This window comes from Phytophthora infestans, genomic scaffold (genome assembly GCF_000142945.1).
Source record: "Phytophthora infestans T30-4 supercont1.62 genomic scaffold, whole genome shotgun sequence".
Classification (NCBI taxonomy): Eukaryota; Oomycota; class Peronosporomycetes; order Peronosporales; family Peronosporaceae; genus Phytophthora; species Phytophthora infestans.
The window spans coordinates 569110-641198 of NW_003303697.1; the positions used below are offsets into that span (position 1 = coordinate 569110).

Consider the following 72089-nt stretch of genomic DNA (forward strand, 5'->3'; position numbering starts at 1 on the left):
GGCTAGATCCACATCGTGAGCTCCTTGTGCTTCTTGGATCGCTTCGACCGATGACCGGTAGGACTCGACGAGGCACGACGCTTGCGATGCTGCTGCTTCCCCGAAGCCGGCGCAGAGGCAGAACTCGTCCCGTCACCAGAGTCCTTCGATGAAGGCCGCGAGGAGGGGCGATCACTCGGCGGCAAAGACTCATCACTCATCTCATCGTCAGAACCAAAGATCGCCGCATGAAGACTTCTCGCTTGGGCGGAACGACGAGCATCTGCGGTCGCTGAGTCGGAACCGGAAGGACTGCCAGCCGAGTGCTCTGATAAGGAAATGGGATTCAAGAGCGACCCAGCGGCAGGATTTGTCGAGCCGGTGGACGGTACAGAACCATCACCAGGCCCTAACACCTCGTCGTCAGACGCGTCGAGATCCTCAAGCAGCTGAGCAGTCACAGTACGGGCGGTCGCAGCCGATCTCCGGATAGGACGCCCAGATGGGGACGTCAACACGGCCGTGGTCACAGGGAGAGACGGTCTGAGGACACTCACGGCCGGAGTCACTAAGTCAGTCGGCGTGGTGGATACGCTCAGACCCCGAGAGGGCGACTGGGAGTGTCCAACCACCGTTAGCACGACGCTGAGTGGTGCGCTCGACTGGGGCAACCCAGCGGAGATGGGCGAAGTCGAGCCTGGGGCACCCACGCTCGTAGCCGGGACAGGCAGTGAGGCCACGACATCAGATGAAGATATCGGCGGTGGGCGAGTAGCCGCGACCGACGAAGTCACCGGAGGGCCAGAAGACGAAGAACCCACCGAAGTCGTCGAAGCGACTGCAGGAACGGTGTCGGCGGGCGGCTCAGGCAACTCAAACTAAAACTTAGCTTCGCTCGAAGCGTCACCGTCGTCTTCAGAGCGAGCAGAGACAGCGGGCTGAGTAGCAGAACTCAGCTGAAGGTGACGAACCTTCTTCCTCCGAGTCCGACGACGGGACTTTCCAGAGCGAGACCTTCCTCCATCGGATACAGTAGCTTGAGGCGAACTTGAGTGCAAAAGGGCACTGATAGCCTCGTGTCCATCCTCTCCGGGGAGTGGACAAGCGTACGGTTGAGGCGGATGCGGCGCCGGCGTACGATGACGAGGACCTGCGGCTGTGGGAGACTTGGGGTTGGCATAACGCCGAAGCTGCTGAGTCGAGGTCAAGTTTGCCAAAGGCGTACGGTGAAGCTGAGCAAGAGTCGGCTCAGCCTGAGTGGTTACCGCCGCCGAGCTGAGTGGAGCCGCAGCCGAGTCTGCCAATGAAGTCGTCGAAGACGCTTGACTAGCTGAGGGAACCACACCAGGACCAATAACGGAACTCGCCACTGGAGCATCTCGGCGAGGATGGACAATCAACTCCAACCGCCGAGTTTCACCAGCGGGAATGTTGAGAACCTCAGGAAAGCGAGACTCCAAGACACGACACAGCCGGGCGTTGAGGAGAAGGTCGGACGGATCAAGCCCAGGAACTTGCAAGCCACCGCCAGCAGCAGCAGCCATGTGAGGATCGTGCATCGGAATAATACCATTCCGACGGATGAGCCGCTTCTGTCGCAAGATCACCGCTCGCTGCTCAGCGATCACCGACTGAGCGTGCCGCAAGGGTTGAGTACCGGTGGAACTGTACAACCGCACCGACTCCTGCAGCTGTTCGAAGTGTTTGGAAGCGATGCCCTGAAGAGTGATGAACGCCGCATCCCTCTCAGAAATGGATCGAAGAAGGACGTCGATCTCGGCGTCCCGATCCAAGACTTGCTGATGGTGGAGCTGGGCCTGACTCAACGCAGCGTCGACCTTACTCTGCTCAGCTGCGATAGCCCGAGCAAGTTTCGCCTCACTCAGAGCTACAGCCTTCCGCAGCGACGCGAGGAGATTAGCCGATTGCTTGGCAGCAGCCTCCAATCGAGACACTTGCTGTTGAGCCGACGAGAGCTGAGTTGACAAGTCGACATTGCTGAGAGCAAGCGAGTCCAGTCGCCGAGTCAATGCGCGGTTCTCCTCCTGAACAGCTTGGTTGTCAGCTTGGAGATCGCCGATGATCTTGGGGTAATCAAGAGCGGCGTAATTGCCTTTCAAGATATCCAACAGTTCCCCCGCGGAAGCAGCATGCAAAATCGCTCGCCGCTGTACAGGATCGGAGGGCTCCACGGAACGAGTGAATCCGTAAGCCATGAGCCTCGCCAAGAAGGTCAATTCTTCTCGGCGATCATGCCCTTGCTCGTTAACTCTGGCCATGAGGGAGTCAAGACTCACTGGAGCAGCCGAGCTTGGCTGATTGGTGGCGCCCGAAGTGGTGTCGCCCGGCAAGCTCGGTGGACCAGGAAGGCGCACGCGAGAAGACCCCGCCGACCCCGCGTCAGACTCATGGGAAGTTGTCAGGTCGACCAGCCCAGCTTCATGCCGGTCGCTGACCCCACGAGTACCGACGGGTCGAGGAATCGACTCAGCTGGCACGCCTTCACCTCGACGAGGAGTTGGAGAAGAAGGATGGTTCCACGGGTTGTGCTAGAACAACATGCGAAGGGTAAGGAGCTGCCAAGTGAGTGACAGCGGAAGCAACGAACGTACCAAAGAAGGTGGTGGGGAGCCGCGAGACGTCATCAGCCGAGTACGGACCAACGGTGGCAGAACAAAATGAAGGATTAAGACACTCACCAGCTCGGCTCGTATCATAACCGGGGCAGTTGTGGTGTAGGGATTTCCAGATTCGACCATACGCCGACCTACTTTAGGTCAAGAATCGGCTCGGTCTGATAACCCAGAGCTTAGGAGCCAAGGATCACGGTAAGTACTCGGCGATCTGTCCGGATATGCTATCCGGATAGCCGCTGAGCTCAACGGCCGCCGGAACTCAGCTGAAGAGTCGGTAGAGATCCGAAACGACTACATTTCACTAGATATTTGTATGAGAAGCATAGGATTAAATAGGAGGAGCCGAAAAGGCTCCCAGAAGATAACAGAGCAGAATTTTCCTAGTCCAAGACACGTGTACACTTTTCCGGTAAGTCCCTGCATAGGGCTGGATTATGCCTGCCGTCAATACTCGAGAGGCATAGCTTGTAGAGTATTGACTGGTAGCGCCAAGAGATTAGGTCGGTCCGGGTAGGACAAAGTCTCGCTACGCGCGAAAGAAAGTCCCGCATACTCAGCGGGCCGGTACGTCGGATAGCCCGGGTGCCGTAACACTTCTAGCTGAGCAGCCTCTGCGCTCGGTGACCTGTAAAAGCGCTCGCGCGCCGTCGTCCATCCTTTGGTGGAGGGCACAGGGTTGTGAACGAGCTCAGCCGAACCAAACTCGGCGGAGTCTCGGAAGTGATTTGACTTGGTTAGTCGGAACCGAGTGGAAGCGAGCCACTCGTCTGTCCCGGAAGGGCCGGACCGCGAGGGGACCACCCTCTGCGCAGGCCATACAAACCGCCGACCTAACTCGGCGATTCGTTGTGGTTTGTGTAAGGAATCCACATCTGACGATATTTGTGTGTTCTACTACACCACACTACCACCACCGCCGCCCTGCCACCACCCTACCACCGCTCTGCCATCGCCCTGCCATCGCCCTGCTGTCGTACCGCCGCCGCCTCCTTCCTTTTTTTTGTGACTACATTTTCGATGTGGCCCACAGTTAAAAAAAAAACTTAATATATTTGTTTTAAGAGCTACTGACTTATATGTGCCACCCTTTTGGTACAGGTCGGAGATCGGAGATTTTATGTTATGGACAAGTAAAATGGATGCTGGTTGTACTCGACAAAATTGATGATACCGAGAATCAGGCAGCCAGATGGAGACCATTGGTAGACAAAACACATAGCGACATTTAGATATATAGGGTAAAATCGGGCGTAGAGCCCAAAACTGAGGTCAGTTTGAGCTAATTCGGTGCCGTTTTCGAGATATGGGCATTTTTAAAAATGCTCTCAGTCTTTTCGCGACATTGGTTGCTTTATCTATGCATAAATTTAAGCACCCGATTGGACCAAAGTCAAAATCGTATGATGTGCAAAAAATAAGCTATTATGTCGCTGATTGTCATATGCTTCGTTGTAACATAGCGGTCGTAATCATACTTAAAGAAATGCATTTATAAAGGCTGCATACATTACCTACTTCGCGGCGAGTGCTGGCCTTTTCCTAACGACCATTAAATATCACAGCTAATATTTATGTTAAAATGAAGTAAGCCCAGCTTTGCCTGGAAAACCTTCTCGGGGTCGTCGTTGTATGCCTTCATCACGCGCGCGACTGTTGCCTCCTTCACTCCGATACACAACTCCACAAGTTGTATCGTGCAGCTTCCCGCAGTCTTCTTTCTTCTATTTATCGAGAAAACTGTAGCATCGGACTACCATCTTCTTCTCGATGATGGTGAGCTCATGGCGGGGCTCGCTTTCCTTCATCACTAAAACTGACTGTGACTACAAGTAAACTCCTCCACGGCATAGACAACATAAATAGCTTTCCTCTGTTGTTTTTAGGCACTAGTTCCGAAATTATGTCAGGTCTAGCAGACCTCTTTTGTAACGGGGTACGTAGCCCTAATTTGTGTACCCCTAGTTACATGAAGTGTGACACGTCATACTTCAAGATATTTGGTACAAGGTACCAAGGTCGTCCAAAGCCAGCCATTGGCTGATGGCATTGCTTTTCTAAAGGTGACTTATAGTTTGTACTAAACCCAAGCTTTATCTACCTTTACATATACTCAGTTTACATTCTACCTTAAATAGGTCACTTCGCTCCTTTTTCGATAAAAGGGGGTGTAAGCTGCCGCTCACTGTTAGTTTGTATACTCTCGGAAGCTAACTTCCTCTAGCGCAAGGTGCTGTGTGACCCCGTCACATCTTTCCAGTGGAAAGAGTTTTAAAATAGTCTTGTAGCGCAAAAATGACTGCGAATCAGCTAATTCTGACCACATTTTTATAATCTACACCCGATTTTACCCCTTTTATCTAGTTGTTACTATAGGATTTTTGGGTTGTTGAATTCTGATAAGAGATGGCTACATTCTGGTCCAAGGACTTGTGACGAGTACAATAGAGGTGTAAACGGACTGTAAGAAACTTTCACCAACAGAACGGAACCGATACTTTTCCCGTCTGTTTGCAACGAACAGCGAACGGATTGATACGGATTGTGAACGGCTTCATACTTTATTTCAAATATGTTTCTGATCCAAGTGTCCGTTTGTTGATGATGTATGTTCCAATTAAGCTGGTACATCCTTTACTGCGCTCTTCATTAATATTTTCATTCATCAAATAAAGAGGAATGGTGGTTGCAGCGTCGCTGACGTAGCATCGAGCACTCTCGCAGCGGCAGCAGCGGTAAGCTCCTATAAATTATAGTCTATAATGCCGTAGCTAGCCTTCGTTTAGCGACGCAGTGACGCGTAGCACCATAGCTGTGTCGTGGCCTCGAGACTCGAGTCAAGAACAGTTCGACGAACAGTCCGCGGTAGCAGTACAATCGCGCTCACATCGCAATTCTTCTTTGCTGTATCAGTATGGCGGAAACGATGCAAGCAATTATGGACGCCGATGAAGATGATGAATATGACCGCACTATCTATGTCGAAGATCGCCGTGATGCTATGCTTTTTACGGTCGTGTCAATTGCAGCAAACCTTCGGCAGTCATCTCCTGCTGCAAGGAACTTCTATCAGTCTGCTTCCATGACGACGTACCATCAACATCACCATGCCACCTGGAGCTCGGTGACCCAATCCCACCCCGAGCACCAGCACTACATGCCACCTGGGTTCCAAGATGTGGCTATGTTCAGCACGACTGGAAGAGTACAGCAGTATGACCGCAGAGGTGATGTGCTAGGAGATGTGGCAATCGATCAAGAACAGAAGCACGACTCTGATATTGCCATTGGACATGCCTCTTTCCGTTCATTCTCGGACTCTCGTACTTTGCAGCCTCCATGTGGAACACCGGAGAATTTTATTACGCCTGCTAGACGGCCACCACGACCCCGTCAGAGCCTACCACATTACCAGACGGGATTCATTACTTCCGGTCAGTTCCCTGACACTGAAGAAGACCTCCCTGGGACGCCCCAAACACCTGAAACACCTGGAACATGTTCAGGATAAAGGGAGCCCACAGACCAGAACTGTGGGACTTCATTCGATTGGTTCGTAGGGATGGATTAGATGGCGTACCAAACGATAATATCGTCTCAGATAATGCTCGAGGTGCGCATTGCTTAAAGTGTGGCACGGACATCTATTACGTTAAGGGATCGACTAACTACGTCCGAAAGCACATGGTAAAAAGACATTCGAATCCTATCGACGCTGCTCAGAAGAAGAAAAACAAGCGCCGTAACGGGGTATCCTTGACCCTTGACCAGTGGTTGTCAGTGTAGTACTTTACCTTCCTCTGATCAACCAGGGGCTATGGAAATATACACTGGAACAGCAGGCTCACGCGAATAAGCTGCTGGCTATATGGATTGCTCAGATCCTCCGAGCCTTTTCCACCGTCGAAGATGCAGGCCTAGTTGCATATTTGCAGTAGGTGTGCGAGGTTTTAGGTGGGGGAAGGTGGAGCTACCATCTCGGGTTACACTAACACAGCTTGTGGTGGACAGAACCGGTATATCACACAGAAACAAGGTTTGACACACAGAAAATGGGATAGCACATACAATATGCGTGGGACACATCATTGTCACATCACACCACACTATCTAAACGTGTGCCACAATTGCATAGGCCAAAACACACCAACCTCGGGTGTCTACACACCAGTGAATATTAGCGAATCACGACCAGTGCTATGAGCCAATCACCACCCTATATATCCTTTCTTTACAGCAAAGATCCTTCTTCATACAGTAAAACCTGAGCTCTGAAGCCCTCCTTCCCGTCCCTCAACGAAAGATGCCCACGACGACCAAATGAACGACTGTCTGCAGCGACATGGCTCGCGAGGATTCTCAGCTGCTTATGGAAGACATGAAGGCGTTCATTATTGTGAAGAGTCAGCTGGTTCCGTGTGTGGTGTGTGCACTGACCAAGCCACACAAGATGCGGTACCAACTAGTTAGGTGTTCCTCGGAAACATGCAGCGCAGCCACGCCATATGACGCGTGTTGGTGGAAGGGAAAGGTGCTCACGTGCCAAAGCCTTAACCGCGTGACCATAATGGAGACTGGTGCTCACGAGACGCTGGTGAAGGGCCCTCAAAACACCAAGATGACCCCCCCCCCCCCGACTCAAGGACTACGGTCGTGAAATGGCTACGCAAGGGTTGAAGCCCGCTCGGATTCGCAATGGAATGGCTCGGCGATTTGGGTTGACGCAGACAGAGATGCCAACGCTTCGTCAAGTGCAGTGGTTTGTCAGCAGCTACTCGAAGAAACATCTGCACCGCAATGACGATTATGACGAAATCCTGGGCCAGATCGACCAGTTGGCTTATGGCCCGACCGTCTCAGACACGAATCCGTTTTCGTTCGGATGGAAACGTGACGCACACGGCAAACCAGATGTGGGGAACGGCTCTGACGAAAAGCCATTTTTGGTGGGGCTGACAGCGAAGCGTCTTCTACTGAATGCGGCCCGCGACCCAGTGTCATTTGTGTTTTACATGGACGCCACGTTCAAGTTGAACCAAGTCGGGTATCCTGTCATTGTGTGTGGCATCTTTGACAAGTGTCGCTCGTTTCACCTCGTGGCACTTTTCATCACATCTCAACGCTATGAGGACATTTATGTGACAGCGCTGACCGAGCTCCGCAGGGTTTTTACTTCCGTGTCTGGTGGGCGCTAACTGTTGGTCAAGTTCGTCATGGCTGATGCTGAAGCTGCCCAACAGAACGCAGTGAAACGGGTCTTTGGTGTCGATTGTGAATTCGTATACTTGATGTGCTTCTATCACGTGATGGCCAAGGTTCACGAAAAACTCAAGGGCGTACCGAACCACTTGTCCAAACAAATGATGGCGGACATCTATGATCTCCATTTCACGGATAGCCAAGATATCTATGACGAACAAGTGATACATATTCTAACCAAGTGGTCGGAAGAAGAGCAGCTGATATGGTTTCAAGGCTATTTTTAGCGTATGTGGGTGCAAAGTTCATTTTGGCGATGGCAATGCTTCCATATCCCTAGTGGATACGCCACTACAAATAATCCGGTGGAGCAGTTCAACCGTTTGATCAAGCGTGACTACACTCTCCGGACCAAACATAAGATTGGGACACTGTTCCAGCTGCTGGCGGATTGTTGCGGACACCAGTCGGTAACTTCAACAATCTTCAAGGAATCCCCTGAAGCCACACAGCATGAAACGCAAGGGTTAAGGATTTTCGCAACCGAGATCTTCTTGTGGACATGACTCCCAGCCGGTCCAGCATCGACTTCTTACTTGTTTTTCCAAACCCAGACGTGATTCGTGTGATGTCACGTGGCTGTGAGCGTATCTATCTTCCGGAACTAGGACGCAGTCGCGAAGTAGCCCCAGTGTCGGCCCAGATGGGCGTGAATTACGCGCGAATGGAGGTGTTTGGGCAGCCTGATGGAGGATGGCATGTGAATTTGAATACGAATTCGTGCGGATGCAAATACTACTTCATAATTTGCAATCTGCATCCACGTGCGTTTTGCTCTGCAGATTAAGAACTACACAGGGCTGGATGGAAAAACGACTCTAGTCAATCGTTCCGTGACGGAAAAACGCCGCCGATCGGATACTCCTAATGTCCGAGTGCCTGCTGGTCGCCCACTGGTAAACCGACATGCGTTGAATACGGAGTGAAATTCGCTACCCGTAAGTACAGTCGCATCTCGCTGAACAAAGAAACTCTAGCTTCGTGTCTATTTTTTTCAGGTTAATATCAGCATCACGTTCAACTTTAATTTTAACCTAAATTTAAACTACTCTTGGTTAGCTTTCATTCTTCAACTTACCTCAACAATGGCAAGCCAACACGACGCCCCCCCCCACTGATGCAGCCCCATTAACAGCTTTTCCAGCCTCCTTCAAGTGGTGCCAAGCGCACCTCCGCGCGCGTGGGTGGGGGCGTCTCGATGAGGCTGCGGCCCGTTACCTGAGGTCGTGGGTACATGTCCAACGAGGTAATGCCTCAAATACCGGAGATGCTATTAATCGTCTGTTAGACGCGGTACCACAAGGTCGCATCACCAAGGCCCGCCTCATCGAGACAGCTGCTCAAGGAGAGGATGCTGGTGAGGCAGAATGGGTATTGCCATCAGGGACTGACTTAATTGGTCAACCTACCTACCAAATGCGAACCATCCTGGCAGATCGCCGAATTGATGGTCACGTGCGGTTTCTCACCCCGTGGGAACCATCATGGGAGCCGGCCACTAACCTTCCTTCAAACGAGATACGGTCGTTCCGAAGACGCCAGCGCCGCCGTGTAGAGCACGCCTACATTGAAGCGGAAGCTTCTGAAGAATAAACAAGTATCAACAGCCTCAAAATATGTATATTTTTTATAATGCATTGGTGCTGTCTTTTTCTGCTTGTCATCCCCATGTCAGCAGCACCCCAGACCATCCGCAAGAGCAGTACAGGGCCTAGACACTTCAACATGCCCCGCACAAGCCCATAATGTCGCTTCCGTGTTGGCGATGACAGCCGCACAGATACACAAATGCATGTCGTAGTAGTCCGGCTGTATGTACTGCATGTCGTAGTAGTCCGGTTGTATGTACTGCATGTCGTGGTGGTCGTCAGGGATGGCGCACGGGCGCCGCCGTGCCGGTGGTCGGTTCCGAGGCAGGCTGCGCCGCTTGTGCCCAACTAAGGAAATTGTGGAATGAGCTGACTAAGGTTATGGAAGCCACTGACTTCCTTGTCTTAGTCAGCTATAATTGGCTGTTAATTGGGACGCATCCATGGACCATTCATTCCTCTGCACAGACTGTACAGAGGCACTGACAGTCTGTCGCACAGCAGAGCAGCCAGCATGCGCACGATCTGTGTGGCACCCAGACTGTGCGTGTGCTGGCTGCATTTCGCATAGTGCTTGTCCCTGTGGTGCAGCAAAATAATCCTTCTCATCCGATTTGGAGCCATAGTATTTTCTAATCAGATGACTTTGCTGCATTCCGGCAAGATTTGTCAAATGCATTTGGAACTAGCGTCGATCCAACTCACCATCAACTACAAAGAGCCATGCTATTATAATGCTATTAATAACTGCTAAATTAGATGTGTTCACCATGATCTGAAGACGGCTGTGGAAGGCATTCGCACCCGTATGGAGGCTGTGGAGAAGAACCTGGCTGATGTTGTCAGAGCATCTCCAGCGGTTAACTGTAAACGGTAACGGAAAAAAATGTAGCGTGCTTATTACCGTGTTGCGATAACATTCCTCCCATCGGTCCACTCTAACACTAAACGGGAAATTTAACCCGGTAGATTTTAGCGTTCACCCGGCAACCTTGTGTGATTTACCGTGACTACGGCAAACTTTCGGTAAATGCAATGCCTTATTTGGTTGGCCAGTGAAAGGTCGTGTGCTCTCGGGACCCAGGCCGACAGCATTTCACCGAGATCGAAGGTGCTCTAGCGACTATGGATCCTGCATCACCCAGTGAGGAAAGTCAACTCAATACGATGAGAGCCAGATAGAAAGGTAAAAACTTCGAGGCCGAAGAAGAAGCGCTGCTTTGTAAGTCGTACTTGCGCATTGGTAAAGATAGCAGGACTGGTACAGGTCAAGCATGGGCCAAGTTTTGGGAGAGGGTAACGGCGCATTACAACAAGAACCGCCCCGCAGGCTGTGATATGAGGCCACTGCGGTAGCTCGAGTCTAAATAGTCTACTAACCAGCATGATGTGGCCAAGTTTTGCAGCTGTATTGCTACTATAGAGGATCTTAATCGTTCGGAAACGAACGAGGACGACACTATCGACGTGCTCTTCAATTGTACCAGAATACGCACACAAGCAAGAAAGTTCGAGACAACAAGCCGTTCCGCTTTCTTCATTGCTGGCGAGTGCTATCCGAAGAATCAAAGTGGCAGTCGCACCGAGAGCCAGGTAGAACAACTACACAGATGACAGCTAAGACAGCATCGATACGCCAGCAGCGAACACCGAGGCCAGTTGGTGTTAAAGCAGTCAAAGCGGCCGCTCAAGCTACCTCCAGTGCTGAGATTACGCAAAAGCGCTTAGCCGACGCAGCTGCTAAGCTAGCTCAAGCTAGTCAAAAACGCGCACGTGCACTTGAGAAAGTAAACAACTTCACTCTGTTTATGGTTCGTCTGGACGAATTAGATGCAGAAGCTCAAAAGTATTTTCAGCTATGTCGTAACGCGATTTTGGCACCCATGAGACGGGGTGGTGACGCGAATGACTCGGCCAATTTACCAGAAGCGATGGCTAAAAATGAAAACACCGACTCGTTGAATATCTCTGGTACAGCCTCCACAGATAATCAAGAACATCCACGTGCGGTACAGGAAAACCGCATTCAGGAGTAGCTAGATTATCAACTCTCGTTTGCGCTTCCAGATGTGAGCTACCAAATCCCGCTGGAGCTCAGCGTGTGCATCTTCACTCTGAATGTTGCCGAGATGCATAAGCAGAGAGTCAAAGGTAACATATTCTCTTGCAGCCGAAGGCGAGTTAACTTGATCAATATAATCGTCACTTTCATCGTCTTCTTCTTGAGCTTCAACGATCAAGTTGTGCATAATGACGCATGCGTACCAAACGTCTTGAAGTCGGCCTTGCTCCCAAAACTTTGCCAGTTGTGCAAGAATTGCGAAGCGACCCTGAAGGACGCCAAAACATCGCTCGACATCTTTACGTGTACTCTCTTGTAGTGTTGCATACGTCCGCTGCTTCTCGTTGATCGGCTTACTAATAGTCTTGACGAAGACCGACCATTCTGGGTAAATTCCATCGCACAGTAAGTAGCACATATTTTAGTCATGTCCATTGATACGGAAATGGCTCTAAGGAGCACTACCTCGAAGGTAATGCACGTTAAGAGGCGACCGATCAACAACGTTAATATCATTACTAGACCCAGGTAGGCCAGCGTATGAATGCCAATTTCACAGGTTGTGAGTTGCAACTGCCTCCAATATTACCGAGCGCTTGCCGTCCTTTTCCTGGTACATGCCCTGCCACCCCACCGGGCGGTTCTTTCACACCCAGTGTGTGCAGTCCAGCGATCCAAACATTCCGGTTAAGCCGCGTAACTCGTTGATTGCTGTGTGGTGCTGGATGTCTGCAGCGGTTGGTTCACGACGATACTCCGCATTAAACTTAGCTAATACTGCCGCTGTGAAGCGCTGGAAAGCTTTTGTAGCCGTGCTTTCGCCAAGACGGACGTACTCATCCGTCGCATCTGCTGCAACACCATACCAGTACATACGAAGAGCCGCTGTCACCTTTTGAAGAGGTGAGAGACCAGGATTCCCCGCAGCATCGGGGCGCTGACGGAAGTAGTCGTCCATTTCGACTACAATGTTCTGCAAACGGCTAAACACTTGAGGCGGTATCCGAAATCTTCTGCGAAACAGAGCAGTATTGCACACAGGATTCGGAGCACAATAGTCTTGGTAGACCGTCAGTGACCAGACGCATGGTCGCGACGAGTGTTTGGGCTTCGCCTAGATCGAGACCCACCACGCTTCTTTCGAGGCTCATCCGAGTGTAACGAGTTCGTACAAGCGCTGATAGACAATACTAATACTGTCTCTGCCGCCTCGTCCGCGTCCTCCTCCTCGTGAACCTCGCGAAGTCGCTTCAACCTCGATCTCCAGTCGGTACTCATGGCCTTGATCCCCTCACTAGAAATAATTCTGTATGCCGTTCTGTTTTTGCAGGACACCGTTGGAAATAAATTTGGCGGGGCGGATAAATTTTGTAGCGTGGTCGTATTTTTCACGGTAAACGCCCCTTCGTCAGTACCGTGTGCCATGCATGAATGGAGACGCCCTCAAGGCCATGTCTCTCTTCACGAGCGGCTCCGCTCTTTTGCAAGTGAAACTAATTTCAAGTGCGACTGGAGACGAGCAGGATGTTGCAAGTCCAGTTACACGTTCATCAGCCCCGCAGCCATCTTTAACGACCCGCGTTGAGCCACATGAGTATCGTTGAAGCCGCGACATCAATACCGTGCGAGAGTTGTGGACAGAGTGGACATGCGGTCTCACCGGTAATTGTGCGGATGAAATACGCTTTTTTAATCGTCGCCGCAAGATTATTGATCTCGTTGATAAGAGAGTTTATGCTCTACGGTGTGTGGTGTTGGAATTCCCACGTGAACTCTAGCTACAAATGTAGTTAGGACGTTCCCACAACAATACGTCTACTAGAATAGTAAATGATCGTTCGGGCGGACCTGAAGACCCCAGTTCTGCCCTTGCACCGGGACATACTGGACCTTGTAAACTACTTATATAGGCCAACCAGTAAAACTAAGAACACGCTACTAGCACGAGCAAAGCTAATAGGTGTTATGAATCCTCGTGGTCCCAACAGCAGAAGGGTACCAGGCACGGGTAAGCCTTTTACGAGGGCACCGAGTGTTCAACATTCGGTTGGAAGAATAAAAGGGATGCAATACACGCACTCCCAGTCGTGCAAATAGGCAACAATAAGCCGTCACGTAAAACCTCCCGATAGTAATCGGCAAAAATACACAGTCTCTTGGCCTTGCCGGATGAACCCTCGCTACAAAGCTTCGAGTTCACCGACAGGCATAACACACTCAAACAAGCTTGACCAGACGCTTACCTTGAAGCCGGACGTCGCTCTGTGTGCTTGAGTGGAAATTCTGTTCTGTATTTAAGCTTACCCTTTCGGGTCTATTCCTAATAAGAAGTCCTAATCAAGTATACAAATATCAAGTGAACAATGATCCGTTATGGATCTTATTGCACGCCAAGCGTCGTCTGCACCGTCGCATGAGCATCTTTAACGGCTCGCGCCCTGACCAAGACGGTGAATGTGCCTTCAAAGGGTCGCGGAGTCTTCCACGAACTCATCCCAACCGCCACCGAGGGTTCGTACCGTAGATGGTCAATTCTTGGCCGCTGAATGCGAATCCGGTCAGTCCATTATTAATAATAAGGATAGCCTGGATTCAGTGACATATGGACCGTTTCCAATATCCGTTGAGAGTTCGGTAGTGACGCCGTCGAGTCTCTTGCACCTTGGAGTCACCGTACATCACGTGACCAAGGGCTCGTCGCTTGAACATCTTGGGCGGGGTCGCATCTTTGACGACGGGCGATTATCCGCAACTCTGGAGAAATCACTACATCACAACTGCCCCTGTCGCAATGGAAGCCACGGTACTGGTGCCCGTTGTGACATTTCTTCATTCTCCAATTCACCATCCAGTCACAGGATGTCCAAGCGTCTGAACCGGGCCGTGAACAATGCGTTCCAACTTCTAATCCTCGCCGACGACGTGAACGTGAACAGCTGGAGGTAAGTCAGCTCATCTTCCTCTTGAATCAGCGGCACCTTGCTCATTACCGTGCATTACTCGTCTTGTTTCTCAGGAGGGCGACACCGAGGTTTCGAGCGCCCCTCAGCCTGCCACACTTCCTTCGACGGCAACGTCGTCAGCTGAACCTCCGGCGCTTCCTGCCCCGGACTCTTCACTTCAAGTTGCAGCTCCTGCGGCATTCCCTGTCGTCATTAAATCCACGGGGATGGCTCCTGCTGGTCCTCCACCACTCACCGAGAATTCGTTGCGCGCCATGCTGGCTGAGAGTACGGAGGCGCCGGTTGATCATATGATGACATCGATTATTCCGTACTTGACTGCGATGGCTCGCCATCAAGTGCAACTCAACGCTGCGCCTCCACTTCACGGCGATGTCCACACTCAACATCACCTCGAGACCGCCATGGGCTTCAACGAAGTCCTCGCCGCCGTACAGCCTCTTCCCGATGCGCTGTCGGCATTGACCGACCGAGTTATCAGCCTGGAGCGTTAGTTGCAGGCTGCCCAGACCGAGGCTGCTGTTGCCGTTCGTTCGGTGGCACCCGAAGTCATGGATCGGGAGAACGCGGAGGCGTACCTCAAGGCTGCCAACGCCGAAGTCGAAGCTCTTCGCAAGGACTTCAAGATTCTCCGCGAGTCGAACGTCAAGAACGATGTCATGCTCGCGAGTGTTCAGTCCACCATGTAGCAACATACAGTGGACTTGAATCGTCTGCACTGCGAGGTCCAAGCGCGGGACGCGTTTATCGCCACCTTAAACAAGAAGCTGGCCCGTGAACGCGAAGTGTACAAGTCTTCGATTGGCGCGAGCACCAAACAGACTCGCCAACTTCATCTCCTCTTGGTCAAGCTTTCCCAGGGCAAGTACGTCGTCAACGACACGCTCAAGGTCCACAAGAACCAGCAAGAGCGTAACACTCGCCTCCTCCAAGTAAATCGTACTCTCCGTGCACATGTGAGTCTAGCCGGGATGGATCCGGAAGTACTGCGTCTGGCCGTTGATGGAACGTTCCTCATGTTGTTTTTTCCACCGTGAGCTCAGCAACTAACGTTCATTCACAATCCTTCGTGACAGGTCTAACTGCGGGTGAGCTGGATCTGGAAGCTCTGGACTTGGATCAAGAGACGTTGGTCGCTTTGTAGCGCATACAGTCTGCTGCCGCGTCTTCAGAAGATCGTCAAGCTCTCCCTGCAGCTTTGGCAAAGGCGGCTCATCAAGTGGCTCATGGAAAGCACCACAATCGTCTTCTCCCAGATGGCAAGGAGTCGGACGACGAGTTGGGTGATTCTGGCGAAGACAAGGCTCCCATCCCGACGAAGAAGGCCAGTACGTCTATGGAAGCTGCTGGGCTCGGTGATGCGCCACCTGCCGACACTTCAAACCCCAAGTCGGCACGCTGTTCGTTGTTCGGCCCGAAGGCATGGAGGCAGGCGGCTCAGAAGAAGCGCCAGAAGACTCACCTTCGCTCTCGTGCCAAGTCGCCCCGCCGTCATATGAAGACTCGGTCTAAGTCTGTACCATCATCTCCTCGCTCATGGTCGCCACCTCCCACGCCTGCGTCTTCCTCGACTCCCACCGTGGTTGACCTCAGCGGTGACCAGAGTGACGTGGATATGGGGGATGTTGGTTCAAGTGATGTCCCGTCGGCTCAAAATATTGCCACCGAGTCTTCGGGTAAAGACGCGGGCTTTGAAGACCACGACGATGTGTCCGGTCTTCAAGATGCGCCTTCGCCTCCGCCTCGAGGTCCTCCTGACGTGGTCAAGCCGCCAGCGTCGACGACCTCTCCTTCTCTGACTGACATACGCGCCGCCGAAGAGGCCTTACGTGTAATGGGCCCAAGTTCAATTACATAAGTAGGTAGATCTTTTCCTTAGTTATTACATAAGTAGGTAAAGTGGCACACGGGTAGCGTGTGCCAAGGTGTCATCATCTGATTGGTTGATAGTGAGGAGCCAGACTCACTTATTGACCAATCAGGTATAGACATGTGTTTGAGTAATTCACATGATGCCAGGGGTAGCCGCCCTGGTCCTAAATAAATCAGAGTTGAATTTGACACAAAACCTAAGACTTGGTTTTACTATTGCGAGCTTCCTCCACACTATAGTGTAAGCTAGTGACGGTATCTCTTACCCCGTTACACCTGGTAGCACTTTGTAGTCCTTCCAACGACCTAGTCTACGGTGAGCCAAGTCCAGATCTCCGGGGCACCCCTGGAGCATGCTGCATTCCCCCATCTCACTCGCGTGGAGTGGGAGGCGCTTCACCGCCTTGTGGCGGTGTCCGGAGACGCTGTTGTCGCATCGCTGCTGAGCTCAGCGACGCCCGACCAGCAACGTCTTGCAGCACACGAGTTCATGGAACGCGAGCTCGCCGATGCGAATCGGCGGGTGTCAACTCCCTCGCGTCCATCCCAGAATGACGTCGTCAAGATGGAGACGTCTACGTATTCTGGCGCCGGTGAAAACCGGCTCCCGCTAAACCGGTGGTTCCGCGAGATCTACATCGCTATCGCCTCGCGACGCATCGAGGCGTCATCCGCCAAGATGAACTTCCTCCTCTCCCGGTTAACCGGGAAGGCCAAAGAATGGGCCCTCGGGAAGCTGGTCGTCGACCCCGAGGCTTTCCCGACTCTGGAAACTCTCCAGAGCGACTTGCGCCTCGCGTTCGAGCCCCTGCAAGATGAGTCTCGCGTTCGCGCAGAGTTCTTCGCTCTTCGGCAAGGTCAGATGTCCATGCGTGATTACGTCCAGAAGAGGCGACATCTGGCGTCATGCATCGTGACCAAGCCAATCGACATGGCCTCGCAAGTCCACGTATTTGTGTTCGGCATGCGCGAGGGTATGACCCGCTACTGCCTCACCAGAGCTGAGCCCTCCTCTCTTGAGGAGGCGTTTGCACTCGCGATTCGCGAGGATTACATGGTCGCTGCATCGTACGCCGCAGCCATACCTGCGGAAGCCCGAAAGACTACCCCTGAGCCCATGGAGATCGACGCCATCAACGCGTCGAGCAATCGACGTCGCGGGTCCTACCGCGGCAGCGCTGGGCGAAGCAATCGTTCCCTCATTTGCTTCCGCTGTGGGAAGAAGGGTCACCGCGCGGCGGAGTGCCGCGCGCCAGCTCCCGTCGTCTCTCACGTCGACGCGGAACACTCCTCGGTCGCTCATTCAAAAAACGACCAGGACCAGTAGGTGCGGGGCGCCCAACTGGCTTTAACGAAGGACCGGGCCCTCCGGTGGCAGCCCAACCTTCGAGACCTCCCGTGCTCCAAGCACACACCAATGCCACCACTACGCCGGGCGACTCGAGACTGATCATTGTCAGCCTCCACGTCACCGGTGCCCGGCGACCACTGCGCGCGCTCCTTGACTTAGGAGCGACCAACAACTTCTTTCGCGCGTCGTGTTTGTCGGTACTACCCAAGAACGTCCGCGTCCGGAATGGTCCGGGCGAGATCCAAGTCAAACTCGCAGATGGTAAGGCTCGCCGCGTTGCGCGGCGTGACGTGTCCTTGTCGTACACGTTCGACGGCTTCTGTAGCAAGGACGACTTCTTGGTGATCGAGATGAACTACGCGTTTGACTGCATCCTGGGCATCCCTTGGCTTGCGCGATATCAGCCAGAGATTGACTGGCTGGCCCAATCAGTCAAGCGTCGACGTGGATTCGACGTGAGCGAGGTCTTCACACACCTCTTGGTGGCGCCAAGAGACTGGCCCCACGTCACAGTCGTAGACAAAACAGCAACGACACAGGCAGTGCACAGAGCGAGCGATGGCCCTCTCTGTATGGCTTGTGCTACGTTGTTGGACGGAGAGCCCTCGCGGTTTCGCGAGGTAGATGATGAGGTGGTTCAGCAGCGGCTCCCACAGTACAAGACGGTGGTCGAGCAGGGGCTCCCACAATACGAGACAGTGGTCGAGCAGGGGCTCCCACACAACGATATGGCGGTAGAGCAGAGGTTCCCGCCGAACGATTCGGCGGTCGAGCAGATTGGGCTCCCGTCAAACGATGCCGCGGTTGAGCAGGGGCTCCCGCGTGTTCCCGGCCCGGTCGAGTACGGTCTCCCGCGCCTAGAGGAGGGTGATGCATCGTCGAGTAGCAGTGAGTCAGACTCGAGCGCAAGCTCGAGGAAGAAGAAGACGAAGTCGAAGAGACGACGCTTGAAACCTCGTCGAGACTCCACGACCAGCGATAGCCCGCCGATGGAATCGGTCAGCGCGCTGGAGTACGTGGAAGGATGCCCGAATCGGTCGCGCACTATCGCAATCGCGAGTCCGCCGCGCGAAGCGGCGGCGATCACACGCCTTCCAGGCTTGTCCTGGAAGAACTTTCTTCGGGACCTCAAGGCTGGAGACGTCGAGCAAGTATGCTTGGTCACCGAGGCAGTCTCGGTGGATGAGTCAGCAAATGCGGTCACAACGGACAGTGAACGTTCACGTCCGCTAGGTGCTGAACCTAAGTCTGCTCGAGAGGAACGATTCCAAATGCAGTCTTGGGAGGGCTTGCGGGAGTCAGCGAATCCCGTATACGACACCGCCTGCGAGTACGCCGACGTCTTTCCGGATGAGATCCCCGCCGAGCTACCGGCGGATCGTGGGGTTCAGCATGAGATCGACCTCGCGCCAGGTACGAAATACTGCGTCACCAGACAATGGCCACTTCCTCGTGATCAAGTGAAAGCGATCGATGACTTCTTCGAGGGCCGCCGAAATGGCCGCAAATGCGGGTCACGTGCGTGAGAGTACCTCTCCCCATTCCAGTCCAACGTTCTGTGTGAAGAAAGCTACAGGGGGATGGCGTATTGTTCACGCATTCAACAAGTTGAATGATGCCACCATCCCCGCGCAGACTCCGATCCCTCGGAAGGACATGGTACTGGACGCCATGGCTGGCAGCGTCATCTACAGCGCCATCGACCTGACCGATGGATTCTATCAGATCCTGATGAGATCATTCGATGTGCCTCTCACCGCCGTAAGTACACCGAGCGGGATGCTCTGGGAGTGGCTCGTGATGCCACAGGGTCTCAAGAACGCGCCTACCACCTTCAATCGCATGGTCTCCCATGTGCTTCGCCCGCTTCGTTACTTCGCGCCGAGTTACTTCGACGACATCTTCGTGCACAGCCGCAACCTCAGTGCCGTGGAAGTACATCTGAAACACCTGAGACAACTCTTCCAGGTGATGCGAGAGAACAAGCTCTACGCAAACCTGAAGAAATGTGTCTTCTGCGCACCGGAGATTCCGGTGTTGGGATGCTACGTGAGCAAGAACGGTGTGCGCGCGGATCCCGAGAAGGTATCGTCTATCTGTGCTTGGCCAACGCCGACAAGCCCCACTGAGTTGCGTCAGTGGCTTGGCACGGCCAATTACTTGCACAAGTACACGAAGAATTACGCTGGGTTGATCCAGCCGCTGTCCTCGCTGCTGAAAAAAGACGTGATCTGGGAGTGAAAATCGGACCACCAAGCTGCATTCGACTCGGTGAAGAAGAGCTTGGCGTCTGCGCCGATCCTGAAGCTTGCTGATGACTCGAAGCCATTCCACGTCGTCTGCGACGCGAGCGATTTTGCCATCGGCTGTGCGCTGATGCAGTTTGATGATGACGAACACGAACGCGTTATCAGCTATCAGTCGCACCAACTGAAGCCAGCCGAAAAGAATTACCCGGTCCACGACAAGGAACTCCTGGCAATGCGGTACGCTCTGATCAAATTCAGAGTGTACTTGCTCGGTAAACAGTCGTTCGCGGTTTACACTGATCACGCATCGCTGCGGACAGCGATGAAGAGCCCTCACTTGTCGCAACGGATGGCCCGTTGGCTGTCCTTCTTCTCCGAGTACAACTTCGTTGTTCACTACAAGCCGGGCAAGAATAACATTCTCGCCGACGCGCTGTCTCGGCGTCCGGACTACGATCCCCGTGAAGCGCTAGGACATTAGCTGGCTGATGAGGACGACGACGAATGTGCGGTCTGCGTGTCGTCAGGCATCAACTTGACGTTGACCACGCCCACGATCCCGCTGGGCGACGAGATTGCTACAGCGTACGACGATGACCTTATATACGGTGCCATCATGAAGCACCTGCGTGCTCCTAGTAGTGACACGCTAAGTGCCCTGCGAAGACCACGCGGAATCAGATCAATCGATATCGACTGGACGGCAATCTGCTCAAGTACAGCATCGACAGGTTCGATGGGCCTCGAGTCGTCGTCCCAAACGACGCTGATCTACGTGCGCGCATAATCCACGAGTATCATGACGCCCCGACTGGCGGGTATCTCGGTCGCGAGAAGACGTACACGGCTCTGTCGAGAGACTTCTATTGGCCGCACATGTACAAGTGGGTACGCAAGTGGGTCCGCACATGTGAAACTTGCCAGCGAGTCAAACCGTCTTCGACGTCTCAGGCCCCATTGCGCCCTCTTCCGGTCGCCACGGAAGCCTGGCGCTCCATTTCGATGGACTTCATCTTCGGTCTTCCGCCCGATACAGCCGGGCGTACGGGTGTACTTGTGTTCGTCGATCGTTTCAGCAAGATGGTCCATCTTGTTCCGGTGGCAGTCTCAATCACCGCGGAAGAGTCCGCGGCCCACTTCGTCGACGTGATTTTTCGTCTCCACGGTCTGCCGGAGTCTATCGTGTCCGACCGCGACCCGCGGTTTACATCCGCGTTCTGGTCACGCCTCTTCGAGCTCTTGGGAACCAAATTGCTGATGTCGACTGCGGCACATCCGGAGACGGATGGACAAACAGAACGCGTCAACCGCGTCCTTGAAGACGTTCTTCGCAGCTATGCAACTTCGTACACGAGCTGGAGCTTGTTCCTGCCGCTAGCCGAGTTCGCACCCAACAACGCCGAGCACTCCTCGACGGGTATGACGCCGTTCTTCGTGAACAACGCTCACCACCCACGTGTTCCGGCACTTCTCGCCGTGGGTCACCCCACGGATGCTGGCGGCGCCACCCTTGGTGGGGGAGAACCTCCTTCGGTCGACATGGATGCTGAAGCTGCGGTCAGCCCTACGGACAACGTGTCCGTGTCGTGGTCATCACCGGTACGTGAACCGGTGTCTCAGCACGCACCGGTAGCCTCACCGGTGTCAACAGGTCTACCGGCGCACTCGACTTCAGGGTTATCTTCGGGTGTAGCCAGTGCGAACGCCCTGACTCGCTCTCCGTCCAAGCAGTCCATCGAGCCTCCTCGGCATACTGCATCTCCGATAACGAGATGAACGTCGCAGAACTCGATCGATCCAGGCAGCAAGATTCGTGAGCAAGAAGTTACCACGGCCAACTATACACCGAACCCTCGGTGCTTCCTGCCGATCGCTCGGCAGTTGCGGAATTCGTCATGCAAAGGCTATCCATCACAAGGTTTGTCCGCGACGCACTGCAGAACGCAGTGGACAAGCAAAATGAACAAGCTGATAAGCACGGTCGAAAGAACGTGAATGTATTCAAGATAGGAGATCGCGTTCTCCTATCGACCGAGGGAATACACGCTTCCGCCGTGACCAACCTCGGTGCCAACAAACTTGCTCCACGCTTCATCGGTCCTTTTCGTGTAACCAAGGCTGTGGGCGACGCCTACACCTTGGGCATCCCGTCGTCACTTAGACTCCACCCGACGTTTTACGTCGGGCGACTCAAGCGGTACTTCCCTGCGACGATTCCTGATTCAAGCCAGCAGACGGAGCATGCGTCGGGCGACCAGCCCGACGAGCCAGAAACCCGTCAGCCCCCGGCGCCCGCTCTCGCGGACTATCTCCCTGCTGGGCAGAGCCAAGCACATGCGTCTCCAATCCCCGTAGGCGAGATAACAGCTCCCGATTCGACTGCCGAAGCTCCGACGCGATCTGCTCAGCCCGCCAGGCACGATCTTCCGCCCGCTCAGCCCCAACCTGAGCGTCCAACGCACGGTTCGAAGCTGCCCCACCTCGCCCTGAACGTACAGGGCGTACGCAGTATCATCGTGAAGGCCCACCACCGATAATTGACTCGGTGGGTGATGTGCGCTGGATTGTGGAGCGTATCGTTGACCACAAAGATCCCCACAGCTCGACCGCTCAACGAAACGTCCGTAGTTGTGTTCCCCGCGCGGTCCCGACCGCGCGCCGCTACTTGGTACGTTGGCTCGGCTATCCCCCAGAACATGATACGTGGGAGCCCCGCGCCAACCTTCTCCGCGACGTTCCGGACGTGGTCCACGAGTATGAGACCATGCTGCTTGAGAAGAAGAATTCCGCGGGTCACCCCGCGGAGACCGTGAACGAGATCGAGAACGGCCACGAGAACGACCTGCAAGTGGAGTCCCGTCGGCTCAAGACACTATCACCGAGTCTTCGGGTAAAGATCTGGGCTCCGGGGCTCACGACGATGTTTCCGGTCCTCCTCACGTGGTCAAGCCGCCAGCGTCGACGACCTCTCCTTCTCCGACTGACATACGCGCCGCCGAAGAGGCCTTACGTGTAATGGGCCCAAGTTCAATTACATAAGTAGGTAGATCTTTCCTTAGTTATTACATAAGTAGGTAAAGTGGCACACGGGTAGCGTGTGCCAAGGTGTCATCATCTGATTGGTTGATAGTGAGGAGCCAGACTCACTTATTGACCAATCATAAATAGACATGTGTTTGAGTGGTTCACATGAGGCCAGGGGTAGCCGCCCTGGTCCTAAATAAATCAGAGTTGAATTTGACACAAACCTAAGACTTGGTTTTACTATTGCGAGCTTCCTCCACACTATAGTGTAAGCTAGTGACGGTATCTCTTACCCCGTTACATTACGTGAGGCCGAGCAATTTCGACTCATGTTCGGCTCAAGTGACGTGAAGAATCGGATAACACCGTCCCACCAGGCAAGGTTGCTTCGTCGTCCGCTGCGACTTCTAAGACGGTTGAAGTATCGGGAGTAGTTTCTACAGCAGGGCTTGCCCCTGTTGAAGCTGCTCCACAAGCCTCCGTGCCTTCAAAGCCGGCTCCGACTGTTCCAACAGCTGCCGCGCCAAGTGTTCCTTCGACCGAATTTTCGATGAAGATTGATGACGATGGTAATGGTGATGATATTCGTGGAGATAACGTGGATGACGATGAACTTTCGGTGGATGATTCTCCTGATCGTACAAGTGGTGGCGGTGATGTTCCGCCACCTACCGAACATTCGAGTACAATTGATGACGAAGATATTGAAGACTCCGACGGCAACTGGAGCGGTCTTGACCCTGCTCGCCCCCCGACGCCTCCTCGGCCAAATCCTTCGCTGATGGTGACTTCTCCAATCATAGTCGGTGGTCCGCCTCCTCCGTCATCGCCAAGCTCACAGGAGCCACCATCTTTTCCCTCTGCTCCGGCGTCGCCTTGCCCGTTCTCTCGGACTCTCGATGCTGGGCCTTGGCGCAAGATCACGGCTACCTACACAGCGGTGCCGCGGCGCACCGTCGGTTGAGCCGTTACCTCACCGCGTGTTGCCTGGTGCTTGCCCTGCGGTGCAGGCCTCGTCCACCTTGCCACCGTGGGTTCTCCCGCACCTGGACATGGAGGTCACCGATTCAACAGCCAAGAAGTGTTTCGAATGTCTCTTGAGCATGACCCTTCCAGAACAAGCCGGTTAAGTAACCGTCCGTACGACGTTGGAAGGTCTCCAAGCATACTTCGACTACTCGAATCCTGATCATCCGTACCAGCAGCTCCGGCGGCTCTATCCTCTACAGGCGTGTCTCTTCGACACCATCGACTTCGATCCAAGCGTCCCCATCTCCAAGCATGCCCCCAATAGAGACCCACCTCAAGATGATCTGGGCAAATCTTCGGGATGACGGGCGGCAAGCAGGGTGACCTCGCGTTATAAGTGCGTCTTCACTGGCTTCCGTTAGCTGGTATCGAGCGAGGTCTCACCGAGGAGGCCAAGAAGGTTGCTCACGACAAGGAGCTCTTGAAGGTGCTGAGAGCTCTGTTGAAGAATCTTTTCAGTGAGCGCGACCGTCGTGCCGATCGTCTCCGTAACAAGTACCGTGAACAGTACATGGCGTGGAGTCGTGACTCGGTTTCCTCCGGTACTTCTGATACGCCGTTCATTCGTCCCGAGTTGCTTTTGGAGCCGTCGAAGCCGTGGTACCCTATCGAAAACTTGACGTTCGCTCCACGGACTTGTGACTGGCTTTCTGAAGTACCGGCTCTCGACGCTCGCCAGCCTTGGCGTACCGGATGGATGAATGCGCCGCACCAGGACCCGTACAACACCACGTACTTCTCGTACCAGTGCAATCCGGAGCTCTATAATCCTCGTGGTACGCGTTTTGTGGAAGTGTACCGCAGCGTGGTCGTTGATCCGGCTCTGGCTCCTCCTGAACTCATTTTGACTTGGCGCGACCTGTTTGACACACCACCGGTTACTCCACGTCCTGCTCTGGCTGCTGCTCCTGTTGATGCTGGTGCCGAGGGTTCGCAGGCTCCGGATGAGGCTCCAGCTGCCGAGGTTCAGCTTCCTGACGAAGAGGAGAAGGAGATTGATGACTCAGCTTCGTTGACACTCTTGACCACCGCTGCCAGGCAATTGGAGCCCCTTTGAATCCTCGCTGCATGCTCCTCGACGTTCTTCGACATCCCAGCTAGCTGTTGAGGGGTCCAGCGAGGTTTCGTTTTCAGTGGTCGTACTTCTGTCGGCATTCAAGTTTCTTATTCTTAATCCACTTCCACAGCGTAATCATGTTCATGTTGTTCTTCAAATGCATATACAAATTGTTGTTGCAGTAGCTTGTTTCGTCTGTTACCACAGGCTGCATCGCCCTGCGGACAGTTCACACGTGATCCAGTCACGCTAGTCCTCGTCCGCAACTTGCGCCATCTGCAGTCGATTCTCGCTCTTCTTGGCTCGCAAGTAAACGTACAACAGACCTCCACATGACAAGTTGGATGCTGGTTCCCAAGTTGTATCTTCTTAACCAACCCACTTGACGCTGAACTCGCGTACAGCACGCTCCGTGCTCGTCGACAGTGGTGTTCTGTCGTCGAGGATGGCCTCGTCTTTATATTTACCGGCAACTTGATCTAGTTCCCAGCTGTCCTCAGGCAACAGTTCCCTCGTCGAAATGGAGTCTTGCTTCATTAGTCGCATCTAGAACCAACCGAGTGTTCGGTCGATTGTTGAATTCGTTGACAGCCTTGAGTCTCGACACATGCACCACTGGGTAGAAGCGATACCCACTTCGGTCCGGCAGCTCCAGCTCGTACGCAAACTCTTCAACCTTGCGCTTGATTCGAAAAGGTCCACGCCACCGATGAGCTAATTTCTTCGTCAGGCCTGGTTTGACGCGTTCCATGTACAACCACGCCCGGCTCCCAATCTCAAAAGGAGATCTTGGTGGAACTCTTGGGTCATCTGTCTCTTCCGAAGCTTCTGGAGGGTCCACCGAGTGTTCGTTTTCACTTGGTTGGGGTACAGCGGCCTTTTCCAGTCGACCCAGGGGATCATTATGCTTTATAGCCCGTCGCTCCTTTTCTACAGCCTGATAATCTTTGGCCATAGTGAGGGCGATCTCGTGTTGTCGATTGATATCGCGTCGCCACGCCAGTGCGTCAGACTGCTTGCCCAGTCCTCGTTTGAGTGATGACGACATCGCCCGCAATGTCGACTGCGCATCCCAACCGTGAACGAGGTAGAACGGTATTTTCTTCTCGAGTGTCCTGAGAAGTATTAATAGCGAACACCTGCTTCTCGGCGATTTTGTCCCAGTCTTGCTGTAGGGGATGCGTACACTCGTACGGAACCCATCACCGACTTCACCGAGCGTTCCTGCTGTCCATTAGCCTGTGGCCAATAGCTCAAAGGTGCTCGTGATCTTGACTGCATCATCTCTGCAAATGCTTGGAAAACCTCACTCATGAAGCGTGGGTCGCGGTCGCGCGTTATCAACGATGGGGCTCCGAACCGTCGGTACACACATTCTTAGAGCACTTGGGCAACACTCAGCGCAGTCGTATCCGACATAGCCTTGGCAATAACGAATTCCGTGAACGAGCACTGAAATAGGAGCAACGCAGTGTTGCCCCTGCGACATTTCGGTAGTGGGATCAAAAAGTCTATCGAGACGATCTGAAAAGGTCGCTCGGCAAGTACATTGCCAGGCGAGTATCCACGAAGCTGCGGACGGCTTTTACTCGAGCTGCAATCCGGACATGACTTCACGTGCTTCTCCACGTCAGCGTACGAGCCGATCCAATAATAATCGGACTTAACGCGATGGAACGTTCTCACCACACCTTGATGTCCACCTTCCAGCAAGTCGTGACAGTTTTGCAAGACTTCTTGAATCATCGTTGTCGGTACCACAAGCCGCAGTTTGGTCGCTTCTTGCCAACCGTGGTCGTACCGACGATTCAATCTAAGATAGTGAAGCACGCCGTCTTCTGATAACACGAACCGGTCAGCATACTTCCAGGTATCTCGAGCTTCTTTATAACTCAGCTCTTCTGCTTGGCCCAGAAGAACCTTCCTGATGTTAGACCTCTTTTGCTTCTCGTCTTGTGCCACCATTATTCTTATGCGTCGCTCACGCTGTATTGCTACTGGGTCAACATCTTCCGCATCGGGAGATGTCGCTGGCACAGTCTTGTGAGAATGGTCTAGCAAATCCTCGCCGATTGAATCCTCGTTGGACACTCCTCGTCGTTCTTCATGCTGTTCGTGAGCTTTTGCGACCCACTCCGAGTGTTCAACTGCAAACCTGACGTGTTTCTTGGCTTTTGTCTGTCGCCTAGTCATCGCTGCCATATTACCAAAATCGTACTCTGGTGGGCTGTAATCAACCACGAAATTTTCGAGCGTTTTTCACTTTGAAGACTCGCTGCCTGACAGTACATGCACTTGACGCTCTGCTCCACGTGACGAAGCATCTACCGAGTCTTCATCCGGCTTGTAGATCATTTCTTGGATACGATTCAGCGACGCCAGTTCCGACTCGCGAGTTCCGCCAAGATGACACGACTGACCTTCGATTCCAGCGCTTCGGTACAGGGTCGGCCTCCACCGGTGCTTCGCGGTCTGCCGCAAACTTCGTTTGAGACGAACCATCGGTGCTTGTTTCACGACGTTCCTTGGCCTGTTCTTCAGCTAAACGCATCCTCTCCGAGTATTCAAACCAACCTCCTTTTGGCTGAACTAACCCCCAGAGCGCGTTGTCAATCATGCGCTGGTAGATCATCGGCGCGTTCTTTTACCCGAAGGGCATGCGTAACTACTTGAAATGTCCGAGTGCGCAGACAAACGCCGACACTTTACGTGCTTGCAAGATCATCATGACCACCCAGAAGCCGCTTGCAGCGTCCAGCGAGGAGAACCATAGGTAGCACCCGAGATCGGTCAACAGATCGTCGACTAGCGGCATTGCATACTCCATGATTGCGGTGATGGTATTCACCATCTTGTAATCAATGCAGAGCCGGATGTCCAGCCCGTTCTTTTTCATTACAATCACAATCGGCGATGCCCATTGACTGTCTGAAAAGATGATCAGCCCTGCTCGCAACAAAGCCCGTAGCAGCTCGTACAGTTTGCCGAGAAATCGTAGCGGCACGCGCCGGGCACGCTGTTTGATTGGGGTATGCCCCTGCGTGTCGATATCACATACCGCGCCGTAGGCTGGCGGTGACAGTGCGTTGCCACCAGCAATTAGGATGTGCTCGTGGTTCTTCAGCGTTGCGACCAGACGTTCCCTACGATCGGTCGACAGCTGGGGATCGGCAACATTGGGCGCATTGTAGTCTATCGTCGTGCTGAATTCTTCGGTAAAGTCTGGCAGGAAGACCAGCGCCTTTGCGTAGTCTTCCAGACCGATGTTGCTACCTGGATGCTCGCAGAAATCATTCCTTGCGACCTCCGTTGCTTCATTTCCTTCGGTTGTTAGCACGCGAGCAACAAACATGTACGTCTTGTCCAAAGTCGCGACGGACTCTTCCCTTGACTCAACGTCGGCATCCGCTTCGATTTGAACACTCGATGCTGGTTTTATCTCCTTCCCAGCCTGGTTCCCATCTCTGGGCCACCTGTCGAGTCTTTGTTCGCAATATTGAATGCGCAGGCAGCCGGCATATTGGGCTGCTGACTTCTGTTCAGCGCCTCGGATGACCGTTGTCTTGACAGTCCGGCATTCGCACCAATCTCACAACTACACTCGGTGCCGCCACCTTCAGCGTGACGTCTGCATCCTCTGGACCAACCACCGATGCTTCGTTCGCAAATTTGGCTGCGCACAAGGCCGGGGCAACTTCGTCGAGACTGGTGACTCCATCTAATCCAGTGCTGTTACTTGTCGCTTCCGTGTCAACCCAGACTTGAAACGAACACTCGTTGGCGTATGCTCAACGTTTACCGAGCTCAGTAGTTCGTGTGTACGCGTTACCGAGGCTTCGTTTGAATTATTGCTTCCGCTGTGAAGTGCCGTGTAAGTGTCCAAAGGCTCTTCGGGAAATTGACCATGGGCCGAGGCCCCGGCTGTCACCCCAGACGCCAGACAAGCCTCCACTCGTTCATGCTCCTCCATGATCCTTGTCCAGCGCTCTGCACATGTCAGCCGATCACTAGAGTCCATTAACGAGTCTTCAAGAGGCCTTGCGTGTACCCCACTGGGTTCTGGATAGTCTGGTCGCTCGACTGCCGAAGGCTGAGTTGCAAACCATTGCTCGTAGATTTCACACTCACGCTGAAACAGCTCACGGTCTCTGCAACCTTCATAGGCCAGCACTTGCCAGGTTTGGTACTTCTTGGAATCCAGGCGCACATAGCCGTCATCTCGCGGCAAATCCCCATCTAGAATCCACATTGCGATCGAGTCGTGTGCTGGTAGGTACACAGTTTGGTCGGGCACATTGGTCAACCGAATGCTCTGAGGCCGTCCACAGCGAAAAAACTTGCCACTGACGGGATTAGCTTGTTCGTTCGACGAATCCACAGTATGTGTTCTTCCAGCCCGAGCTGACGCTTCGCTAGTCGATATTCTCGCCACTCGTGCGCTTGAATGTCCAAACGCTCAGATGACCCGGCTTTAACATGGGAGCCGTACTCTTCGCTGTCAATCATCTTTTTGGTCTTGATCAGTGGGATTTGAACTTCGTGCGGCAATTGCGCCGCGCCGTGAAACAGGTCCAACCGGATCCCAGCTGGGATCATAAAATCGGTCATGAGTGCCACGTCGACGCCTGCACTATGCGCCATGACCCACATCTCGAATTCGTACACCATCTCCCATCCGAGCGTAATCTTGACGCACGCTCGTCACGTCGTAGACACCTTGCCTTCGCTGATTCCTTGAATGCCAATACGGCGTCCGTGATCAGGTTCGTCTCGGAGCCGCAACTTCTTGGCAAAGGCGTCAGTGATCACACTAACGTTCGCTCCCGTGTCGAGGAGAATCCTCGTTCGCTGGTCGTTTACAGCGCCTTGCATCAGAGCTCTCATTCTGATCCGTGGTTGAATTTCTTAGCCGACCACCACCCCTGTCTCTCGCCAGGGCTCAACTTCATCATCTTGAAGTGACCCTTGGGCTCGTCTCGCGCTGCACTCGAAACCACGCCGAGCGAGCCCTCGCTGATGCCCTCATCAGCAACAGCATACTCCACTCTCTCTCCAACACCTCAACCGAGGATTCTACTCCTCTCCTTTTCATTTTCCGTCGCGTTCACACTTGTTACGTAATTATCAGGCCATTCACTCTGCCCCATGAAAGCAAAGATGCACTCTGCTTCTATTGAAGGCTCGGCTAACTGTGGCAGACCGATTGGGACCAACCCAGTTGTAGTTGGCGGGCTACCTAGTTTAAATGACGTTCTTGAACGACGGCCTTGAGCTCTGGTGGAGTTCCTACTTCGTGCCTTTAGTACGCACAAATTTGGTAAGGTCTTGGAAGTTGCGGTAAAGTTCGCATTGTCCAGCATCGTGGAGCTGCTTGCAGAACTTGCATCGCTTGTTACAGCAGTGGGCGGGTTGACTCATGTCACCGCACACCGCGCATGGTCCGTACTGTGGGCGTCTGTTGTCGCGGTTGAAGTCACGTCGACCGCGTTGGTCCTGATTGAACCCACGGTCATCACCTCGGCGATCTTGATTGAAGCCATTCTCGCGATCAGGCGTGTTCCCACGCGGCTGACGGTTGTCTGAACGTGCGTAGGTGCTTTCAGCGGTCGCACGGTGCTCATTTTCGTTAGCCGCGGCGAGGTATCGGTCATTTTCATCCAATGAGAAATCAGCATCCGTATTTTCAGGCTGAAAGTCGTTATACTCGTCTTGGACATCGTTGTAAGCGTTCGGATCTTCGTTTGAATACTCGGTGCCCCCTTGAGCAGCTTCACGACCTTCTAATATAGCTAGTAGACCGTCCACCGTGGCTTCAATGAGCGTCACTCTTGGTTTATTGCGGTTGTCATCGCGGCGACGGTCATCACGCCGATTGTTGCGGGCGTACGCATCGTCGCGTCGCGCATCACGACTCTTGGAGTATCGATAATCACTGTCACGCTTGGCCATTCTCTCCTTGCCCTTGAGAACATCTTCGATCATCTCTTCGAGCTCGTGAATGTCGGTGACTCGAGCGTGGTAAAGACTCTCCGCCAACTTGTCATCATCGCATGTTGCCAAGAACTGCTGTACGTGTTCTTTCGCGTCGCGACCACTCTTCTCGAAGTATAGACGGGTGGTCCGAGCGTAGCCAATCAGCCTGTTTGCACAGATGTTCGTTATGTTCCCGCTTTGCAGTGTAGTAACGGGACAGTGCCGTCTGCGTGAACTGCGAGCAGTAATAGCGGATGAACGCATCGCTCAACAGCTTCCACTTGCGCTTCGTCTTTTTCGGAAGTTGACGGAACCAATGAATGGCTCCGTCCCGGAGACTAAGCTCGAATGGAATGCACCATTTGTCGGCATATGTGTGGGTTCCAGTCATTTCATAGACGAACCCACGGAGCCACTGCATACAGTTCTCGCTCTTGTTGCGAGAGCCTGAGAACGGCGTGATGCGATACAACGGTCGGTGCGATGCCATTTAAATCCTCGGTGTCGGGTCCACGTCGTTCAGCGTCGCCAGCTCATTCATCTGACGCATCACCCCGACTTGAGGATCTTCCTCGTCGAATGTACGCACCAAAATGTCATCGTCACTTGACGAACCATCGCTGTCAGCCTGACGACGTCCGTCGCCACCTTTGGGAGCTCGCGCACCGCCCCGGCGACCGAACGAACCCTCGCTATCAGCGTACACACGTTGCATACGGCTTTCCAAACGTGGCGTAACCATGTGCAAGTCTTGAAAGTACGGCGAAGCTTCGGTAGTGTCAAAGGCACCGCGCTCAGCTCTACGCTTGGTCGAAGGAGTATGGTCGAGTCGTTGGGGTGTCTGCGGCAGCAGAATCGTGGACGGATCTTCATCATGAATGATCAGTCGGCTCACAGGCTGCTTTCCAGCGTTGATGCCGACAGCGCCAAATGCCTTCCGAGGCTTCTTCTTCCATATCTGGAGAGCAGCTCCGGCTTCATGAGGACTCCAATCTTGAAGCGACATCGTCGATGGGTACGTCTCATTCTCGAAGCCCAGCGACAACAGTAGCGAAACTGAATCCTCGGCAACTTGACTAGTCGACACCGAGTTGACTGGGTATTGAAGTTCCTGCGCAAGCGCAGGCCATTCAGACTTTCTCTTGGGGATGGGCTTGAACAGTTGCGTTCACTCATCATTCTGCATCAGCGCTTGCACACGGTCGAAAACGCGCTTGGCGGCTTGTGTATCACCGTTGATAGGTGGGCGAGGTGCCTTCAGCAATGCTGAATGCTTTGCACTCGCCACCGAAGGTTTAGAAACCTCGGTCCCATCGTCATAGTCTTCAAAGACCGGTTCTGATCCCGCAACGTCATCAAGGTCGTCGGCGAGGCTCCTCGGAAGAGACCTGGTCGCCCCGTTCAGCCCCGATGATAGCGTGGCCGTCTCCGGTGTCGCTGCGCCTGGCTCTGGAGCCGGCGTCTTGTCTTCGTAATGTTCATAATCGTGGGTGTCAGGACCGCTGTCCGCCTCGTCGTCAAAGCTCACCCGAAAGTTCGGTGGCGGCTGCAAAGCGTGCAGCCGGACTTGAACTCTCGTTGCGAGCTCCACCAGACTTGGCAGGCGTAGCTGGTACCGTCGGTTGTCCTTTCACCATGTTTCTTGTTTTCTTTTTCTTGTTCTTCTTATTTTGGTAGTCGTAAACTGGAATGGTCACAATCTATTCCCGGGTCGCGGCACCAGTTGTGGTGTTGGAATTCCCACGTGAACTCTAGCTACAAATGTAGTTAGGACGTTCCCACAACAATACGTCTACTAGGATAGTAAACGATCGTTCGGGCGGACCTGAAGACCCCAGTTCTGCCCTTGCACCGGGACAGACTGGACCTTGTAAGCTACTTATATAGGCCAACCAGTAAAACTAAGAACACGCTACTAGCACGAGCAAAGCTAATAGGTGTTATGAATCTCCGTGGTCCCAACAGCAGAAGGGTACTAGGCACGGGTAAGCCTTTTACGAGGGCACCGAGTGTTCAACGCTCGGTTAGAAGAATAAAAGGGATGCAATACAAGCACTCCCAGTCGTGCAAATAGGCAACAATAACCCGTCACGTAAAACCTCCCGATAGTAATCGTCCAAAATACACAGTCTCTTGGCCTTGCCGGATGAACCCTCGCTTCAGAGCTTCGAGTTCACCGATAGGCATAACATACTCAAACAAACTTGACCAGACGCTTGCCTTGAAGCCGGACGTCGCTCTGTGTGTTTGAGTGGAAATTCTGTTTTGTATATATGTTTACCCTTTCGGGTCTATTCCTAATAAGAAGTCCTAATCAAGAATACAAATATCAAGTGAACAATGATCCGTTATGGATCTTATTGCACGCCAAGCGTCGTCTGCACCGTCGCATGAGCATCTTTAACGGCTCGCGCCCTGACCAAGACGGTGAATGTGCCTTCAAAGGGTCGCGGAGTCTTCCACGAACTCATCCCAACCGCCACCGAGGGTTCGTACCGTAGATGGTCAATTCTTGGCCGCTGAATGCGAATCCGGTCAGTCCATTATTAATAATAAGGATAGCCTGGTTTCAGTGACATAGGGGCCGTTTCCAATATCCGTTGAGAGCTCGGTAGTGACGCCGTCGAGTCTCTTGCACCTTGGAGTCACCGTACATCACGTGACCGAGGGTTCGTCGCTTGAACATCTTCGCGGTGCCGCATCTTTGACGACGGGCGATTATCCGCAACTCTGGAGAAATAATTACACCACAGGGGTGCTGAAACTACTCAAAGGGAAAAGCAGTTGGCTCAGTTGTCGCGAATATCGACTCTCTCAGCGCTAGTAGCAAAAAAGCCTCAATTGGATATCCTGTAGCACAGACTCAGTGACAAATGAGCTTGGCTTCGTACAATCTGCAAGCTCAACCACCGCAAGATTAACCAGCTTTCGACCGCTCGCGGCACCATCCGTATCAAAAGCAATTGAGTAGGAAGTCAGAAATAATTATAAGTTCTGCGAATACTATTTTTTAAATATATTTATGCGTAGCCTAGTTAATACATCAACTACAGCGATGGTAAAACTTGTTTGCAGCACAGTAGAACAACTTCATGCAATACTCTGTACCAGCACAAGCGAAAGGTGCTTTCTGCGGCTTTAAAACGTAAAGAAGTCCAGCACGAGCGAAGTACATCTACCGGGCATATTAGAGCATCGGCATCAGCTTCGAGACGTACAGGCAGAAACTTTACATGAACCGCCGAGCTAAACTCCTTCCGGATCCGCCGGTAGCTGGTTCTGCTCTTGTTGTACCAGCGCAATGACTTGTATACATAAAGAAATCCACACACGAGCTCGTATGAGCGTTAGGTCTGATAATTTTATAGCCAAGCGTACCATACACGAAAGACATCCTGTTGTATTCACCCTTGTCCCCCGCTCGTAATCTCCACTGGCACCACCGGTGCCTTCACCAGCAAGCGATGGAATCGATGATTCACAAAGCGAGAGTATACAGCGCGGTATTTTCTATACTTTCCAACGTGTACACTTTTGATTGGTTAAAAAATCATTTGGGCTATCAACGTCGCGTTGGTTTCGTCGAGCTACACCTTTTCCCGGCCAATGCTGGCCTCATTTTCATCCAAAGTCGACACGTTTATTTTGGGTAGTTGAAGTTTATGTAGATTTGCCCAAACTACGGTATACCTCTGCTTGAGTTGCAATCAAAGTTGACTATTTCTCAATTAAAGTTGAGCTACATGCATGAGCTTGCTTACATACCGTAGCTCGTGTCTTCCATGCGGATGGCAGCGTTGACGAAGTCGCGCGCATGTAGCTCCATCTTGAGCACGAGCTGCTGTGTGATCCTGCGCATGCAGACGTGGGCGGCGCGTTCAAGGAGCTGCATGCGCGCTTCAGTCATGGCGATCCTTCTGCCGTTGCCTCGGTCGACTAGCGGATCCGTCATCTCGTCACGTGCCAACGCACGGTAGTCTTTAGTATACCCCTTCAGCACACTGAAACACTTTTCGATCGGATTGCACATTGGGCTGTACGGGCCGAGGCGAAGTAGGACCAGGTCGTCGAGGGGCAACCAACGTCTAGGTCTGGTTATGGGCCGGAGCATTATCAAAAACGATCACGATCTTCTTGTCCGCATACTCGGACTGGTACACGCCCGACGCCTTAATCAAGTCGTACAGCGCCTCAACGAACTCTGCGTTCGTGTGCATATTGATGCTGCCGCGTACAGTGCGGTATTTCACGACACCGAACGCAGACGAAACAGCGCATTGAATCTGGAATTTAGCCCCTTTCGAAGGGGGCATCTTCTCCACCGCACGCACAACCCTTCTTGGCACGGCCACGCGTGCGCATGGTGTACCTATTGTAATTGGTCTCGTCGAAGTACACCGCCAAGTTGCCTTGGTTGTGGTGCTCCTCGAGTGCCTCTGCGAACACCTTTCGTGCACGCTCGGAACGAGAGCTAGTGTACCTTGAACTAACTTTGCTGCGTTTTGCTTACCACGTTCGACTCTCTGTTTCTTCTCAGTGCGTCCCTGTTTCTTTCGAACATGAGGGCGCCTTTGACTCTTTGCGCTCTTCGACAAAACAAACAACCCAGAGTGCGACGACCCAGATGAACTACCGCTAGCATGTTGACGCTTCAATGCACGCTGATCGTCAGCAGGAGCAGATAGTCTCTGACCAGAGCTCTTCTGTGTGTGTAGTACGACGCCGTTGGCTTCCGTGTGAGATGATTTGTCTATAGGTACACCTGCTGTCCGCTGTGTAACTATAGGTACAGGTGGTGTAGCTACAGATACAGATGAGATATCGTCAGGCTTTTCTCGTGCACGATCCTCCGTGTCTCGCTGGGTGGGTAGATCGTCTAATTATTCGTGGATACTTGCGCTGGATAGTTCATCTTCGCGTGTCGTTCCACCTACATCACGATCATTCATCACAGTGTTATTTCCTCGGCTAACAATCGGCGCCACTCCATCCTTGATAATATCTTCGAAGGTCTCCAAACCTTCATCATCTCTTTGAACACGAGCGTTTCATATCTGCTCATGATATCGGCAATGGTATTGCCGCGCTCCAGAGCATGCGTGAACTTTGCCGATCCATTTAGATCTTGGTGACGTCTTGACGTTAGGGCCGAATCGCGAATTCGAAAACTTGTGCACGCGATCTGCCTCTTGGGTGCATCTTCTTCAGCAGCAGACTGATTCAGCTTGAAAGACCGTTTCCAACGTGGCGCAATGTGACGAATGGGAATCGCTGACTTACTCTCCATCAAACGTCAGTACATGACGTGACGACAGGGTAGTAGCATGGTTCTCATGAACACGCATGGGCACCGATATCGCTAGGCACATTGTAAAAACAGTTAAATATTATAACAAGAAAAATACAAAACGTTAAAATGCGTATCACCGTGTCAACGTGATACGAAGTCGGGTCTCCACCAGTAAGAACAAACAAACTTGAATGAATTTCCTGCATCTCGTAATGTGTTGCTCGATCCTTGGGCAGCCAGTATTGCTCCTCCACCAATTTGTATGCATAGGGACTCACCTAGCTGGCCAGATTCTTCAGCTCATCGTCCGCTCCATCGTACCGCATTTGACCCACATCTGTAATCTTCTTGGTGTACTCCATCTCTGCTACGGCTTGCTGGAACATCAGGGTATTAACACTTTCATCAAGCGCCATTTCTGGTTTTAGCACTTCCTTGATGTGCCCCCACGAGGTTTCGAGTCTGGACATCAAATTGAAAACGAGCAAAGATAAGATTTTAAATAAATAGGATAACGTAAAATTATTGATTTACGAACCTGTTATTGGTGTGATTGCCGAGGTGCAGAACATCTAAACGAGCGTATAGAGCCCATCGTTCTTTCATAGAGTCCCAGTTTTTCATGAATTATTTTAAAAATAGGTGCTGTGGCTCCGGGACTGGATCATTCTCCACGAGATGGACACTATCCAATAGGAAGTACAAATACTTCAGATGCTTCGTGTATTCCTCAGCGGATGACGCCAGTCGCATCATGTCCACAGCATCTTCCACTTGGTCTTTGTCAAAACTCGACGGTCCACCGTACTCGCTCTTTGTCATCTCAGTTCGAATGTAATTCTTTAAGCAAAAGTGACATAGAATCACCTTAACATCAGAAAACTCGCTCTCTAGTAACCCCAACTCTTCCATGTCCTTGCCGATGACAATAACCTTGATCTGATCCCACGATGGATTGTTGAACTTGAAGGCACTGATTGCGTCTGACAGACATTCGGCGCTTTCATTCTCCATGAGACTGTGCTGTACGTATTGGCCCTAAAATCAAACAACAGTAGAATGTAAGTACATCTACATGCTCTGTATACCTTACTTTTAAGAGTACAACTGGTATCTAGCGACACTCTATAATACAACACATGTGCCTACAGATACAACACTAGTGCCTGCAGCTGCAGCACATGCCTAATGTTGTACTACGACTTACATGACCGCACATGTCTTCACCATGAATGAGAACAACTTGTACCGCGAGTCGTTGGTGTTATACGAGGCGTCGATTAGAACAACCTCCGGGAAAGCCTTGAACCACCTTCGCATCTGCCGAGTTTGCATGGTAATTGCTTGTGCTGTCTTCGTCTCATCCACGAACACAGTGGCTCGATTACCGCGGCTCTCACAAATTTCTCTCAGTGCCACCTCTAATCGTTCCTCCGTCGTGGACCCTCCTCTGCGTTTTTCATTCATCCTTGCCACCATGTTATGTACGTCGCGTAGCGTAACATTCTTGCCTACAAGGATGGATAGAAGTAGATGTTAGAGTACCATATTATAACAGACTACAATACAGCTAAACGTACCAGTCTTCTTACGGAGAAATCGGGGCTTGGACCCTGCAGCATGAAGTTCGTCCACAAAAGCCGACAAATGGGGGTCTTCGACACGTCTATTGGACACGTGGTTCTTGAGGATGGTTTTGAACACTTGGTGGTTGTGTACGACAATAAATCCAGTAACACGCACCATAAACCTGCTCTCAGCGTCGTTCCACGTTACTGCTGCCTTGACACTTGCGTGGCACCTGGTGGATTTGTCAAAGTACGCCTTGCGTATCCCCTTTCCTCGACTTTTTCTCTTCCAGCCATGCGTACACACTAGCTTGACCCAGAAATTCTTGAATGATTCAGGGATCAAGCGCCCCGGAAAATCGGAAACTTGAGAGGCTGCTTCATATGCACCTTTCACTGCAATTGCAGCCCCCACCGGAGCTGTAGGTGGTTGCGAAGCGGTCTGGAACAGCCTCGGCAGGCCAGATATTTCTTGATTCCGCTTTTAAACCGAGACGGATGTCCGCTGGCGGAAGATCTGATGCGTTTCCGCTTGGTACTCATCCATGTACGCGCGCGAAGCGTCCCAGTCTTCGTGCCATTCAACGTCAATGGGCGGACAGACCCACGTAGTGTCCGGTGGGACTTGTAGCTCGGGATCACTGTCATTCATGCTCCTACTTGACTTTAGCCTAACAAGCACAACAAAATTGCGTCAAAACTTATACAGCCCATCGTGAACCTCAATTCAATTCCCCTTAAACCCGTACACTGTTGCAGAAATATCCTCTCCAAAACGCAGCTTTGTGCTGAATTTGCGCTTTTCCGAATGGACGGCTCAGAGCGAACGAGGATGGGAGAGGATGTGTCACTTTTCATAAATCATGAGATTTCAAATTTTGAAATACATGTATTTTATGAGTTAAATTACAGATGCTGTACCGCGTGTTAGCAATTAGGTACGATTCTACTCGAACGTATTTTTTTTTTCTCTTCATCATTGACGAGTCTTCAAGGTACAAGTGGCCGTTCCTTCCAAAAAACATTCTGCCATCGCTGTCAATTTGTCAATTACAAAAAAGGTTGGAAAGGTGAAATGTTTTCCAGATCATTCCGTACTTTGTCCAATTGCTACAGTGTATTAAGTACTGTAGTAGATGGCTACACCGTTCACCCTAATTAGTCGTGGCACGACTATTTACCGTGCATCCCAAAAATGCTTAAAATTGCTCATAATCAATTTTGGTGCACGACTAAATTATGTGCACGACTATTACCGGTTTATTCCAAGAAAGGTCACGAGCGACATTTTTGCACTTTCGTAATAAACGACGGCATTGGTGGAGAGGTTTAGCCGCGTCGTTCCACGCGCAATATCGCGGGTTCAAGTCCGCGCGCAGCGATAACACAGAAGGATCCCTTAGGGGCTGAAACTGCCATGTAAGTCCTTTTGGAAATAGTAGAAAAATATATTTATGCATTATGAATACAAACAATGTACCACTATATATCTGCAGACCTGGCAGCTTCCTTGTATCCGTCGTTAAAAGCGTCAGGATACATCGCAATAATCTCTTGAAGCTCTCTACTGAGCTGCTCGACTTTCCAGACACCGTCACGAGGAAGATCCAGGCCGCACTGAACCATGGACTTCTTTGCCCAATTTTCTCCGTTTTTGTCTTTCTCTAAGTTGACGAGGCGGATGCACTCAGCTGCCAGCTCAAGAAAGAGCTTCTTCCCAGGGTTTGCAAGCTTTCCTGATGATGAATTGCCGGTCTTCGAATCACCATTCCGAATAGCTTCCGTATTCCATCGCTCGGCAAGGCGACGCCAGTGGTCCTTGATACGCTGAATCGGGAAGCGGTCTGCGGGCTGGACTTTGTCGGTGGCGTTAGCAGGGAAAAGCTTCACCTTCGTCCGCAGTTCGTGAGCTGTGTCCTCGACGTCTGTACCGCAATGTCCACTAGCGTTGTCCGTCCAAAGAATCCGTCCAGACGCGAACGGTCCACCCGGTCCCCAGCACCTTGGGTCGCGCAGCCATTGACACATTAAGCGTTCATTGATGAACGCACTCGGCGAAGTCCGGTAGCACACACCAGGCGTCGAATCGGCAAGATGTTGAACAGGGTAGCTAGAGTTCTTGTTCTTGAATATCAGCATCGGACACAGGATGCGTGCATCGCTACCCCCTTTTAAAAGAACACACATTGTGATGCCCTCACGACCTATAATATAAGCAACACAGTTAATTCAAATCATCACTGCGTAGATCCCATATTACATACCTGACACGACGCTGCGATATTTGACGGACTGTGATCCAACGAAGTCCAGCGTCTTGCCATCGTCAAGGTCAATAACGAAGTGGCTTTCGTCCATGCTGTACTGCTGATCAGGGTGAAGCGTTCCTTCTTCAAACTGGCGCTTAAGCTCACCCATGTGCTTCGCTATAGATATGTCGATCTGAGCCTGTTTCTCAACGCTGACCTGCTTCTTGCCCTTGTGTCTCCTGTAGACGATGTTGTAGCGCTCCAAGAAGTCTTGAACGCGACGAGGAGTCAGAAGACTAGTAAATGGCTTGTTCATGACACTGAAGCGAGATTTGAAGCGTGGGTGCTCACTATCCTCAATGAGGACGACGCCCATTTCAGCGACAAGCTGGTTCGAGAGCTTGACACCAGCTCGCCGTAGTCTTTGAAACTCTGTCAGTAAGATTGGGTACATCCACATCCAGTGCTCCGCTAATTTGCTGCCCCTACCATCCAGAGCTTTTACGACGAATTGATGTCGGATACGTTGTCTTCCACTCGCATACTTGAGATGCTTAGGGTCCTCTAGGCTTGTAGCTGTGCTAACACGCTTCTTCCACCAGTCGCGAGCCTTGTTCATGTTCACCCTTCTATCTGAGGAGCGAAACAGCGAAGGAAAGAAGTCGATAGTTCTACCATAGAGACCTTTAGAACCTCGAAGAGCTTGATCCAGCTCCATCCAGTCGGTGCACCGTACACGATCGCAGAGAGGAACGACCTGCTGAAGCTTGCGCGGCACTTCTTCTACCATGCCTGTTTTAAAGTGAGAAAACACTTGGAGGTTGCGAATGAAAAGTACAGTAACAGAATGCATGGCTGCTGTTGCCAGCATGCCTAATCCTGGTGTATGTTTAATTGTGGTGTATGACTAATTAAGGTGTATGCACAGTTTTCTTTCGTATAAGTACGATGCATGACTATTTAGGTCACACGACTAATTAGGGTGAGCGGTGTACTTAGCTCCTCGATTTCGACAGGGCCTACGTGCTGTTGTATTACTTCGAAGTATTTCTTTAGCGGGCTCGACCTCCATTCACGCAAACTGCGTGACGCAATACCTATTCTGAGACGGCTTCCAAAATGGCACGCGCCCACTGCTGTGCCAGGTTGTTCGAGTCCGTAATTCGAATCGTTTCTGACCGCTAAATACCCAATAGAATCAGCCAACTAGCTACCAAGCACAGCATGGTTGATACTTTCTTGAATTACGCACCGTTACGACGTCAAACGTGTGGGGATCAATTTCGTTCACAGTAGTATCTGGAGTAAGGAAAAGCTCGCGTTTAAAGCGGCCGGACCACGCACTGATTACGATCAATCGGGGGGCGTCTGTGAGGTAGAGCTGTTAGCGGAATCAAAACAACTTAGCACTTCAGCCTCAAACGCCTTCTTCGCCAAAACATGACATACATCTCGAGTGCGGTTAAACATCTTGGAGCGGACTTTCACGGTGGATTCGAAGCGGATCTGCTCGTCATAGCCGATACAAGCAGGTCGATTTCTCTGGAGCGAGCTGCTATTCCGCGAACGCTTGCTGCTACTTTAGATAGACACAGCAATACGATTGAATAAAACTTTCCACTCTGCATGACACTACATGTACAATACCTGAATTCGTCAGATGTGCTCTCAGAGTAATCGTCTGAAAAGTACTCGGCGACTGTCCAGTTTTCTGAAGCGCCATCCTTTTGCATCAAAAATTCAGTCTCGCGCCTAGGGCTGCTGATAAATTAAACGATGTCCGCGTACCAGCTTTGGCTCTGGCAGATCAAGCTTCGGAGGGTTGTACAGTGGGGTTTGATCGACAATGGTGTTCCAATCGATGCCTTCAAAAAAACGGTGATTCTTCGCAGCCATCAGCGTTAGATATCGCAGTTGACATGGCAGCTGACAATAAAGAGTTAAACTAACCTTCAGCTCGGCGTAACCTTCTTCGTTCTGCTGAGCTCCAATACGTTCGTCTGGTTCCTAAGGGTGCACAGCATTGATGAGTATGTTTGCCCATCATGTCTGTATTTCATCAACAATATTGTGAGTTGATACTAAGTACATTGATACCTGGACAAGGAGTTTGCGGATCAGATCTTGCGCGGTTTCCGGGACGCTACTTGGAAACTCGAATTCATCGCTCGAGTGATTAATAATCTGCAACAACAAAAAATACACACACACTGTCAGTGTAACTAGTATTTACATCGATTCCAGAAATGTAAGGCACCAGTCGTACCACTTGAAAAGTAAGATAATCGTTCTCTCCAACGAACGGAGCACGCCCGGTGAACATCTACACACAAACACGATTGTTACGTCTCAGCAGTTTTAATTTGACAGCTACGATTCGAGTCGAGCCGAATGGAAACCTGAAAGATCAAGCAGCCCACAGCCCATAGGTCGGCTGCTCGTGAGGCCGGTTTGTCGTGCAAAACTTCCGGAGACACGTATGAGGCCGTGCCGCAAAACTGGCATACGTCACTACTCTCCCCATCTTGATCCTTCATTAACAAAACAAGCAAATCATTCACGGTAACTACACCCAAGACGTCACAGATTGAGGGAGCCCCTCTTACCTTTGCAGTGCCAAAATCAGTCACTTTAAGGTGTCCGTGCTTACTGCAAAAGCTATCGTTAGAGTCGACCCAACACATCCACACACTTCTGCAGCGAACCTGAGGAGTAGGTTGTCAGGTTTGATGTCTCGGTGAATGACATGCTGCACCAGGACCCCTTCTATATTAGACCATCCGACATTGACAAAATACACGCTCTTTGAAGTTGCTGTACCTGAGAGTGCATATACTCTAATGCGTTGATTAGCTCTGCCATGTAGAATTGCGTGAGTTCGAAAGAGCACGCTGCATCTGACACGCCTTGCTCCTGTTGGTTTTGATACTCCTGACTACTCAAGATTAGAATTTAAAGCATATTGCCGCTGTAGCACCACACACCTGATAAGTCCGAAGAGATCACCACCGCGACACAGCTCCATAACCAAGTACAAGCTGTGATGGTCCTGTATTCACAATCAGACGCAAAAATGATGAGACGACGAGAGCAGATATGTTCCGTTTGCGGTGCCGCACCAACTCAGCCAGCAGCTAAACGCTGTTCAAGTGCCGAGCTCGACGGCATTCAAGGATCCGGGTCACCTTACGCGGAAGCTGCAGTAGAACTTGACGATGTTTGGGTGTGAAAGGCGTGACATGACCTTGCGCTCCGTAAGTACGAATGCCGTCTTGTTTTCCTTGCGTATAAAGCTCTGATCCATCACCTTTACGGCGAAATCTAAGCGGCTCTTCTTCAACTGCGCATGGAAAACCTGCGAGTGGTGGACGCAATAGCAACAGTAATGACATCCATCCAGCGTCAGTCTCATTGCAACAACATCAGGGCTTTACGTCGACTCACCTTGGCGTAGGAACCTTGGCCCAGCACATTGCCGAAGAAGAAGGCGCTGGCCTCGGGTGCTGCATCAAATTGGAGCGCGTGCGCCGGCGTCGTGGCCATCTTCTCCCGCCCAGAGCGCGTCTTCGTCGAGTCGCTCTAAAGTATGTTTTATACATTGAATTAAACATATGATTTTGTATAAAACACAGATTTCCTCCTCGCTGTAGCTCTTCACAACCAACCGCAACCAGCCAGCGAGGAAGGTGCAGCCCCCCCCCCATTATTTCCCTACACTCTCGCCCAGGACCCGCCCGCGACGCAAGATGGTGTCGTTCGCGTCGCCGCTGTTCTGGCAGATCAATTATTTGGTGACCAACCTCAGCAAGAAAAACTTCAAGTCCAATGTGGCTGAGCTCAACCAGGTACCAACATTTTACCCATTCGATTGCCTCCCTCAGGGCTACTTGTATACTTACTATGTTTATACCTGACGTCTATTGCAGCTCGTGGAACTCTATGGAGAAGACGCTCGTATCTTTCTACTCAACTGCCTTGTCAAGGATATCGACTTCCGCGACGCTCGCGGTCAGAAGGACGTGCTCAAGATCCAATTGCTCACGCACGAGATCGCTCAGGCCTCGTCGCGCCCCAATTTCACCACTTTCATCTGCGAGGTAGTCTCTCCATATCTTTTCGCAATGTTGGGGGTATTATAATAATTTTTGTTGATATTTTGTGACAGGCGATCGAAGGAAGCTCGCCCGACTCCGCAGCCGTCAGTAGACGATACGTGACCGAGGATTTCCTCCACCTTTTCTGCAAGATTCTGAAGCTCAGCCTCCCGCAGCAGGTGACGATCGGTCTGGCCTTTGCCCAGGGTGAGAACGCCGACAGCTCTTCGCAAGCCATCCAATTTCTGCGCACCAAGATCCCTGAAATTTCGTCCTGTGGGGCCAAACTTCCCTCGGACGTGCTCCACTCGCTCGTTTTTGTGCTGCGTATGAAGAAGGAATTCCACGCCGACATCGCCGAGACTGACTCATTCCTCGCTAGCATCTCCTCAGCGCACCCGAACGACATGGGTTCGCTCGAGATGGCCCCGTTGACCATGGGCGACCCCGATCACGTAGACTGCGAGCGCAGGACGGACTCGGACTTTCTCAGCAAGCTCATCTCGGATGTGTCTTCGAGCTGTCTGTTCTATGAATTGATGGAAGACGTTGGCTACTCGTGCACGGCATCCCCGCAGGCATTCCGAACGCTCTTGGATGAGGCTGGACTTGCAAAGGCACCCACGATCCCACCAGCCCAGGTTGCGGGGATGCTGGCCATGCTTTCGCGTACTTATACGGGTCTAGACGCGAGGAACGGAGCCACGCTGATGGCGAATCTTACGATTGATTTTGAGGCATCCGCGTTGGAAGAGGCAGCCACCGTGTCGGTGCGGGAAAAGTGGGACCTCGAGGTTATCGCTGATGTGCTGCAGAAAGATTACGGCTCTATTAAGTGGACGAAGGTGGCGGAGAAGCTTGATCGGGCTGACCTCAACATCCAGAATGTGGCTCAGCTACGTGTCCTTATTACAGCCTTCCAGCTGTTCTCGCAGACCAAGTTCCGTGTGACGACTTTGCTTCGACCCTGGAAGAACAGCCGCGCGCATGTTTGCATCCTGAAGGCCGCTGTAGAGGCACCACCGGAAGTTCTGTCATTTTCTGATTCACCACACAAGCTCGCGCCGTTCGAAGGTGCCGATGCGTCAGCCGTCCCCAAGAATGGTGTGTGGTTCTCGCTAGATATCGTGGATACGCTGCTGCAGGTATCGGAGCAAGATTGCTACGGTGACGTTCGCAAGCTTTTGGATGGTGCAATGAAGATGTGCCCTGATGTTCTGATCGCCAACCTGGCCCAGTCATCGCCTCGTTGGAACGCGCTGCGCGATGACATGTTCTCGGAGCTTTTTAGCACGTACATTATGGGTCGTCCCAACGCTCCACTCATCATGCGTCACCTGTGGTCTGTGGCGCCCAAACTAGTACTGTACGCTAGCGTCAAATGCTTTTATGCCGCGACGGCGCCACACATTGTGTCGCGACTATTCGCACTCTTCCGCAACACGGGCGACTCGTTCGCATCCGCGATCCACTCGAACTACTTCTCGTTTGCTCTGGCACTGGCTACTATGGGAGCCAACCACGATGTACTAAACTTAGAGACGTGGCTGGTGGAGCGTCTCGCGTCTCAACGGACGGCGTTTGCGACGTCATGCTTGGCCTTCGTGCACCGCAACTACGCTCGGGCGGTGCCAAAGAGCAACATAACCCCGCAGTCGAGCCACGTCCTGTCTATTGAGTCGTTGGCGACTATTCTTAAGTGTATCATGGCCGTTCAGGGGGCGCTACCCGTTACCATCTCTCAGGAGCTTAAGCGTATTATCACACTGTGCATGGAGGCACACCCCGTTATCTCGGCGTCTACACGCCCTGCTGGAGAAGTTGGCAAAATGCAAACACCAGGTGCACTTGGAGCAGCCACTGGTTTTGGTGCCGAAGCTGCAGCAGGTGCGGGGATTGCAGCTGAGGGAGCCACGAGTGGCGGTGATGCTCCGACGTATACGGCGGAGATGATCGAGGAGCAGGCCAACGCGTACTTTCAGCAGATTTACACGTCTGAGCAGAACATCAACGACGTCGTGGCGATGCTGAAACGCTTCCATGGGTCTCGCGACGAACGCGAGTGCCAGATATTCTACTGCATGATCCACAACCTCTTCGACGAGTATCGTTTCTTTCCACGGTATCCGGAGATGGAGTTGCGCATTACGGGTGTTCTCTTCGGCAAGTTGATCGAGCACCAAGTACTCCCGCCCAATTTTTTGCAAACTGCTTTGCGCTCTGTGCTGGAAAGTCTTCGTGAGCCGGTGAACTCCAAGTTCTTCTTCTTCGGGGCGTGCGCGTTGCAGCAGTTTGTCCCGCGGTTGCGAGAGTTGCCAGCGTACTGCACAAACCTGTCGCAAATTCCTCACTTGCAGCACGCACTGCCTGAAATTATGCGTCAAGTGAACCAAGTAACTCGCTCAATCGCGGTGTCAGGACCTTCAGGAGATGCGAGTGCTGGCACTGGTACTGCTTTGTTATTGGGTAGCTCCTTGCCACCGTTAGGCAGTGTGGTTGAAGGAGATGGAACTTCGAGGCTAAGTAGTAGTGCCGCATCTTTTAGCGCTATAACACCACCACTTGCGTCGAAGGCTCAAGACGATATCGGAATCCAAATCCCTTCATCGATCTTGAGTCGGTCAGCAGGTCCATCGTTGACATCTCCATCACCCAATGCACCAGCTGGCTCCCCGCCACCTCCTGCTGTCCCAGCCCCGGAGCTGATAGTGGACCATATTTTCCACGACTTGAGCAAAGTGGACGAAAGTGAGGTAATCGAGCAGCCGGACGAAAACGTGAAGGATCGTATCCACTTCATTGTGAACAACATGTCCATCTCGAACTTGGAAGTAAAGATCCCGGAAGTGCGTAAGATGCTGCTACCTGAGTATCACGCATGGCTGGCGAACTATTTAGTGGTGAAGCGTATCTCGACCCAGCCGAACTACCACACAGTTTATCTGATTTTCATCGAAAAGCTTGTGCGTCCAGAGCTTGAGCATGAGATCCTGAAGCGTACACTTCAGAATGCTCGCAAATTGCTGACCTCGGGAACGATCACGACTAACTCGCAGCAGCGTTCATTACTGAAGAATCTAGGCTCGTGGCTCGGTGTATTCACCCTCGCGCGCAACAAGCCTCTGCTTCAGCGTGACTTGGACTTGAAGGAGCTGCTGTACGTGGGCTATGAGTCTGGCCACCTTATCGCTGTGACGCCTTTCGTTGCCAAGATCCTCGAAGGATGCAAGAAGTCAAAGATCTTCAAGCCGCCTAACCCGTGGGTTATGGGTCTTATTCATTCCATGAGCGAGATTTATGATGTGCCCGACCTGAAACTCAACCTCAAGTTTGAGATTGAAGTTCTGTTCAAGTCGTTTAAGCTTAACGTGGAGGACCAGCGCAAGGCGCAGCTCTTGCATACGCGTCGTGCTCCACCTCGAACGGCCAACCCTGACTTCAACGTTAAGGTCCCCAAGAACTCGATGGTGGGACAGCGATCTGCCACACCACCTCCTGGCTCGGGAGTCAAGTTAAGCCGACCCCTAACACCAGGCAAGATGAAGAAGCCAGGCGACGGGTTCGCACCTGCTGGTAGCCCCACTGGAAGAGAAGGAGTGGCGGGCTACGGGCTTGGAACAAGCAATACTGGAGCTGCAGCTGCCGAGTCGACAGTGATTCCAAACCTGGCCTCGTATGTTGCCGTGAACCCTGAGCTACCGCTGCGCAACGTGAATTTGCGCCGTCTGGTACCTCTAGCCGTAGATCGCGCTATTCGCGAGGTAATTTCGCCTGTGGTGGAGCGCAGTGTAACAATTGCGTGCATTACCACTCGTGAGGTGATTCTGAAAGATTTTGCTACGGAATGTGATGACACGAAGATGCGTAAGGCGGCTCATCTAATGGTGGCGTCGATGTCGGGATCATTAGCACTCATCACAGCGAAGGAGCCGCTTCGCAATGCTATCGGTACCCATCTGCGTGCGCTGCTTCCCTCCAGCGCTGGGGACCCGCAGCAGCTTGAGCATGTGATCCAGATTTGTTCCAACGAGAACACGGACCTAGGCTGCATGCTGATTGAGAAGGCGTCGTCGGAGAAAGCCATGCGTGACATTGATGAGGCTCTGGCCGGTGCCTATGCATCACGTCGACGCTACCAGCAGCAGCAAGCACAGGCTGGAAAGACACTGGACGGAGTGCATTTCTTTGAGGGAAGCGCTAGCAGTACGGCAGTTGCAGTATCTGCTGGTTCTCCAGGTGCTCCTAGTGGCCAATGGCCTGCAGCCTTGCCTGACATTTTCAAGCCCAAGCCAGGTGGAGTCCCACCCATGCAGCTTGTGGTTTACGAGGCCTTCCAGCGTATCCCACGACCCAATTCCATGCCGCTTTCGTCTCGTCCGGGTGCTGCCGCATACGCTGGCGCTGCTATTGATAAGGAGGGTGATACTGCTGGTGTGAGTGTAACTGCTGCGTTGGATCGCTTTGCTGGATTGCTGGAGCGCTTCGAGCTGTTCGTGCAGAAGGTGGCTCGCCAGGCTGCGGCTGCTCAGCGTGAGCTTCCATCGCTGCTGGCGATTCCGGCAGAAAGCGAGGTCTTTGCTGTTTTACGTGAGGTTCGTGCTTTGGGTGGGAGCGTTCGACCTGCTCTGCGCGATGAAGCCTGTCTGAAGATTGCGAACCGAATTGTGAAGTTTATGTACGAGTTAGGCAACGGTGGTCGAGGCAACGAGCTGTTTTTGGAGATTCTTGTGAGCTCGTTGGAGGCTCTGACAGCTAACTGCGAGAAACTTCGCAAGGAGATTGTGGGGTGGGTGCTGCGCGCTCCTGTGGACGATAAACTGAAGCTACACTGTGAAATTATCGTGGCGCTTATCCGCTACAAGGTGGTGGATGCAAGTGAGTTTGACGTGTACCTGGCGCGCAACATGGAGCGCAACAGCGTGGCCATCGAGTTTGCAGTCCATGTTGTCCGTCAGTGTCTTATAATGGAGCACGTTGGTGTCGCTACTCAACTGCCGAACACTTTAGAAGCTCTTGCCCGCATTGTGGAGCGACATGGAGGAGCTTCGGCGAACAAGAATGTGCAGATCCTCGCTGCACTCCTGGAGCAGGCGCGTGTACAAAAACTCCAGAACTGCCCAGCAACGCCAGCACCACAGAAGACAATGGGGGCAATTGGCAGTGGCGCTTCCAAGGCTACCGAAGAGCGACCTCTGGTACAGGAACACGCAGCATTCAAGCACACCGTGAGCAACGCTCTGGAGCACTGGATCGCCATTTACAAGGAGCCGACGGGCAACTCGAAGATGCATGCTCAGTATCTCCAGATGTTGAAGCAGTACGGATTGCTTGCTGATGACGAAAGTGTATCGCTCTTTTTCAGGTTCGGTACGGAGCTGTGCGTGGATGCATGTCTCAAGAGCTCCTTTGCTGCGAGTGACCCTGCTGCGCTCAAGGCTGGTGCGAAGGTCCCATTGAACTACGCGGTGCTGGACGCCCTCACGCACCTGATGGCGCTGCTTGTCAAGTACCTTGACCCATCGCCCGCGGCCAAGCTTCAAGTGCTGAACCATGCCGTGGGTGCTATTGCCAATGTGCTGGTTGCAGCCCACGACTTGTCGCGGAAGAAAAAGGCCCCATTTGACCAGCGCGTCTTCTTCCGTATGTTCGTGAACCTTATGAAGGAGTTGACGGCGCAGGAACCGGCTTTGGATGCTATCCACCTCCAGGTCCTCAACACGTTTGCCAGCGCGTACAACACACTGCAACCTATGGGACTTCCTGGCTTCGTGTTTGCTTGGACGGAGCTTATCTCTCACCGCTGCTTCATGCCGTTGTTACTGCGCGCAAAGCAGCAGCGCGGTTGGCAGATTCTACACCGTCTGCTCATGAACCTGCTTGTGTTCATGGAGCCATTCTTGCGTCATGCGAACTCGAACATGTCGCTCCCAGACTCTATTGCTGCGCTCTACAAGGGTGTGGTGCGCATCATTCTGGTGCTCTTGCACGATTACCCGGACTTTCTGAGCGATTTTTACACGAGCTTCTGTGACGTGTTGCCTGCAACTTGTGTTCAGCTGCGTAACGTGATCCTGTCGGCGTTCTCGCGCACGATGCGCCTGCCCGACCCGCTAACATTGGGACTTCAGGTTTCCCAACTTCCTGAAGTGAGCGTGGCCCCGCGACTAATGCCTGCATGGGGAGTTGCCCTCTCGCACAACGGTATCAAGGAAGAAGTCGACGAGTTCTTGCACGCAACAGCGAACCGCGCCTCGGTGTTCCCCGCCGATCTCATCTCGAAGCTGATGCGTCCCGCTGCCCAACTGGAACGCGACCCGACGTCGTGCAAGTACGCACTGCCTGCTCTCAATGCGCTGGTGCTGTACTTGGGCAAGGAGGGCATTGCCGACATAGCCAACGGAGGTTCGACGCCGACGAATGCGCCGGTAACGTCATCTGTAGCTGATGACAAGTCTAGCACGACCAGTAAGTTTGAGCAGACCGCGGCCATGGATGTGTTCCGCTACCTGGCGGATGAGCTAGACACTGAAGGCCGCTACTGGTACTTCAGCTCGTTGGCGAACCATCTACGCTACCCAAACAGCCACACGCACTACTTCAGCTGCGTCATCCTGTACCTGTTCTCGTACTCGAACAACAAGATGGTTAAGGAGCAGATTACGCGTGTGTTAATCGAGCGTCTCATCGCCAACCGCCCACACCCGTGGGGTCTGTTGGTGACCTTTATCGAGCTGATCCGTAACAAGAGCTACAAGTTCTGGGAGCAGGACTACCTCGAGTGCTCGAGCGAGATCAAGGAAGTGTTTGATGACGTGGCTCGCACGTGTCTAGGGGGAGTGGCGCCTGGTTCCTCGAGTGCGAGTCCTCTAGCCTCTCTGGGTGGCAGCGCCATCTCCCCCAGTGCCTCGTCTTAGATAAAGGGATAACTTTTGCAGTCGTTAATCTGCACAAATTCATTCTTCGCATCTTAATCGGTCGAGTCTCAACCATTCGGTTCATGTGTCTGTTCTTTTTTATTTGCAGGTTTTGCCTTGTGTCAATAGCTCTTATTTTTCAAACTTGCGAAGGATGTTGAAGGCGGCGACGTATTGCAATGCCGTATGCTTGAGGCTGTACTCGCTGGTCGGTAGCCCCACCTTCTCGAAGAGAGCCTGCATATTATCAACAGGCTTACGCAGATGTTCGTGTGAGGCAAAGTTGCCTAGGAATTCGTCGATCAGCATGTCCACGTGCGATACCGTGTAGCACGGCGAGTACTGAACCTCGATGATGAGACCTCGTGGAAGGTTATTGCGGGACATGAACGTGCATACACTCACCACAAAGTCCCCCACCACATACTGTGTGCCCTGCGTTATAACAAAAACTCGGTTTTAGCATCTTGCTCACGTGCCCATACTTGACTGACTGTACTTGTACCTCAAACTGTCCGTCCGACTTGAAGGCGTAGATCTCCACCTGCTGCAGGATGTTAGCTCCGTCCAACCCGCACTCCAGCAGCGAACAGTCCTCCACGAGCCCCTCAATTCCATTATCGCTGGGTGCTATACCGTGTGCTTTTTCGTTGGCCAACGCGGCGTACACCAGATCATCATTTTGGGACATTCTTAGCATGAACATGCGCTGATTGATGTAGCCATCTACAAACCAGTAATATGTCAGTCCGATAGACTGATCCACTAGCAGGCAGCTCTACCATCTTCGCTTACCCGTGAGAGTCTTGCGGTTGAAGAGACGGCAGTGCACCACATGCCGGCCGATCTTCTCCCCACCCATTGTCTCCAGCTTGCGCAGCAGTTCCTGATACTTCTGTGTAATGTTGACATCCTGGATTATCACCACTCTACGCAAGAGAAGGATGAAGACGCATGAGTCCATATCACGCGGCGCAGGAGCGGCCGCAACGCACCTTGTCATACCCGTCATTGCTCCTTGCTCCCGATTCCTTCAATTGCAGTATATTTAAAATATTCTGTTTTCTTTTTTCTTGTTTAAATAACAACAAAAAACATTAATCTAAAACACTACTCTACTGACGTGTCTGTCAGTAATTAAACCCAAAAAAAAACATTATACCTCCCACCCACTATGTCATCCCTTCCGCCAAAGAGGTGGGATTTAAGAATCCGGTCGGCGCTGCTCCGCTTTTCGAAATTGGCGGAAAGAAAGAAGCGCAAATAGCAATCAGCGGGCGGTAGTAGTATTCAGTAATAGTTATCCTAAGATTTGACTCAATATCAGCCAGTGACCAGGGCCGCCTTCTCTTCGCTCGGATAGTTCTGTCCAGTGAGAAGTGCGTACTTGAGCAACGGACGGAGTCACCGACTGACATTTATGGAATTATTTGATTTTTTTTTCAAAATTGAATCTTGTAATGTAGAACCCAAGTTCTTGCAAATGCCTTTAGAATTGTGGGTTAGGAAGCAGATCATAACAGGTCACGCGATAGCATCACTTATTAAACAGAAGCTCTATGCGAACCTGAAGCAGTGTACCTTCGGGGCGAGCGACATACCCATATGTCTCGTCGGGAAGAACAGCATACGCCCTGACCCAGAAAAGGTCAGAGTGATTAATGAATGGCCTAGTCCATCCAAAGTAAAGGAACCGAGGCAGTGCCTTGGGCTTGCAACGTACTTGCCCAAGTACACTGAGAATTAGGTAGGCAAGATTCACCTGCTGTTGTACTAGCCCTGGCCGCGACCGCTACCTTTTTCAGGAACGATTCTACATGCTAGTAGAGAATTAATCATCTAAAAGAATTACGCATTAATACTACGAACGACGAAGCAGGACATTTATAGAGAAGTAGCGAACACGCTCAGTAATCCTAGTGTGTTTTGGTCCTGGAGTTGAAACCAAGGTTGCGCATACAGGGTAGTGCAGTGTTTATTACCCCCCCTCCCCCGATACTACGGCTTGATAAGGAAGCTTGTCTCAAAAACCCACATGGGTTCTGAAAGGAAGGGAGCAAAGTGACCAATTTGAGGTAGAATGTAAGCTTAGTATATTTATAGGTAGATAAAGCTTTAGTTAGTTACAAAGTATAAGACACCTATAAAGAAAGGACATCAGCCAGTGGTTGGCTTTCTTGTGGTTTATTCCTTATTCTGAGTAACGATGGGTGGTTTATGGAATATACCATATCCCATTTATTCCTGTCCCATCGACCGCGAACCCTGGCGCCGACACGAAGGGCGCGTGCGATTGCGGGACGAGCTAGTCTAAAACACAACTCTACTAACGTGTCTGTCAGTCGGTGACTTCGTCCGTAGCACAAATACGCACTTCTCACTGGGCAAAAAGCTTCCGAGCGAAGCGAAGACGGCCCCGGTCACTGGCTGATATTGAGCCAAATCTTCGGATAAATACTACTGAATACTACTACCACCCGCGGATTGCTATTTGCGCTTCTTTCTTTTCGCCCCATTTCGAAAAGTGGAGCGGTGGCGACAAGAAGGGCGCGTGCGAGGGCGGGACGAGCACCGAACGGGAGCCCCAGGCAACAATGTAGCGGTTTGCAAGTATGTAAGTCCGTCCGAGGGTAGCGCTAATACGTGCCTTCTACTGGCTGTCGAGCGCAGCGAAGGGAGTCGTAACTGGCTAAAACTGACATTTTGTGGTGCTTACATTGTGTCGACATTGGTATCGTACTTCAATGCATCGCTAAAAGAACATTTTGTCTCCGCGGAGCGCCACTTCACGCAAAGGGCGTTGCCTGTGTGAGCGTTAGTTAGCATTAGTAGGCCGCGCCGATCAGCGCTCACGCAATGTATGGTTGCACAAGCTGTTAATAGAAATTGTGGGCCCTGGCGGCCCATATTAAGCCTTGAATAGTCATCTCAGTACTTTTGTAAAAAATATAATGTTTTAAGCTTCGTAGTATTGTTTTAGTAGTTTTACTTACACGATTGTTTTGCTTAATACTATTACAGTTTCTTTTAAGTACTTGCTTGTAATCTTTTGTAGTAGTATTATACATGATTGTGTTAGATAAAAAACACAACTTTACTACTAATACTAATTACTCAAACTTCTAAGGTGTAAAGTGGCCTCCCACCCTTCACCCCATTCCACCGCCACGAAAAAAAATATCGTCTCCTTTGTATTTGCGCGCGTAGAGTGCGACCTTTAGAGAATGTGCCCTTTTCCCAACACGATACGTAGCGTACCTTCAAGACACTGGAAGCAGTGTTTGTGATTAAATTAGCGCGGAGGCACGTGGTTAGGCAAGAACACTAAACACGGGGAACACCATGTACATGATATAATAGAAGAAACAGCACGAAGCACGAAGGCCACAGACAATGAAATAGGACTAAATCAATGAAGGCGCCTAACAATTCTGAAAAGCACGAACCACGAAAGAGCGCGCTACTTTGAAAAATGAGGAGGAAAAACGTATGACGAGAGCGTACGGACCACGGAAGAGAGCTGAAATATTGACACCCCATAGTAGAGCACGTAACTGTGACAACGCACGGAAAAATGATTATTCTTTTACACCACTTTGTAGCACGGAGCACGGTCGATGGACCAAACATGAAGCCGCGGAAGATCATAAACGGGAGATTATCGAACATTGAAATACGATACCAGGGTAGAACGGGAGCTCACCGAGCCAGGGAGAGCAGTACTACGGTAGCTCATGATGAAACGAGCGACCGACCAACTGCGGCACCATAAGATAACACGATAATATAGACGGCGACCCCACTATTAAACCATATGTGGTGTAGTGATTTCTCCAGATAATCACCCGTAGACAAAGATGCGCCACCGCCCAGGATGTTCAAGCGACGAGCCCTCGGTCACGTGACGTACAGTGACTCCAAGATGCAAGAGACTCGACGGCGTCACTACCGAGCTCTCAACGGATATTGGAAACGGTCCTATGTCACTGAATCCAGGCTGTCCTTATTATTAATAATGGACTGACCGGATTCGCATTCAGCGGCCAAGAACTGACCATCTACGGGAGGAACCATCGGTGGCGGTTGGGATAAGATCGCGGAAGACCCAGCGACTCTTCGAAGGCGCGTTCACCGTCTGGGACAGGGCGCGAGCCGTTAAAGATGCTCATGCGACGGTGCAGACGACGCTTGGTGTGCAAGAAGATCCATAACGGATCATTGTTCACTCGATATTTGTATACTTGATTAGGACTTCTTATTAGGAATAAACCCGAAAGGGTAAACATAAATACAGAGCAGAATTTCCACTCAAGCACACAGAGCGATGTCCGGCTTCAAGGTAAGCGTCTGGTCAAGCTTGTTTGAGTGTGTTATGCCGGTCGGTGAACTCGAAGCTCTGTAGCGAGGGTTCATCCGGTAAGGCCAAGAGACTGTGGATTTTGGCCGATTACTATCGGGAGGTTTTACGTGACGGCTTATTGTTGCCTTTTTGCACGACCGGGAGTGCTTGTATTGCATCCCTTTTATTCTTCCAACCGAGTGTTGAGCACTCGGTGATCTCGTAAAAGGCTTACCTGTGCCTCGTACCCTTCCGCTGTTGGGACCACGAGGATTCATAACACCTGCTAGCTTTGCTCGTGCTAGTAGCGTGTTCTTAGTTTTACTGGTTGGCCTATATAAGTAGTTTACAAGGTCCAGTTTGTCCCGGTGCAAGGGCAGAATTGGGGTCTTCAGGTCCGCCCGAGCGATCATTTTCTATCCTAGTAGACGTATTGTTGTGGGAACGTCCTAACTACATTTGTAGCTAGAGTTCACGTGGGAATTCCAACACCACAACTGGTGCTGCGACCCGGGAATAGATTGTGACCATTGTAAACTGTTTGTATGGCCTTCCAGTTTACGACTACCAAAATAAGAAGAACAAGAAAAAGAAAACAAGAAACATGGTGAAAGGACAACCGACGGTACCAGCTACGCCTGCCAAGTCTGGTGGAACTCGCAACGAGAGCTCAAGTCCGGCTGCACGCTTTGCAGCCGCCACCGAACTTTCGGGTGAGCTTTGACGACGAGGCGGACAGCGGTCCTGACACCCACGATTATGAAGATTACGAAGACAAGACGCCGGCTCCAGAGCCAGGCGCAGCGACACCGGAGACGGCCACGCTATCATCGGGGCTGAACGGGGCGACCAGGTCTCTTCCGAGGAGCCTCGCCGACGACCTTGATGACGTTGCGGGATCAGAACCGGTCTATGAAGACTATGACGATGGGACCGAGGGTTCTAAACCTTCGGTGGCGAGTGCAAAGCATTCAGCATTGCTGAAGGCACCTCGCCCACCTATCAACGGTGATACACAAGCCGCCAAGCGCGTTTTCGACCGTGTACAAGCGCTGATGCAGAATGATGAGTGAACGCAACTGTTCAAGCCCATCCCCAAGAGAAAGTTTGAATGGGCCTGCGCTTGCGCAGGGAACTTCAATACCCAGTCAACTCGGTGTCGACTAGTCAAGTTGCCGAGGATTCAGTTTCGCTACTGTTGTCGCTGGGCTTCGAGAATGAGACGTACCCATCGACGATGTCGCTTCAAGATTGGAGTCCTTATGAAGCCGGAGCTGCTCTCCAGATATGGAAGAAGAAGCCTCGGAAGGCATTTGGCGCTGTCGGCATCAACGCTGGAAAGCAGCCTGTGAGCCGACTGATCATTCATGATGAAGATCCGTCCACGATTCTGCTGCCGCAGACACCCCAACGACTCGACCATACTCCTTCGACCAAGCGTAGAGCTGAGCGCGGTGCCTTTGACACTACCGAAGCTTCGCCGTACTTCAAGACTTGCACATGGTTACGCCACGTTCGGAGAGCCGTATGCAACGTGTGTACGCTGATAGCGAGGGCTCGTTCGGTCGCCGGGGCGGTGCGCGAGCTCCCAAAGGTGGCGACGGACGTCGTCAGGTTGACAGCGATGGTTCGTCAAGTGACGATGACATTTTGGTGCGTACATTCGACGAGGAAGATCCTCAAGTCGGGGTGATGCGTCAGATGAATGAGCTGGCGACGCTGAACGACGTGGACCCGACACCGAGGATTGAAATGGCATCGCACCGACCGTTGTATCGCATCACGCCGTTCTCAGGCTCTCGCAACAAGAGCGAGAACTGTATGCAGTGGCTCCGTGGGTTCGTCTATGAAATGACTGGAACCCACACAGATGCCGACAAATGGTGCATTCCATTCGAGCTTAGTCTCCGGGACGGAGCCATTCATTGGTTCCGTCAACTTCCGAAGAAGACGAAGCGCAAGTGGAAGCTGTTGAGCGATGCGTTCATCCGCTATTACTGCTCGCAGTTCACGCAGACGGCACTGTCCCGTTACTACTCTGCAAAGCGGGAAGATAACGAACATCTGTGCAAACAGGCTGAATGGCTACGCTCGGACCACCCGTCTATACTTCGAGAAGAGTGATCGCGACGCGAAAGAACACGTACAGCAATTCCTGGCAACATGCGACGATGACAAGCTAGCGGAGAGTCTCTACCACGCTCGAGTCGCCGACATTCACGAGCTCGAAGAGATCTTCGAAGATGTTCTCAAGGGCAAGGAGAGAATGGCCAAGCGTGACAGTGAGTATCGATACTCCAAGAGTCGTGATGCGCGACGCGACGATGCGTACGCCCGCAACAAACGGCGTGATGACCGTCGCCGCGATGACAACCGCAACAAACCAAGAGTGACGCTCATTGAAGCCACAATGGATGGCCTACTAGCTGAATTAGAGGGTCGTGAAGCTGCTCAAGGGGGTACCGAGTATTCAAACGAAGATCCGAACGCTTACAGCGATGTTCAAGACGAGTACAACGACTTTCAGCCCGATAATACGGATGGTGATTTCTCATTGGATGAAAATGACCGATACCTCGCCGCTGCTATCGAAAATGAGCGCCGTGCAGCTGCTGAAGGCACCTACGCACGCTCAGACAACCGTCAACCGCGTGGGAACACGCCTGATCGCGAGAATGGATTCAATCAAGATCGCCGAGGTGATGACCGTGGGTTCAATCAGGACCAACGCGGTCGGCGCGACTTCAACCGCGACAACAGACGCCCACAGTACGGACCATGCGCGGTGTGCGGTGACATGAGTCACTCCGCCCACTGCTGTAACAAGCGATGCAAGTTCTGCAAGCAACTCCACGATGCTGGACAATGCGAACTTTCCCGCAACTTCCAAGACCTTACCAAATTTGTGCGTACTAAAGGCACGAAGGAGGAACTCCCACCAGAGCTCAAGGTCGTCGTTCAGGAGCGTCATTTAAACTAGACAGCCCGCCAACTACAATTGGGTTGGTCCCAATCGGTCTGCCACAGTTAGCCGAGCCTTCAATAGAAGCAGAGTGCATCTTTGCTTTCATGGGGCAGAGTGAATGGCCTGATAATTACGTAACAAGTGTGAACGCGACGGAAAATGAAAAGGAGAGGAGTAGAATCCTCGGTTGAGGTGTTGGAGAGAGAGTGAAGTATGCTGTTGCTGATGAGGGCATCAGCGAGGGCTCGCTCGGCGTGGTTTCGAGTGCAGCGCGAGACGAGCCCAAGGGTCACTTCAAGATGATGAAGTTGAGCCCTGGCGAGAGACAGGGGTGGTGGTCGGCTAAGAAATTCAACCACGGATCAGAATGAGAGCTCTGATGCAAGGCGCTGTAAACGACCAGCGAACGAGGATTCTCCTCGACACGGGAGCGAACGTTAGTGTGATCACTGACGCCTTTGCCAAGAAGTTGCGGCTCCGAGACGAACCTGATCACGGACGCCGTATTGGCATTCAAGGAATCAGCGAAGGCAAGGTGTCTACGACGTGACGAGCGTGCGTCAAGATTACGCTCGGATGGGAGATGGTGTACGAATTCGAGATGTGGGTCATGGCGCATAGTGCAGGCGTCGACGTGGTACTCAGGACCGATTTTATGATCCCAGCTGGGATCCGGTTGGACCTGTTTCACGGCGCGGCGCAATTGCCGCACGAAGTTCAAATCCCACTGATCAAGACCAAAAAGATGATCGACAGAGAAGAGTACGGCTCCCATGTTAAAGCCGGGTCATCTGAGCGTTTGGACATTCAAGCGCACGAGTGGCGAGAATATCGACTAGCGAAGCGTCAACTCGGGCTGGAAGAACACATACTGTGGATTCGTCGAACGAACAAGCTAATCCCGTCAGTGGCAAGTTTTTTCGCTGTGGACGGCCTCAGAGCATTCGGTTGATAACCGTGCCCGACCAAACTGTGTACCTACCAGCACACGACTCGATCGCAATGTGGATTCTAGATGGGGATTTGCCGCGAGATGACGGCTATGTGCGCCTGGATTCCAAGAAGTACCAAACCTGGCAAGTGCTGGCCTATGAAGGTTGCAGAGACCGCGAGCTGTTTCAGCGTGAGTGTGAAATCTACGAGCAATGGTTTGCAACTCAGCCTTCGGCAGTCGAGCGACCAGACTATCCAGAACCCAGTGGGGTACACGCAAGGCCTCTTGAGGACTCGTTAATGGACTCTAGTGATCGGCTGACATGTGCAGAGCGCTGGACAAGGATCATGGAGGAGAATAAACGAGTGGAGGCTTGTCTGGCGTCTGGGGTGACAGCCGGGGCCTCGGCCCATGGTCAATTTCCCGAAGAGCCTTTGGACACTTACACGGCACTTCACAGCGGAAGCAATAATTCAAACGAAGCCTCGGTAACGCGTACACACGAGCTACTGAGCTCAGTAAACATTGTACATACGCCAACGAGTGTTCGTTTCAAGTCTGGGGTGACCACGGAAGCGACAAGTAACAGCACTCGATCAGATGGAGTCACCGGTCTCGACGAAGTTGCCCCGGCCTTGTGCGCAGCCAAATTTGCGAACGAATCATCGGTGGTTGATCCAGAGGTTGCGGATGTGGTGTTGGAATTCCCACGTGAATTCTAGCTACAAATGTAATTAGGACGTTCCGACAACAATACGTCTACTAGGATTATAAATGATCGTTCGGGCGGACCTGAAGACCCCAATTCTGCCCTTGCACCGGGACAAACTGGACCTTGTAAACTACTTATATAGGCCAACCAGTAAAATAAGAACACGCTACTAGCACGAGCAAAGCTAGCAGGTGTTTTGAATCCTCGTGGTCCCAACAGCGGAAGGGTACCAGGCACGGGTAAGCCTTTTACGAGATCACCGAGTGTTCAACACTCGGCTGGAAGAAATAAAAGGGAGGCAATTCAAGCACTCCCAGTCGTGCAAAAAGGCAACAATAAGCCGTCACGTAAAACCTCCCGATAGTAATCGGCCAAAATCCACAGTCTCTTGGCCTTGCCGGATGAACCCTCGCTACAGAGCTTCGAGTTCACCAACAGGCATAACACACTCAAACAAGCTTGACCAGACGCTTACCTTGAAGCCGGACATCGCTCTGTGTGCTTGAGTGGAAATTCTGCTCTGTATTTATGTTTACCCTTTCGGGTCTATTCCTAATAAGAAGTCCTAATCAAGTATACAAATATCGAGTGAACAATGATCCGTTATGGATCTTCTTGCACACCAAGCGTCGTCTGCACCGTCGCATGAGCATCTTTAACGGCTCGCGCCCTGTCCCAGACGGTGAACGCGCCTTCGAAGAGTCGCTGGGTCTTCCGCGATCTTATCCCAACCGCCACCGATGGTTCCTCCCGTAGATGGTCAGTTCTTGGCCGCTGAAAGCGAATCCGGTCAGTCCATTATTAATAATAAGGACAGCCTGTATTCAGTGACATATGCACCGTTTCCAATATCCGTTGAGAGCTCGGTAGTGACGCCGTCGAGTCTCTTGCATCTTGGAGTTACTGTACATCACATGACCGAGGGTTCGTCAAATGAACATCTTGTGCGGTGTCGCATCTTTGTCGACGGGCGATTATCAGCAACTATGGAGAAATCACTACACCACAACTACCCCTGTCGCAATGGAAGCCACGGTACTGGTGCCTGTTGTGACATTTCTTCATTCCCCAATTTGCCATTCAATCACAGGGTGCCCAAACGCCTGAATCGGGCCGTGAACAGCGCACTTCAGCGTCTCAATCCTCGCCGACGTCGTGAACGTGAGCAGCTGGAGGTACGTCAGCTCATCTTCCTCTTGAATCATCGGTACCTTGCTTATCACCATGCATTACTCGTCTTGTCTCTCAGGAGGGCGACACCGAGGTTCGAACGCCCCTCAGCCTGCTACACTTCCTTCGACGGCAACGTCATCGGCTGGACCTCCGGCGCTTCCTGCCCCGGACTCTTTACTTCCTGTTGCAGCTCCTGCGGCACTCACCGTCGTCGCTGAATCCACGGAGATGGCTCCTGCTGGTCCGCCTGCGGCTGGTGGTCCTCCACAACTCACCGAGGATTCATTGCGCGCCATGCTGGCTGAAAGTACGGAGGCGTCGGTCGATCACATGATGACGTCGATAATTCCGTACTTGACTGCGATGGCTCGTCACCAAGTGCAGCTCAGCGTTGCGCCTCCTCTTCATGGCAATGTCCATGCTCAACGTCGCCTCGAAACCGCCGTGGGCTTCGATGAAGTCCTCGCCGCCGTACAGTCTCTTCCTGACGCGTTGTCGGTATTGCCCGACCGAGTTATCAGCTTGGAGCGTCAGTTGCGGGCTATTCAGACCGAGGCCGCCGCCGCCGTACCTTAAGTGGCACCCAAAATCATGGCTCGGGAGAACGCGGAGGCGTACCTCAAGGCTGCCAACGCCGAAGTCGAAGCTCTTCGCATGGACTTCAAGATTCTACGCGAGTCGAACGCCAAGAACGATGCCATGCTCGCGAGTGTTCAGGCCACCATGGAGCAACATTCAGAAAACTTGAATTGTCTGTACTGCGAGGTCCAAGCTCGGGACGCGTTTATTGCTACCTTGAACAAGAAGCTGACCCGTGAACGCGAAATGTACAAGTCTTCGATTGGCTCGAACACCTTACAGACTCGCCAACTTCATCTCCTCTTGGTCAAGCTTTCCAAGGGCAAGTAAGTCGACAACGACACGCTCAAGGTCCTCGAGAACCAGCAAGATCGCAACACTCGGCTCCTCCAAGTAAATCGTACTCTCCGTGCACACGTGAGTCTGGCCGGGATGGATCCGGAAGTACTGCGTCTGGCTGTCGATGGTACGTCCCTCATGTTGTTTTTTCCACCGTGAGCTCAGCAACTGACGCTCCTTCACAACCCTTCGTGACAGGTCTTTCTGCGGGTGAGCTGGACTTGGACGCTCTGGACTTGGACCAAGAGACGTTGGTCGCTCTGCAGCGCATACAGTCTGCTGCCGCGTCTTCAGAAGATCGTCAAGCTCTCCCTGCAGCTTTGGCAAAGGCGGCTCATCAAGTGGCTCATGGAAAGCACCACAATCGTCTTCTCCCAGATGGCAAGGAGTCGGACGACGAGTTGGGTGATTCTGGCGAAGACAAGGCTCCCATCCCGACGAAGAAGGCCAGTACGTCTATGGAAGCTGCTGGTCTCGGTGATGCGCCACCTGCCGACACTTCAAACCCCAAGTCGGCACGCTGTTCGTTGTTCGGCCCGAAGGCATGGAGGCAGGCAGCTCAGAAGAAGCGCCAGAAGACTCGCCTTCGCTCTCGTGCCAAGTCGCCCCGCCGTCATATGAAGACTCGGTCTAAGTCTGTACCATCATCTCCTCGCTCATGGTCGCCACCTCCCACGCCTGCGTCTTCCTCGACTCCCACCGTGGTTGACCTCAGCGGTGACCCGAGTGACGTGGATATGGTGGATGTTGGTTCAAGTGATGTCCCGTCGGCTCAAAATATTGCCACCGAGTCTTCGGGTAAAGACGCGGGCCCTGGGGACCACGACGATGTGTCCAGTCTTCAAGATGCGCCTTCGCCTCCGCCTCAAGGTCCTCCCGACGTGGCCAAGCCGCCAGCGTCGACGATCTCTCCTTCTCCATCTGAAGAGGCTTTGCGTGAGGATGAGGAAATGAGACTCATGTTCGGCTCAAGTGACGAAGGTGAAGAATCGGACAGCACCGTCCCATCAGGCAAGGCTGCTTCGTCGTCTGCTGCGACTTCCAAAACGGTTGAAGCTTCGGGAGTAGTTTCTACAGCAGGGCCCGCCCCTGTTGAAGCTGCTCCACAAGCCTCTGTGTCTTCAAAACCAACCCGGGACGGTTCCAACATCTGCCGCACCAGGTCCTTCTTCGACCGATTTTTGATGGAGATTGATGACGATGGAAATGTTGATGACGATCGTGGAGATAACGTGGATGACGATGAACTTCCGGTGGATGATTCTCCTGATGGTACGAGTGGTGGCGGTAATGTTCCGCCACCTACCAAACATTCAAGTACAGTCGATGATGAAGATGTCGAAGATTCCGACGGCAACTGGAGCGGTCTTGGCCCTGCTCGACCTCCGACTCCTCCTCGGCCGAATCCTTCGCCGATGGTCACTTCCCCGATCTTAGTCGGTGGTCCGCCTCCTCCGTCATCGTCAAGCCACCAAGCACCACCATCTTCACTTCCTGCTCCGGCGTCTCCTCGTCCGTTGTCTCGGACTCTCGATGCTGGACCTGGGCGCCAGATCACGGCCACCTACACTTCAGTGCCGCGTCGTGGTGGCGCACCGTCGGTTGAGCCGTTGCCTCACCGCGTGTTGCCTGGTGCTCGCCCTACGGTGCCGGCCTCGTCCACCTTACCACCGTGGGTTCTTCCGTACCTGGACATAGAGTTCGCCAACGCAGGTGCCAAGAAGGGTTTCGAACGGCTCTTGAGCATGACCCTTCCAGAACAAGCCGGTTAAGTAACCGTCCGTACGACGTTGGAAGGTCTCCAAGCATACTTCGACTACTCGAATCCTGATCATCCGTACCAGCAGCTCCGGCGGCTCTATCCTCTACAGGCGTGTCTCTTCGACACCATCGACTTCGATCCAAGCGTCCCCATCTCCAAGCATGCCCCCAATAGAGACCCACCTCAAGATGATCTGGGCAAACCTTCGGGATGACGGGCGGCAAGCAGGGTGACCTCGCGTTATAAGTGCGTCTTCACTGGCTTCCGTTAGCTGGTATCGAGCGAGGTCTCACCGAGGAGGCCAAGAAGGTTGCTCACGACAAGGAGCTCTTGAAGGTGCTGAGAGCTCTGTTGAAGAATCTTTTCAGTGAGCGCGACCGTCGTGCCGATCGTCTCCGTAACAAGTACCGTGAACAGTACATGGCGTGGAGTCGTGACTCGGTTTCCTCCGGTACTTCTGATACGCCGTTCATTCGTCCCGAGTTGCTTTTGGAGCCGTCGAAGCCGTGGTACCCTATCGAAAACTTGACGTTCGCTCCACGGACTTGTGACTGGCTTTCTGAAGTACCGGCTCTCGACGCTCGCCAGCCTTGGCGTACCGGATGGATGAATGCGCCGCACCAGGACCCGTACAACACCACGTACTTCTCGTACCAGTGCAATCCGGAGCTCTATGATCCTCGTGGTACGCGTTTCGTGAAAGTGTACCGCAGCGTGGTCGTTGATCCGGCTCTGGCTCCTCCTGAGCTCATTTTGACTTGGCGCGACCTGTTTGACACACCACCGGTTACTCCACGTCCTGCTCTGGCTGCTGCTCCTGTTGATGCTGGTGCCGAGGGTTCGCAGACTCCGGATGAGGCTCCAGCTGCCGAGGTTCAGCTTCCTGACGAAGAGGAGAAGGAGATTGATGACTCAGCTTCGTTGACACTCTTGACCACCGCTGCCAGGCAATTGGAGCCCCTTTGAATCCTCGCTGCATGCTCCTCGACGTTCTTCGACATCCCAGCTAGCTGTTGAGGGGTCCAGCGAGGTTTCGTTTTCAGTGGTCGTACTTCTGTCGGCATTCAAGTTTCTTATTCTTAATCCACTTCCACAGCGTAATCATGTTCATGTTGTTCTTCAAATGCATATACAAATTGTTGTTGCAGTAGCTTGTTTCGTCTGTTACCACAGGCGGCATCGCCCTGTGGACAGTTCACACGTGATCCAGTCACGCTAGTCCTCGTCCGCAACTTGCGCCATCTGCAGTCAATTCTCGCTCTTCTTGGCTCTCAAGTAATCGTACAACAGACCTCCACATGACAAGTTGGATGCTGGTTCCCAAGTTGGATCTTCATAACCAACCCACTTAACTTTAAAATCTCGTACAGCACGCTCCGTGCTCGTCGACAGTGGTATTCTGTCGTCGTGGATTGCCTCGACTTTATATTCACCGGCAACTTGATCTAGTTCCCAGCTGTCCTCAGGCAACAGTTCCTCGTCGAAATTGAGTCTTGCTTTATTAGTCGCGTCTAGTACCAACCGAGTGTTCGGTCGATTGTTGAATTCGTTGACAGCCTTGAGTCTCGACACATGCACCACTGGGTAGAAGCGATACCCACTTCGGTCCGGCAGCTCCAGCTCGTACGCAAACTCTTCAACCTTGCGCTTGATTCGAAAAGGTCAACGCCACCGATGAGCTAATTTCTTCGTCAGGCCTGGTTTGACGCGTTCCATGTACAACCACGCCCGGCTCCCAATCTCAAAAGGAGATCTTGGTGGAACTCTTGGGTCATCTGTCTCTTCCGAAGCTTCTGGAGGGTCCACCGAGTGTTCGTTTTCACTTGGTTGGGGTACAGCGGCCTTTTCCAGTCGACCCAGGGGATCATTATGCTTTATAGCCCGTCGCTCCTTTTCTACAGCCTGATAATCTTTGGCCATAGTGAGGGCGATCTCGTGTTGTCGATTGATATCGCGTCGCCACGCCAGTGCGTCAGACTGCTTGCCCAGTCCTCGTTTGAGTGATGACGACATCGCCCGCAATGTCGACTGCGCATCCCAACCGTGAACGAGGTAGAGCGGTGTTTCCTTCCTCGTAGTATCCTGAGAAGTATTAATAGCGAATACCAGCTTCTCGGCGATTTCGTCCCAATCTTGCTGTAGAGGGCTTCCGCGTGCACTCGTAAGGAATACATCACCGACTTCACCGAGCGTTCCTGCTGTCCATTAGCTTGTGGCCGATAGCTCAAAGTCGCTCATGATCTTGACTGCATCATCACTGCGAATGCTTGGAAAACCTCACTCATGAAGCGTGGGTCGCGGTCATGCCTTATTAATGATGGGGCCCCGAGCCGTCGGTACACACATTCTTCGAACACTTGGGCAACACTCAGTGCGGTCGTATCTGACATAGCCTTGGCAATAACGAATCCCGTGAACGAGCACTGAAATAAGGGCAACGCCGTGTTGCCACTGCGAGAATTCGGTAATGGGATCACAAAATTCATCGAGACGATCTGGAAAGGTCGTTCGGCTAGTACGTTGCCAGGCGAGTATCCAAGAAGCTGCTGACAGCTTTTACTCGAGCTGCAATCCGGACATGACTTCACGTGCTTCTCCACGTCAGCGTACAAGCCGATCCAATAATAATCGGACTTAACGCGATGGAACGTTCTCACCACACCTTGATGTCCACCTTCCAGCAAGTCGTGACAGTTTTGCAAGACTTCTTGAATCATCGTTGTCGGTACCACAAGCCGCAGTTTGGTCGCTTCTTGCCAACCGTGGTCGTACCGACGATTCAATCTAAGATAGTGAAGCACGCCGTCTTCTGATAACACGAACCGGTCAGCATACTTCCAGGTATCTCGAGCTTCTTTATAACTCAGCTCTTCTGCTTGGCCCAGAAGAACCTTCCTGATGCTAGACCTCTTTTGCTCCTCGTCTTGTGCCACCATTATTCTTATGCGTCGCTCACGCTGTATTGCTACTGGGTCAAAATCTTCCGCATCGGGAGATGTCGCTGGCACAGTCTTGTGAGAATGGTCTAGCAAATCCTCGCCGATTGAATCCTCGTTGGACACTCCTCGTCGTTCTTCATGCTGTTCGTGAGCTTTTGCGACCCACTCCGAGTGTTCAACTGCAAACCTGACGTGTTTCTTGGCTTTCGTCTGTCGCCTAGTCATCGCTGCCATATTACCAAAATCGTACTCTGGTGGGCTGTAATCAACCACGAAATTTTCGAGCGTTTTTCACTTTGAAGACTCGCTGCCTGATAGTACATGCACTTGACGCTTTGCTGCACGTGACGAAACATCTACCGAGTCTTCATCCGGCTCATAGATCATTTCCTGGATATGATTCAGCGACGCCAGTTCCGACTCGCGAGTTCCGCCAAGATGAAACGACTGACCTTCGATTCCAGCGCTTCGGTGGCTAATGAATCCGCGGCAGCGTTGTATTCTCGTACAACGTGAAGATATTTCACTGGTCGAAGCTTGGCCGCGAGTTTCTTGTGAATATTCAGCAGCGCTAGCAGATTTTCCTTCCTGCATGCGATCACCCCTAGTGATTGTTGAATCGCGAGCCTTGAGTCACCAACGATGACTAAATCCTCGGCACCGTGCGCAATAACAGCCTTGACACCGTTTATCATCCTTCTGGACTCTGCCTCATTCACCGTGGTGGCCGAGAGGTAAGCGTTTGCAGCAATCACTATCTTCCACTCAGGAAGGCTCCACAACACCCAGGAACAACTCCTTACAACAAGACTTCGATTTATGCACCCACTGTAACGTCGAGAATCGGGTATAGACATGTAGCGTCTTTCCTGCCAGCCGGACGTAATAGATCTTCAACAGCAATAGTAACGCCAAAACTTCTTTCTCCGCAGGATAGTAGTTTATCTCGGAGTCCTTGAGCACACGACCGATGAATCTTACGGGGTGTAACTTGCCTTCGTGCTCTCGCATAAGCGTCGTGCTCAACGCCCATTCATCCGCAAAGAGCGTGACGTGAACTTCCTTCGACCGATCGAAGTGCCTGAGGATGGGTGAATGTGAAACACTCGCCTTCAATTTTTCGAAGGAACGACGTGCCACCGAAAGGCCATCTTCAGCAACAAAGTCTTCATCCTTCAGCTGGTACAGCGGCGCACCGTAGACCGCGAAGTCTTGGATGAAGCGGCTGTAGTAGTTTTAGGAACGACTGCACGTCCTTCTTGCTCGTTGGAAACGAAAGCTCGGTAATAGTCGCAAGCTTCTTCAGATCAGCCCTGATTCCTTCCGGCGAAATTCTATGCGACAGAAAGTTCACCTTGGGCTGGCAGAAGATGCTCTTGGTGAAACTAATGCTGATCCGACACTGTGCAAATCTTGCCAGCAAATGGACCAGCGTCGCCAGGCGGCTGTTGAAATCCTCGCCACCAAAGCAAATATCATCCACAAACGATCGTCGATTAAACCCAGGTACCAGCGATGATTCGTCTGGTTCTCCGTTCGTAAACATGTCAGCGACGGGGCTGCTGACGAGTTGTAGTACAGGGTCGGCCTCCACCGGTGCTTCGCGGTCTGCCGCAAACTTCGTTTGAGACGAACCATCGGTGCTTGCTTCACGACGTTCCTTGGCCTGTTCTTCAGCTAAACGCATCCTCTCCGAGTATTCAAACCAACCTCCTTTTGGCTGAACGAACCCCCAGAGCGCGTTGTCAATCATGCGCTGGTAGATCATCGGCGCGTTCTTTTACCCGAAGGGCATGCGTAACTACTTGAAATGTCCGAGTGCGCAGACAAACGCCGGCACTTTACGTGCTTGCAAGATCATCATGACCGCCCAGAAGCCGCTTGCAGCGTCCAGCGAGGAGAACAATAGGTAGCACTCGAGATCGGTCAACAGATCGTCGACTAGCGGCATTGCATTCTCCATGATTGCGGTGATGGTATTCACCATCTTGTAATCAATACAGAGCCGGATGTCCAGCCCGTTCTTTTTCATCACAATCACGATCGGCGATGCCCATGGACTGTCTGAAAAGACGATCAGCCCTGCTCGCAACAAAGCCCGTAGCAGCTCGTACAGTTTGCCGAGAAATCGTAGCGGCACGCGCCGGGCACGCTGTTTGATTGGGGTATGCCCCTGCGTGTCGATATCACATACCGCGCCGTAGGCTGGCGGTGACAGTGCGTTGCCACCAGCAATTAGGATGTGCTCGTGGTTCTTCAGCGTTGCGACCAGACGTTCCCTACGATCGGTCGACAGCTGGGGATCGGCAACATTGGGCGCATTGTAGTCTATCGTCGTGCTGAATTCTTCGATAAGGTCTGGCAGGAAGACCAGCGCCTTTGCATAGTCTTCCAGACCGATGTTGCTGGCTGGATGCTCGCAGAAATCATTCCTTGCGACCTCCGTTGCTTCATTTCCTTCGGTTGTTAGCACGCGAGCAACAAACATGTACGTCTTGTCCAAAGTCGCGACGGACTCTTCCCTTGACTCAACGTCGGCATCCGCTTCGATTTGAACACTCTATGCTGGTTCCATCTCCTTCCCAGCCTGGTTCCCATCTCTGGGCCACCTGTCGAGTCTTTGTTCGCAATATTGAATGCGCAGGCAGCCGGCATATTGGGCTGTTGACTTCTGTTCAGCGCCTCGGATGACCGTTGTCTTGACAGTCCGGCATTCGCACAAATCTTGCAGCGAACACTCAGTGCCGTATTCACCACCTTCAGCGTGACGTCTGTGCGGTGTAGTGATTTCTCCATAGTTGCGAACAATCGCCCATCGACAAAGACGCGACACCGCACAAGATGTTCATTTGACGAACCCTCGGTCATGTGATGTACAGTGACTTCAAGGTGCAAGAGACTCGACGGCGTCAGTACCGAACTCTCAACGGATATTGGATTCGGTCCATATGTCACTGAATCCAGGCTGTCCTTATTATTAATAATGGACTGACCGGATTCGCATTCAGTGGCCAAGACCTGACCTTCTACGGTACGAACCCTCGGTGGCGGTTGGGATGAAGACGCGGAAGACTCAGCAACCCTTTGAAGGCACGTTCACCGTATGGGACAGGGCGCGAGCCGTTAAAGATACTCATGCGACAGTGCAGATGACGCTTGGCGTGCAAGAAGATCCATAACGGAGCATTGTTCACTTGATATTTGCCGAGTCCCCGGCTGTCACCCCAGACGCCAGACAGGCCTCCACTCGTTCACGCTCCTATGATCCTTGCCCAGCGCTCTGCACATGTCAGACGATCATTAGCGTCCATTAGCGAGTCTTCAAGAGGCCTTGCTTGTACCCCACTGGGTTTTGGATAGTCTGGTCGCTCGACTGCCGAAGGCTGAGTTGCAAGCCATTGCTCGTAGATTTCACACTCACGCTGAAACAGCTCGCGGTCTCTGCAACCTTCATAGGCCGGCACTTGCCAGCCTTGGTACTTCTTGGAATCCAGACGCACATAGCCGTCATCTCGCGGCAAATCCCCATCTAGAATCCACATTGCGATCGAGTCGTGTGCTGGTAGGTACACAGTTTGGTCGGGCACACCGAATGCTCTGAGGCCGTCCACATCGAAAAAACTTGCCACTGACGGGATTAGCTTGTTCGTTCGACGAATCCACAGCATGTGTTCTTCCAGCCCGAGTTGACGCTTCGCTAGTCGATATTCTCGCCACTCGTGCGCTGGAATGTCCAAACGCTCAGATGGCCCGGCTTTAACATGGGAGCCGTACTCTTCGCTGTCGATCATCTTTTTGGTCTTGATCAGTGGGATTTGAGCTTCGTGCGGCAATTGCGCCGCGCCGTGAAACAGGTCCAACCGGATCCCAGCTGGGATCATAAAGTCGGTCCTGAGTACCACGTCGACGCCTGCACTATGCGCCATGACCCACATCTCGAATTCGTACACCATCTCCCATCCGAGCGTAATCTTGACGCACGCTCGTCACGTCGTAGACACCTTGCCTTCGCTGATTCCTTGAATGCCAATACGGCGTCCGTGATCAGGTTCGTCTCGGAGCCGCAACTTCTTGGCAAAGGCGTCAGTGATCACACTAACGTTCGCTCCCGTGTCGAGGAGAATCCTCGTTCGCTGGTCGTTTTTACAGCGCCTTGCACCAGAGCTCTCATTCTGATCCGTGGTTGAATTTCTTAGCCGACCACCACCCCTGTCTCTCGCCAGGGCTCAACTTCATCATCTTGAAGTGACCCTTGGGCTCGTCTCGCGCTGCACTCGAAACCAAGCCGAGCGAACCCTCGCTGGTGCCCTCATCAGCATCAACACACTCCACTCTCTCTCCAATACCTCCACCGAGGATTCTTCTCCTCTCCTTTTCATTTTCCGTCGCGTTCACACTTGTTACATAATTATCAGGCCATTCACTCTGCCCCATGAAAGCAAAGATACACTCTGCTTCTATTGAAGGCTCGGCTAACTGTGGCAGCCCAATAGGGACCAACCCAGTTGTAGTTGGCGGGCTGCCTAGTTTAAATGACGTTCTTGAACGACGGCCTTGAGATCTGGTGGGAGTTCCTCCTTCGTGCCTTTAGTACGCACAAATTTGGTAAGGTCTTGGAAGTTGCGGGAAAGTTCGCATTGTCCAGCATCGTGGAGTTGCTTGCAGAACTTGCATCGCTTGTTACAGCAGTGGGCGGAGTGACTCATGTCACCGCACACTGCGCATGGTCCGTACTGTGGGTGTCTGTTGTCGCGGTTGAAGTCACGTCGACCGCGTTGGTCCTGATTGAACCCACGGTCATCACCTCGGCGATCTTGATTGAAGCCATTCTCGCGATCAGGCGTGTTCCCACGCGGTTGACGGTTGTCTGAGCGTGCGTAGGTGCCTTCAGCAGCTGCACGGCGCTCATTTTCGATAGCAGCGGCGAGGTATCGGTCATTTTCATCCAATGAGAAATCACCATCCGTATTATCGGGCTGAAAGTCGTTGTACTCGTCTTGAACATCGCTGTAAGCGTTCGGATCTTCGTTTGAATACTCGGTACCCCCTTGAGCAGCTTCACGACCCTCTAATTCAGCTAGTAGGCCATCCATTGTGGCTTCAATGAGCGTCACTCTTGGTTTGTTGCGGTTGTCATCGCGGCGACGGTCATCACGCCGTTTGTTGCGGGCGTACGCATCGTCGCGTCGCGC

General features: G+C 52.4%; 3 protein-coding genes across 3 annotated transcripts; 1 reads left to right on the forward strand and 2 right to left on the reverse strand.

Annotated features, from left to right (window-relative positions):
• Positions 1-41244: 41244 nt before the first annotated feature.
• Positions 41245-43716, reverse strand: PITG_18473 (3-phosphoinositide-dependent protein kinase, putative; the record flags this gene model as incomplete). Its single annotated transcript, XM_002896342.1, has 15 exons — positions 41245-41328; positions 41400-41528; positions 41597-41720; positions 41795-41871; positions 41936-42031; positions 42098-42154; positions 42245-42331; positions 42414-42470; positions 42547-42678; positions 42754-42796; positions 42853-42896; positions 42968-43082; positions 43132-43196; positions 43338-43502; positions 43592-43716. 15 exons carry the CDS (start codon positions 43688-43690, stop codon positions 41245-41247), a joined length of 1374 nt encoding a protein of 457 aa, XP_002896388.1.
• Positions 43717-43893: 177 nt separating this feature from the next.
• Positions 43894-51289, forward strand: PITG_18474 (CCR4-NOT transcription complex subunit, putative; the record flags this gene model as incomplete). Its single annotated transcript, XM_002896343.1, has 3 exons — positions 43894-43992; positions 44074-44244; positions 44313-51289. 3 exons carry the CDS (start codon positions 43894-43896, stop codon positions 51153-51155), a joined length of 7113 nt encoding a protein of 2370 aa, XP_002896389.1.
• PITG_18475 (uncharacterized protein) lies at positions 51288-52188 on the reverse strand (the record flags this gene model as incomplete). Its single annotated transcript, XM_002896344.1, has 4 exons — positions 51288-51590; positions 51661-51881; positions 51951-52084; positions 52151-52188. 3 exons carry the CDS (start codon positions 52015-52017, stop codon positions 51288-51290), a joined length of 591 nt encoding a protein of 196 aa, XP_002896390.1.
• Between the last annotated feature and the right edge of the window lie 19901 nt (positions 52189-72089).